Source organism: Furipterus horrens, unplaced genomic scaffold (genome assembly GCF_987537825.1).
Source record: "Furipterus horrens unplaced genomic scaffold, mFurHor1.1.pri manual_scaffold_5, whole genome shotgun sequence".
Taxonomy (NCBI): Eukaryota; Metazoa; Chordata; class Mammalia; order Chiroptera; family Furipteridae; genus Furipterus; species Furipterus horrens.
In genome coordinates, this window is record NW_028327175.1 from 145,525,431 (window position 1) to 145,597,519 (window position 72,089).

Below are 72,089 nucleotides of genomic sequence, written 5' to 3' on the forward strand. Positions count from 1 at the left end.
ATCTTCAAAATTCTTTTTAAAATTTTTTATTGTTATTCTATTATAGTCATCCCAATTTTCCCCTCTTTGCCCTCCTCCTCCTGGCCTACCCCTAGCTCCCACAGTCAGTCCCCACACCATTGTCCATGTCCATGGGTCATTCATACATGTTCCTTGTCTAGTCCCTTCCTCTTTTTTCCCACCATTATCCCCCTCCCCTGCACCTCTTGCTGCTGTCAATCTGTTCCATGTTTACGAGCCTCTGGTTCTAGTTTGCTTGTTAGTTTATTTTGTTCATTAGATTCCTCTTAACTATTGAGATCATATGGTATTTGTCTTTCACCAACTGAATTATTTCACTTAGTCTAGTATCCTCCCATTCCATCCATGCTGTTGCAAAAGGTAGGAGTTCCTTCTTTCTTTCTGCTGCATAGTATTGCATTGTGTAATTGTACCACAGTTTTTCTTTATCTACTCATCTACTGATGGCACTTAGGCTGTTTCTAGCACTTGGATATTGTAAGTAGCACTGCTATGAACATAGGAGTGTATGAGGTTTTTTGAATTGATGTTTTGGTATTCTTAGGGTTTATTTCCAGCAGTGAAATCACTGGGTCAAAAGGCAGTTCCATTTTCAGTTTTTTGAGGAAATTCCATACTGTTTTCCACAGTCGCTACAGCAGTCTGCATTCCCACCAACAGTGCACTAGGGTTCTCTTTTCTCTGCATCCTCACCAGCACTTGCTTTCTGTTGTTTTATTAATGATGGCCATTCTGATAGGTGTGAGGTGATATCTCATTGAGGTTTTAATTTGCATCTCTCTGATGGCTAGTGATATTGAGCATCTTTTCATATGTCTATGGGTCCACTGTATGTCCTCCTTGGAGAAGTGTCTATTCAGGTCCTTTGCACATTTTAAAATTAGATTGTTTGTCTTCCTGGTGTTGAAATATATGAGTTCTTTATATATTTTTGAGAGTAAGCCTTCGTTCCATGTATCATTGGCAAATATGTTCTCCATTTTCATTTTGATGATGACTTCTTTAGCTGGGAAGAAGCTTTTTAATTTGATATAGTCCTATTGGCAAAATAGCAGAATACAAAGTCAATATTCAGAAACCAAAGGCATTTTTGTACACCAACAATGAGCTATTAGAAAGAGAAACTAGGGTAAAAAAAGCCCATTTACCATAGCAACAAGAAAAATAAAGTACATAGGAATAAATTTAACCAAGGAGGTAAAAGACCTATACTTGGAAAGTTATAGAACACTGAGGAAAGAAACTGAGGAAGGTACAAATAAATGGAAGCATATACTATGTTCATGGATTGGAAGAATTAATATTATTAAAATGTCCATACTACCCAAAGCAATATATAGAATCAATTGCAATTTCTTTTAAAATAAAATGGCACATTCCACAAATCAGGAACAAATATCTCAAAAATTTGTATGGAACCAAAGAAGACCCAAATAACCTCAGCAATCTTCAGAAAGAAGAACAAAGTTGGAGGGGTCACATTACCTGATAATAAACTACACTAGAAGGCCACTGTAATCAAAACAGTCTGGTACTGGCATGGGAACAGAGAAATAGATCAATGAAACAGAATAGAGACCCAAAAATAAACCCATTTCTATGTGGTCAATTAATATTTGATAAAGAGGGCATGAGTATACAATGCAGTAAAAACAGCCTCTTCAATAAATGATGTTGGGAGAACTGGACAGGGACATGCAAATAAATGAAGCTAGACCACCAACTTACACCACACACAAGAATAAACTCAAGAAAGAACAAAAGGTAGATATAAGTCATGATATCATAAAAGTCCTAGAGGAAAACATAGGTAGTAAAATTTCAGATATCCCACGTACCCATATTTTTGCTGATATATTTCCTAGGGCAAGGGAAATAAAGGATAAAATAAATAGGACTACATAAATTTTTTAACACAAATCTATGTTTTAGCCATTCCTTCCTGAAATAGGGGGAAGTGCACATTTCAGTCATGTTTTTCTATTGTAGTTGTCTCTTAGCTCAAAACTTATGTTCAAAAGTCAATTATATTTAAAAACTTCTAGAATTTTTAGTACAAATAAATGTTTATATGAATCATTTTGTGTCACATATTTATTTATTTCAAATGAAGGGGAAAAGGATGAAAAAGGCTTTCAAATGTTCTGGCTGTTTCTTTAGTAACACCTTTTCTTTTACTTTAAAACATTTTGAGACATTCACAGTTCTAAGAATAAGCTACGAAATGCAAGGCTTTCAAGTGAAAATCTGAAGGATGAGAAAGAAAAGGTTCTTTCTTTTTAATAAATCATATTCAAGCGAGGTGAATTTTCTCTAAGTTCTCTTCTGTTTACTATGAACTAAGAGAAAACTTGGCTGGTGGAAAAGTGTAGGCAAGCACACACAAACAGGCTATTTGAAACTAAACCAAAATAAGGGGGAAAAGTCCTAGGCATTGCTACAAACTAAATCATAAGCTATAAAGTCTATGTTTCTTCTCCATTCCATATATGCAACTTTAGAGTTTCAAAGATATTTCCCAGATTTCTACAAAAAGTAAATAGAGAAACGAAAAAGTTAACTATATGAAGATAAACTTCTAAGCTGTTGTAGCAAGACAGCACTCCCCCCTTTAAAACTGGTTTCACTTTCTGTAGTTTCAGTGACCTGTGGTCAACCACGGTCTGAAAATATTATAGGAAAAGTTTCAGAAATAATTTTTAAGTTTGAATTGTGCGTCATCCCGAGTAGAGTGATGAAATCTCACACTGTCTCTGTCCCACCTGGGACATGAGTCATCCCTTTGTCCAGTGTATTCAAGCTGTGTACCCGCCCGTCCGTCACTCAGTAGCCATCTTGGTTCTCAGATTGACTCCCGTGGCGTCTAAGTGCTTGTGTTCACGTAACCCTAATTTTGCTTAATAATGGCCCTGACCCACAGGAGTAGTGATGCTGGCAATCTGGATATGTCAAAGAGATGCCAAAAGTTCTTCCTTTAAGTAAAAAGGTGAAAGTTCTGGATGTACTAAGATTTTATCATCTCACATCGTCACAAGAAGGGTGAGTACCGCACAATGAGGTATTTTGAGAACACAGTGACATAACTTTTGGTAAATATATTTTAATAATTGTTTAATTTTACTATTAGTGTTAATCCTAATTTATAAATCAAACTTTTTCATAAGTATGTATGTATAGGAAAAAAAAATCAGTGTATACAGGGCTTAGTGCTATCCTCAGTTTTAGGTTTCCATTGGGGGTTGTGGAAGGTTTCCTTGGCACATAAGGACTACTGTATGCATTTCATTGAATGCTCTTTGTGTTTTAAATGTATTTTTGTAACATTGTGCCAAAGAACATTTTTACAATTCAGTAATCTGTGAGATTAATTCAAAATTGCATATTCTTCCAATTGGAATATATTGTATTAATTTGTTTGTTTCACACCCCGAAGATACAGGTTGTCACACTTTTAGAAAAATCAAAATAGCAACAGAAACCCAATGAATATAAAGTTCGACTGAGAAGTTTCATATTTTGGAACGGTCAGATGTGTTTTATTTTGTCTGTGTTCATTCCATACTAAACAATAAGCACATTTAGAACAGTTTGAGAACTGGAGTCCTTTTGTTTGTGCTTTGTGAAAATCCCATTGTCTCTTCTATTGTCAAAGACCCATTCTGGATCTGAAACAACATGTTCCAGTGGAAGTGTAAGGAACTTTTCCAAAGGCTTTGTAGTACTTAGTAAAGTCCTGGTAAATCATGGATTCATGCTGTGTGACCTCATGACACTCACAAACATGACACTCACAAACATGACCTCATGATACTCACAAACAGTGGAAATGGTAGAGCCTTCCTATAGGTCACTGAAGGCTATTAAACTATCAGTTAACAAGAGAAAATACCTGTTAAGTGGGGGCACTTCCAAAATAATCTGAATCTTTAGCCAGGCCACTGAATTGGTTCAAGTATAATGTTATATCCTTCAGAAGAAGGAAGGGAGTAGAAAAAATTATTAAAAATTGGCTATTAAAATAATATATTTCTAACTAAATACAATCAAGTTGGAGGTTGGAGATTATGCTGGAGAATGGGAAGGTGGGGATGGTTGTCTTATCTTTCTCTCTGATGCATGCCAAGTAAATTATGTTTTTAACTACAAGGGCAATATGTCCAGACAGAGTTTTTCAATGTTGGCACGACTGACACTTGGACCTGATAATTCTTTGTTGTGAGTGGCCTTCTTGTGCATTGTAGGTTATTTAGCAAATCTCTGACCTCTACCCACTAAATACCAATAGCAACCCCTCCGCCCCCCGCCCCGTCACACACACACCAAGTGTGACAACCTATAGTGTCTCCAGTCCTTGCCAGGTGTCCTCTGGGATGCAGAATATCCTAGACTATTTCTTTGGTTGTTTTCCAAGTACAGGGATAATTTGCTGATGAATTCATTCACCTATTTGTGATTACTTTTTTGTTGGTTTAAAATTTTTTGGCAGAGGGAACTCATAAAACTTTTTCCTCTTATGAAATTGGGATGATTTAATGCTGTCAGAATAAGAGAGAAAGTTGAATCTGTTAATAGCTGCAAAAGATACTGGGGACTTACTATGTGCCAAGCACAGTATTGAGCACTTAACAAATGCTACTTCATTCAGAAGGAAGGTACCATTATTATTCCCATTATACAAAGGAGGAAACTGATGTTTAGCAAGATTAAATAATACCCCCCATTTCACATAATACAGTAAAATTTAAATCATATAGACTCAGTGCAATCATTTCTACCCCAGGAGAGCCTGTCAAACTTAATATATTCTTTTCCTTGACCCTACTTAATGGTGTCTTCACAGCATTAAATCCAAACACCTTCAGATTGGTTAATATGGTATATGTGTATGAGTGTCTATGTGGAGGGGGAAATAACATAATGTAGTCCAAAGAAAAATACAAATGATTTCTTTAATGACCACTGTGTGAGATACTTTTATATCATAATTCTCCTCATCACTGTGGAAAATTGGGCATATTGATAATTTAACTCTTTAGCAAACAAAGACTACAGAATCTCCTTAGGTGTTGGTAATTCATAATGTATATAAAATAAAACTAGTGCATTTCACTTTACAAATTAATACAGTCCAAGAGTTTTCAGCCAATCAAAATTTGGAGGTTGTAAGGTGTCATGATTAAGACTATAGGTTTTGGCCCTGACCGGGTGGCTCTGTTGGTTGGAGCATTGTTCTGTACACCAAAAGTTTGCAGGTTCAATTCCTGGTCAGGGCATAGACCTAGATTTTGGGTTCAATCCATGGTTGGGGCATGTATGGAAAGCAACTGATCAATGTTTCTCTCTCACATTGATTTTTTTCTCTCTCTTCTTCTCTAAAGAAAAAAAAATCAATAAAAAAACATATCTTCAGGTGAGGGTTAAAAAAAAAAAAAGAATACCATAGGTTTTGGTGTCAGAAATTTTTAAGCTCAAATTCCACTTTTACTACATACTCTCTGTAACTTTAAACGTCAACATTGTTATCCCTAAAATGGGGATAAAAATAGTATTCATAATTTTTTGTGCATGTCAGATGATCAGATATAATGTATTAAAGCAATTACTACCTTTTCCTTTGCAGAAAGTTCTCATTAAATCGTAGCTGTATCCATATTCATGTATCTATGTGCTTAGACACAGTGATTTTTATGAAGAGCTAATTACGTTTTTATTTTTATTTTTCTAAATTACATTTTATTGATTATGCTATTACAGTTGTCCTGATTTTTCTTCCTTTGCCCCCTCCACCCAGCAACCTCCACTCCCTCAGGCAATCCCTCCATCATTGTTCATGTCCATGAGTCTTGCGTGTAAGTTCTTTGGCTATTCCATTTCCCATAGTGTGCTTTACGTCCCCATGGCTATTCTGTAACCACCTATTTGTACTTCTTAATCCCCTCCCCTCTTCACCCATTCCCCTATGCCCCTCTCATCTGGCAACCATCAAAATGCTCTCGGTATCCATGGTTCCATCTCTCTTCTTGTTTGCTTAGTTTGGTTTTTAGATTCAATTATTGATAGATATGTGTTTATTGCCATTTTATTGTTCATAGTTTTGATCTTCTTTTTCTTAAATTAGTTTCTTTAAGATTTCATATAATAATGGTTTGGTGGTGATGAACTCCTTTAGTTTTTTTCTTGTCTGGGAAACAAACACTTTATCTGCCTTTTGATTCTAAATCATAACTTTGCTGAGTAGAGCAGCCTTGGCTGCAGGTCTCTGCTTTTCATGACTTTGAATATTTCTTGCCAATCTCTCTAGCCTGCAAACTTTCTTTTGAGAAATCAGCTGACACTATTATGGGAACTCCGTTGTAGGTACCTTACTTCTTTTCTCTTGCTGCTTTTAATATTCTTTATCTTTAACCTTTGGCATTTTAATTATGATGTGTTTTGGAGTAGGCCTCTTTGCATCCATCTTGTTTGGGACTCTGTGCTTCCTGGACATGGATGTCTATTTCTTTCACCAAATTAGGGACGTTTTCTTTCACTATTTTTTTTTTTAAATAAATTTCCAATTACTTGCACTTTTTCTTCTCCTAGTATGCCTATGATGCAAATGTTGGACCTCTTGAAGTTGTCCCAGATGCTGCTTATACTATCCTCATTATTTATTTATTTATTTATTACTTTTTAAAGTGTATTTTATTGATTATGCTGTTATGGTTGTCTTAATTTCTTTTCCCTTTTCTCCCCTCTTCCCAGTAACCCCCTTCCCCCCAGCAATCCCACCCCTCTTAGTTTATGTCCATGGGTCATGCATATAAGTTCTTTGGCTTCACCCTTTCCTATATTATTCTTAATTTCCCCCTGTCTATTTTGTACCCACAGATTATGCTTCTTAATCCCTGCACCATTTCCCCATTCCTCCCTCTTCCCCCTCTCAGTTGACAACCCTCCAAATGATCCCCATACCTATGATTCTGTTCCTATTCTGCTTTGCTTAGTTGGATTTTGTTTTTATTTTTTAGATTCAGTTGTTGATATTTGTGATTTTGTTGTCATTTTAATGTTTATAGTTTTGCTCTTCTTTTTCTTAAATAAGTCTCTTTAACATTTCATATAATAAGGACTTGGTGATGATGAACTCCTTTAGCTTTACCTTGTCTGGGAAGCACTTTATCTGCCCTTCCATTTTAAATGTTAGATTTGCTGGATAGATAATCTTGGTTGTAGGTCCTTGCTTTTCATCACCTTGAAAACTTGTTGCCAGCACCTTCTTGTCTGCAAAGTTTCTTTTGAGAAATCTTCTGACAGTTTCATAGCCACCCCTTTGTTGGTAACTATCCGCTTTTCTCTTGCTGCTTTTAAGATGCTCTCTTTATCTTTAAGCTTTGGCATTTTCATCATGATGTGTCTTGGTGTGGTCTTCTGTGGGTCTAGCTTGTTTGGGAGTTTCTGTGCTTCCAGGACTTGTATGTCTATCTCCTTCACCAAATTAGGGAAAATTTTTCTTCATTATTTTTCATGTAAGCTTTCAATTTCTTGCTCTTCCTCTTCTCCTTCTGGCACCCCTGTGATTCATATGATTCATATGTTGGCACATTTAAAGTTGTTTCAGAGGTTCCTAAGCCTCACCTCATTTTTTTGAAATCTTGTTTCCTCATTCTGTACTGGTTGACTGATTTTTTATTTCTTATATTCCAAATCATTGATTTTAACCCCAGTTTCCTTTCCTTCACTATTGGTCTTGTGTGGATTTTCCTTCATTTCATTTAGTATAGCCTTCACTTCTTCCTTTCTGCATTTTCCATACTTAGGCATATCTGTCAAGTCTGTGAACATCTTTGACACCAGTGTTTTGAATTCTATGTCTGTTAGGTTAGCTATCTCCTCATCTGTTAGGTTGGCTATCTTCTTGTTGCTTAGTTCTATCACTGAAACCTTGATTCATTCCCTCTTTTGGGCCATACTTCTCTGTCTCCTCATCTTGACAGGCTCCTGTGTTTGTTTTCCTCTGTGTCTTAGGTAGAGCTGTCACATGTGTTACATTGTAAGGGGCAGAGCCTTAGGTATTCCTCAGTACAGGGCAACCCGTTTCACCACATTGTGGCGATGTATGTGGGGAAAGGGTCTGAGAGGGAACAATGTCGTTTGCTCAGCACTTTCCCCTTTTCCAGGCACTTTTCCTGCTTTCTCTATGAAACTGGGACCTCTCTAGCTGTTGCCCTGGCCATCATTCCCAGAGTGGGTGGGTTAGTGGACATTCTAGGACCATAGGGTCCCTGTCTGGGTGAGTATTTCTTCTTTATATCTTTGTTTGTTGGACTTCCATGCAGTTCGATTTTCTGGAGCTTCTGGTTGTCTCTAGTTTTGAGATAGTTGTATTCCTTCTTAGTTGTGGAGGGAAGCATGTATACCTATGCTTCCATGTTGGCTTCTATCCTCATTTTTTTGGATTCTTTTTTCTTTTTATTGTTCTGATTGCTTGTTTTTTTGGTTCCTTGTGTTCTAAATCATTGATTTAATTATTAGTTTCATCCACTCTACTGTTGTTTCCCTGTAAATTGTTCTTTATTTCAATTAGTGTATACTTTGTTTGTGTCCAGTCATATTTTTATAGAAGGATTATGTTAGTAGATATGGTTGCCTTACTAGGAATCCCTTGAGAACTTTTTCTGTTATGTTCTTTATTAAAGCATTATGAAAATTGTCAAGAAAGCTATGGTCATGGTCTGGTAGCTGGGAAGGAGCTGATGAACTCGTGGAACTCATGCTGTTAGTGGCATTTTCTAGTTGAGAAGCGATCAGTGGAGAGTAAGTGGCAATCCTTCTACTAGGGATTGTAGACTAAAGATACCTGCTTCATACCTTCAATCATAGATACTTCTTGTCTTCCGGTCAAGATGCCTGTTGAGCAATGTCTCTAGGGAGCCATGTTTCTTAGTCTCTCCCTTTCCCCAATAACACTCAGAATTTTTTCCTACTCTGAGGTACTTCCTTATTGCCTGTCCAGCATTTTTTCCCCTCCTTTGGATAACACAATTCTGATTTTCTCTGGGAAACCATCCTTTTATTCTCAGACACATGATTTTGGTGGCCTTGATCTCTTTCCTAACCCAAGGGCTGAGCCCTGATGGGCTTAAACCAATCAGAATGCCCAAACTCCTGGTTGAAATGATTGGTTTGGGATTGGGCAGTGAAGATATTTGTAGTCCAGGAGATGAGAGGAGATCCCACGGGGTTGTACAATCTTCCACTTCTTTCCTAGATTGTGGAGTAAAAATATGTGAGATGTGGAATGTTTATAACCATGTTGCTACCATAAGGCAAGATCATGGGGCTCATGGTAGCCACTATGGAAAATATTTAAATTGTTGAATGAAACCTGGCCTGCCACTGGATCTGAATTTGAACTTTATGACTAAGGAAGCCAGTAAATATTGCCTCCCCCCCCCTTTTTTTTGACAGCTTTAGTGGGGTTCATTGACAACTAAAGATCTGGTACACCCTCATTTTAGTTTGATCATATCTTAATATTTTATTATAGAATGTGTACTGTGCCTTGCATTATGGTTATTTATATACATACCTGCATTAGCTTCAAGGGTGAGAGTTGGTAAGAAAAATAATCCAGGTGACTTTCTTCTTTCTCTTCCCTTGAGACACAGCAATATTTTTACATGCAGTCAGTCCTCATGAGGGATAATTGTTGAATGAATGAATGAATGAATATACAGCTGTAATAATACAGCTTCATTTAAGTACAGCTTTAAAGCTCTATCATGATTAGCAAGGTAATATTATTTCTAATTTATTTATTTTAATTTTTAAAATTTTCTTTTTTCTTATTTTTCTTTTTTCTTTTTTTTTCTAATTTATTTTTAAATACCCAAAAATGAGTGAGTCAAGTATTATTTAATTTATTTCCATTTTCTAAAGAAGGCAAGTGAAGGAAAGATAAAGGGTTATAAAGTATTGATGTGACCCTGGGTAACAGAAAATTGTGTGAAATCAGAGTAGAAATTGGAAACTAACCCATCTGTTACTTTTAGTCATGTTTGTCTTTCTAAGAAAATACTGTGTGATGAGATTACAAGTGCTGGTGTATGGCAGCTTCATTTTTAGATACATGGGTAACAGGTGCCTTGAGACTTGTTTAATTTAATGGGAAAGCCAGGAGTAACAGCCCAGCAAATACAGAACAGCAGGTGGATGTCTCAAAGGGCACTGGAATAGTGAACTCAGGACCATCCCGCAGGTATTCATGGTCCCCTACTATGTTTTTGTTTATTTTAGTATATGTTTTCATGAGAATGGCTTAAACAGTAAGCCATTTTTAGAAAGATTCGATTTGAGTAATATCAGGCTGGAGTTGGTATGCTCTCATGTCCCTTCATAAGTGGTACAAATCTGGGCTTAGGCCCAACAATACCAACTTTGTGTGGTAACGGGTGCAGTGACTAATTAATATGGAGAGCATGTGTGTGTGTATGAGGGGAGGGGTGCACAGGGCAAGTACCACTTCATACATAACCTTCTGGTGGCTCTGGCTAAAAGAGAGGACCAATAGCAGCCCTAGTTGGTATTATGTGGCAGCCAAGAGTTTCTCCTGCAAAGGGAAAGGCCCTGGTTGCAACCACTTGAGGTGCAGCTGATGTGACTGCATCTGACCTCAAGTGTTGACTGGGACCAGCTGCTGTTTTGTGAAGACTGTGCTCAAGTTTCTAACTGTATGAGAGTTCAGCTTCCTTTTGATTGCAGAGCACCTGGTCCTTCCTTGTTATTTTTCATTATGGTCATTATGATGTTTATTTAGTACCATCAGATGGGTGGGGTTGGTTCTCAAATCTTTGCTAAAGAGAGCCCCTATTCCCTTAAGAAAATATGAACCATCTTTTAAAAAAGATTGCAGTCATGGTCACAGGCCATGAAAGATGTCTGGAAGTAGAGTGCAGAGGAAAGTTATACCCTGCTTGGCTGTGAGCTTGGTTTTGCTGCCTGTAGGTCTGTGACCTTGGACACATTACTTTTTTCTTCCCTATCTCAATTTCTCATCTGAAAAGTGGGATAAGAATAGCACCTCCTCTATACTTCATAAAGTCAAACAGATTAAGATATCTGCTTGAGACATAATTAGCACAGTACTTACTGGCAGGTAGCAGGAACACAGACCATGTTAGCTCTCATTGTGAAAACCTTACGTCCATCATGTTGAATATGTAAAAGGACAGAAATAAGAAAAGAAAAAAAATCAATGCTCCATATTTATGGGTAACATTGAATTTCTAACCTCACTATCGGCTGACCTAGAACTCTCTCAGCCAGTCTCAAGACAAAAATCATCAGTAAGTCATCATTATTAAATTTCGAACTGGTGGGTTGGTGTTTACATTTCTACACTGGAACAATAACAGCAGAAGTTACCACGATGCCTGCATCCACACTTTAACTCTAAAGACAGAGCTGCAGTAAAACCCTCTGTTATAGGAGCTAGGAGACCCACTTAGGGACTGCTTTATTTTCTGCTAAGCTTTATCACTCTGTTGCCTTTCATATAAAAAAGTGAAACTTTTTTTGTTCATTAAAAAAAATCTGAGGTTGGTTAGGAATGTCCTAGTGGCTCTTTTATGGGGTATAAAATAGACCCTCTGGGAAAACTGATCATGCTAAATTCTGGTTAGCTGGCTTATGCTAAGGAAGATACAATAGAAATACTGACTTTCAAGTAACTCCCCACACCTTTATTGCTTTCCTTTTCTTCTCCTCTCTATATTGCTGCCAGAACATGTAGTTACTAGCTCAGTTTCAGCCCTCCCTGTCAGTTTATCAGCTCCAAGAGGACAGAGACTGTCTCTCTTTCCTCCACATTTTATTCTCAAGGACTAATGTGTTGCCTGATTCATAATATTCTACTCATTAACTATTTGGTAACTTGATAAATGAATACCCACATATTATCTAAAAAAACAAAACATGATGAGTACCAAAATCAGATGACTTGGAGGTTGTGGGTCAACTGTTAGAGAGTTTGCAACTACTACCTAAAGAACCTATTCATGAACCTTTGGTCCTCAAAGGATTAGAAATAATAACAATAAATCTTAAAAACCATTCTTTACCACAGATAGATTAGAGAGCACTGGAATAGAGAAAGTTTGGTTTATACTAGTTCAGATAATTTTCAATACATATGCTACTATATCAATGTCTATATGTATTATCTACCTATCTATATACACAAACACACACATAAAAATATTTATTCACAAAAGCTACATATGTAGAAATGTATATGTGTGTTTGTATCTATATGTATACACACATACATATAAAAAGATACACAGATATGTATACCAAAATTGAATTTTAACAAAAATAATACAATAATAAAACACACTTACAGAGTATACATTTTCCTGTTTAATCCTCAAAGTAGCAGCAGGAATTTGCTATAATGATTATTCCTATTTTACAAACAGATGTTTGATCTATAAACTCTGTAGTAACTTTTCAGCAGAAGCTACTCTAAGAAATTTCAAATTGAAGTATGCATCTAGAATTTATAAAAAGGCCAAAAAGATACTTTGAAATAATTCAGAATTAGATCAGGGATTCCAGAGAGTGAACTCCAAGAATCCACAAAATCTCACTGCTTTATTTTACAGCTGAGGACACTGATATCCACGGTAAATAATGTGTAGGTTATATAAGTTCACATTGTCTAAACTTGCCAACTTGTGTGTTGACATTGTTAGATCCATGACTAGTTTCCAAATCTCCAGATTTCTTTTCCTATATTCTATGAAGGAACTGACAGTAGAATATCTGTTAATTGTAGATATCTTGGAAATAAAAGATTCCAAAGATGGAAGTCGGAAGTCAGGGATAGAGTCAAGGGTAAGTTATCTAGGGGCAACCACAAGAGATTGTCTATGTTGATTATTCTACTTTGATCAGAAACACTGAGTGAACATTTTCAGAAAATCTGAATTAAGTCCTCATGACCAAATGAGATAATACAGACATGGAAGATCATTATTTGACACTTCTCTTAGCTTTATGTGAACACATTCCTAAATTCTGCATTTGAACAAATAAATCTGGGCCATTGATTTTGCTCATTATAGACTTATTCTGTAGAGGAAAAAATGGTTTTACCTGTCAAAGGTTGATGTGCATGGTTCTCTCAGAAGCTGTATGTTCATGACAAATTATACTTTTTCTCTATTTTCCTCCTGCTCTGAAAGAAAACCTAATATCTGCTTTATATGTATTAGTTGATAATTCTCGTAGTGATATTTGACATATGTTCCCACTGAAGGAGTCATTGGTTTACTTTAATCAGCATTAAGAACTCAAATCATCAGTCAAGGAACTTTCTTTTTTTTGCCTGTACTGCTCTGTGTGACAGTGACTCATAATGATGACATCAAGCTAATTTATCTCAATTCAGAGGAGCCACACCTGTATCATTTTATAGCCATCTGAAATACTTCACATTGTGTGACTACCAATAGGTTCAGCTATCTGCTAGAGATAATTAATGTCACACTTCAAAAGACATGAGTGAAAACTTCAGTAGGAACCATTCACATCTGATATTTTACCTGATGAATTTTGCAATCTATATCCTAATAACTTGATTGCTAAATCTCTATTATCACATACTAGGTCCAGCACAAAGAAAATAAAGTGTTTTTTGAAGTCATCTTGCATTCAGAAAGATATATGGTACTTATTCTATTTTTTAGAAGAGCAATGTATACCTATTTATATAAAAAGTCAGAAGTGTATATAAACTACATGACAAAAGGAAACTATGAAAGAGGATTATAAGGGCTTTTTTGGTTTGTTTTTTAATGTAAACTTTTTCTACAATAACTCTTATTGTCATTTAAAGTAATTTTTTAGGCATAGAGTACCATACATGATTTCAGTTATTTAAGCAATAAAATTGTAATGAGAGGATTATTTTTATTTTAGGAGAAAATTGTTGTGCTTCATGATTGTTAAACATGTGGTAATATATTAGGAAAGGAATAAAATACACTTGATCATTGTATCCCACAAACCTGGGTTTATCATGGGTAGGAATGTCAGATAAAATAAAGGATACAAAGTTAAATTTGAATTTCAAATCCCAATGGTAAATTTTAATGTAAATATGTTCCAAATATTTTAGGGAACCCGCATATTAGACATTATTTGTTGTATATCTGAAATTCAGATTTAACTAGCACTATTTTTATTTACAAAATCTGCAATCCCAATAATTGTGTAGATTAATCTTTGTCTAGGTTTTAATTTTGTCATACAGTAGTCCCTTGCTATATTGCAGTTCACTTATCGTGGCCTCACTGTACCGCGGGATTTTAAAAAATATTATATTTAATTATTTATTGCAGATTTTTCATTATATCACGGAATTTTATGGTACCGTATACGTATATTGTTAAAGTTATGTAGGTTTAAGAGTGTAGAATAAATGTAAGGTTCCTACTTCGCAGCAGGGTCTGGAATGTAATGCCCATGATAAGTGAGGGCATCCTGTATATCAAATGGAGAAAGTTGCCTACATCATTGGTTGCTCTGAGAATTACAAGCACCAGAGAGAGATTTTCCATGAAATTAATCTTTATGCTCCACCTCCCTGGCATGCGCTGCATGCACAGTACTATACCTAATTTTATCATTATAACTTTATTAAATGTTTCCCACTTGGAAAAAAATTAGTATTTACTTAGTGACGTGCACTGAGTGGGCATTCAGTATGAGTAAATTCCTTTTTCTAACAATAGCCATGTTATAAAATTGAGTCCTCCACTTTATTGTAAATAGGACAGGTGACAGCCAAATGACTGTACTTGACTCTGCCATCTTTATCTCTGAGTTTCAAACTGCCATCCTCTAGAATGTGGGACAAGTCTCCCCAAGATCCCCAGGTCCCTGACCCCTTCTCTATGTATGGAGAATGGGGGAATTTTCAGAAATCCAGGTATATGGGACACTTATTAGATAAAAGCTCTGGTAGGTTTGTAAATAATAAGTAATAACCCTGATTGTTTAGTACACATGGGCTAACTGATGAATTTGCAATAAAGGCTGCCCAGGGCCCTAGGCAGAAAACTCCATTCCCGTGAATTTAGCTCCTGCACAAACTGTTGGACTCTAGCTCTCCTGGGATCAAGACACACATCTGACACCTCAAACTCGTTAATCACTGCAAGCTCACATTAAATATAATAAAGATGCCACTCACCACCTCCCTTCAACATTATCATACATTTCACCTCCAAATATCTTGATTCCCACAGTTTCTAAGCACTAAATATCTTCTTTATGAGGAACCATGAGAAAAAATCCTTACATATTACAGGGACAGGAATAATTGTACTCTTTTTCAAAAGGGTTAGATTTTGGCCAACCAGAGCATTAGTCTCATGTCTGATTGTGCTTCTAAACTATGTTTGTCTGGATTATTAGGATAATCAGTTTCAAAAGTGCCACACATATAGCACAACCAGAAGTACCCTGGGACTGGCATTGCGGGCACCAACATTAATCCACCTTTCCAACCCATCTGTGTTTTTCATTGTCTTAGTTTCCATAAATTGGTCTGCTTTTCTTTCATTGCTATGTATATATTTCTGGAAACTCCCTCAGGCTCCTTTTTCAAAGGAGAAGTGGTACATAAATACATAAATAAATAAACATGTATTTAGTAGCACCAAGGGAACATTGTGGTTAGACCTCTGGTCAGGGCTTATTGAATCAAGGGCATTGAGGAGATGACATTCTTAATTTTTTTTTTAATCCCCTAGCATTTTGTGCGGGTGTCAGTGGAAAGTGATATATTATTTGCTAAAATGTTAAGATGAGAAGAATACTACTTGAAGCTATATAAGAGGTGAACAAGAGAGTAAAATTAGACATGATTCAGTTTGGCACTTATGAACAAGGAGGAATTTGAGTGTTGTTTGAAGGGATAAAATTTTATTTATGAGCTATAGAATAGGTAAAAATATGTTTTCCTTTCAGTTCTCACCATCTGCCAGCCTAGAAGTGGGGTGTGCAAGGACAGAGCTAATGGCTCCTTATTAAGTGCCCATAGCAATATAATTATATGAATTCCAACAGAATAGTAACCCTTCTTTGTGGGCAGCTAGATAAGTCAACAGAGACTCAGGAGAGAGTCTCTTGGTTTGGGGAATAACTTAGACCAAGAAATGAATCAGTAAAGAGGAGACTGGAGAGAGTTGTTTACTGTACCCTTGGCAAAAAGAATGTGTTTTCAGGACCTTGCTGGAAAAAAAACTGGATCCTTTGCATTCATACATGCATTTCCCACTCTCTCTTCTTCTGGTCAATAACTTTGCATGTCTCTTACAGATGATAACTTACAAAGTACACTTGCTATAAATTTTATTTAATAATGATCCCTTAGTACTTAAAAGAAACAAATGTCCTACTATTTTTACTGTAAAATAAATAAAAATGTACACATTAATCTCAGAGCAATTAACTAACAATACAACTTGCAGAAAAAAAATAGCATCTTGGAACCCACTCTGAGTATTGTATTCTTCTACTCACTGAAAAGGATGTTTTTTAATGGACTAATATTTGAAACTACATTGAGAGGAAAGGAAATTCAAAAGAAAACATTCTTAAAAAAAAAAACAAAAAAACAGTAGACGATTCATCTTCAAAGGATATTTGCTCTAAAAGGTGACAAAAATCAACATGAGTTTTGGTAGCCAATATCTTTTTCCAGCTTTTCACAACAGGTACTTTCAGGGCTTCAGCAAAGTTTGATACACAGACGCAGGCCCTGCACTCTGGTGCTTGTATAAACGCTGCATTCATGCGGGGGTGTCCCAGGTTGCTCAATGATGGAATGGCGTCAACAGTCTACCTTCTTTCCTCTTCCAGTATCACTTAGAAAATAGAAATGAACATTGTCATACACATTGCCAGAAATGACATCCCTGTATTTTTCATTACAGAAACCAAAGAGAGCTATAATATGAAAGCATGGGAAGTTACTGTATTTTTTCTAGTAGTCTTAAGTAAATGAAGGAAAGTAGAAAGGTCTTCTTCATAGCTCATTAACTTCAGAGACATTATTACCAGGTTGTGACTGAAAATGACAGGTCTAAAAGTGGCCTGTCACTGTGTGAAGCTGAATAGCAGGGTAATTTTGTGAATTAACATCTATGACTTCACAGTCTGCACTGGCACTTCCAGTTCACATGTCCTTGGACCCCTTCCTTTAATTTTCAAGCCAGAACTGAAGCTTGAAAATTGCTGGTAGAGTACCACAATCTCCACTTCAGGGAAAGTAGGAATGAGTATTAGTTGTGAAAGGGGAATCTCCCTGCTAGGCTCTGTAACTTTCTCTTTCATATAGGTGGATAAAGCATGCTTTCTTTGTGATTATTCAGACTCATTAGTGTAATGCAGCTGCTAGCAGTAGATCTTTAAGCTCTGCTGAGATAAAAAAGACCACCTTCTAAGACAAAATATACTTATCAGCACACAAATATCTATCATTATATTTTGCTGTATTGAACATTAGACCTTCTCAACTCTGGAGTGTTATGTTACATTAGATGAGGAAATGGAGGCTCTGTTCATTTAAATGACTTGCCTTGGTTACATACATTGAAAGGTTCAAGCCCTGCTGGGTGTTCAAATACTATGTTACTTCATATACACAATGCAACCCCCTCTTCACTGAAAAGTAGAAGAATCAAAGCAGTTTACATGCTAGTTCCTGTTGCTTTGTTGGTTCTAAATTTTCACCACAGGTTAAGTTTTCTCAGATACCTAAACAGAAGTGTGAGTGAGATCTGTTGAAGTGTTCACACTGGATATATACCGTCTGAGAAGATATTTTGCTATTTGGTTACCCTACTCTAGTTTATCTTTCTACATTTTCCTCGTGTTCTGCTTTAACATCAGCCCACAGGGATATGGAGAGGATTGACATAATAAAATATTTAAACATATTTTAAGGTCTACTAAAGAAGTCTTCTTGTTTTATGATAATTATCAGACTTGTACTGAAGTTGTCTCAATGCTTGTGGTTCCATAGCCAGTCTTTGTAGGTTAGACAGAGTTATCAGCATTCCTGAAACTTGTAGATGATAGCATTTTAAGAGGGAATCTTACTCTAACCTTGACTGGTCCCAAGGATAGTAAAATATTTTTCTATAGGGAGTGGCTTTAGGAAAATAAGAGAAATCATTAAAATGTACCCTTGGTTTACACACATTTGTGTGAATTCTTTGGCATAAGAAGAATATTTAATGCTCCTTTAAAAGCCATGGAATTGAGTAAGTGAAGGAAAATACATTTGAAAAAAGGATTCCCAGCTTTACTATTGTTGGTAATTACTTTTCAGGGAGGATACAGGCGGTTTTCATTTCTATAAACTTCTTCCGTAGAAGACATTTGGATTAAGACAAGCTTGATCATTGTGTCATTAGAATTTGAAAGTATATCTTCTTCATTTATATAAGAAGCAAAGCCTGCCACCAAGAAAATTATCTTTCTTATAAGTAACTAATATTGTCCTAAACCATAAGGTTTGGCCATTTAATTTCTTGCTTCTAGGTTGAATGACTAATATGAAAGACATGACTTTAAGTAGTGTAAATCAGTGACATTTTGTAAATCATTTCTATTCTCTCATCTCTCAGAGTCTTCAAATTTAAAAAAAAGGTCATTTTGGAGAATTGCTAATAAAGCTAAAATGTACTTCAGGGCAAGAAAACGTACTTAATGAACAAGTAAAGTCAAGAAATGATGTATTTAAAATTTTTATTTAGAGAGATTAATGCTGCACTTTTCTATTTAAGTTGTACCAAGAATGAAATGAAATGTGTAGTGTAAATTTTCACACTTTAAAAAAATGCTAATTTCCCCATGCCTTCTGTTTGAGGCTTTAGGTATTATAGTGCCACTGACTTTAAAACCATTTTATCTTTGTAATTTGAGGTTTAACCTGATCTCAGAAGATTGGTTATTAAAAGGATGCAGGCAGCTCTTTACACTGATATTCAAAATAAGAACTATAATGGGGATAGAATAGTTGTGAGTAATATACAAGTAAAATATAGATTTTCCTCTTACAGAGCAAAATAAAATAAAAGTCTCTTATTCCTAAACACTCCATCCTGAAAAAGTGTATAACTCCACCATTTGTTCTCAAAAGAAAGATTTGGACTAGGCAGAGACAGCTTAAACTAGTCTCATTTGCCTGTTCAGCTCTGCAAGTAGGTAATTGCAGAAAGAAAAGACAATTCTTTGATCTCAGTGAGGTGCGAATTTGTAAGATTTTTTAGCTGTTTGGGCCTTAGGAAGCAGGGATCAGTACGTAAACAATGGCATTTATCTGGCAGCCTATTACTGACACATTACTATCTTAGTACTTATTCATTTACTCTGGTGTTTGAAGACTGAACTATGTGTCAATAAAGGAATTAGACCAGACACCTCAGTCCATCAGGTTTATCTCAGTTTGCTGACAGGAACAGTAGGTGACATTAAGTAACAGAAAACACTTCAAAGTTTCCTATTCTTGGTTTTGCAACTAAGACAAACAACATTTACTGCTTTAAGCAGCAACAAACAATGAGCGTAAGACTGCAGAGGGAAGATGAAAGAGTGCGCCCAGTTATCAAACGCAAAGCCTGTCCATACCCCGCTTCTTGCTCTTCTCTGAGTTTCTTTAGACAGATTAAAAAAAAGAGATTTCGGTGATCAGTAGCATTCATTTGGCCTCTTAAAAGGAAACCTGCTTGAGAAGGATAGTAGGAAATGAAGGGATGAGAAAATTTTACTTGATTACTTTTTTATTTTTACCATCTACTCTTAATTAAAGATTTCGATATTAATTTATTCATTTCACCATCTTTTCAACAAACCATCAAGATGATGTACTCTATGCTAGGACCTGTATAAAGATAAGTGTCATTATTATTACATATGCCTGGAGATTTGAAAAGTAACACAAAGCTAAGTACAATCTTAGGTGGATGTTAGATCATATTATAGATGAACTATGTCTTGAATGGATTAGTAAATGCTGTTTATATTTTTAGTACTATGTAAATCACAAAAATTGCAAAATACTTGATAGCATCATCAAATAAAAATATATCCCAGATTTTTTCCTCTGTACTTCTAAGTTTGGAATTATTTATAAGAATATTTTATACATCATTTTGTTATTGTATTAAAAAACAGATTGATTTGTTTATTCAGCAAATATTTATTAAATATTGACAGCATGAGTCCTTGTTCTAGCCTGAGATAAAGCAGAGAACAAGACAGACTAGATTCTTGTTCTGAGGAGATAAACAATTTATTTATAACTACGGAGTGTCAAAAATTATATAGAGTAAGTAGTACAAAGTGGTAGAATAGAGTAAATGAAAAGAAAAGGAAATAATATAAGTGATAATAGTATTTTAGAGTGGGTGTTCAGAAAAGAAACTGAAATGATAACTAATAATGAAGAGAAACAGTATTCTAGGCAGTAGAAACAACAAATGGGACGAACAATGGGCATGCTGGAAAAGCTGAAAGAAAACCAGTGATACAACCGGCGTACAGTGAATGTGAGAGAGAGTGAGACTGGAGGAGTAGACAGAAACCAGCCCATATTACAGAAGGAAAGAAATAAGGTAAAGTCAGAGAAGTAATGGGGATCTGATTGTACGGGTGCTTTCAAGTCCTGGTGAGGAAAATTGCAGAAGATACTTTACTTAGAATGTATCTTATTTTTACTCAACCCATCTGCAATGTTTAATGTAGTTAATTCCTCCTTCCTTCTGGTAACCCTTTCTTCTCTTGGCTTTCAGATACTATCTTCTCCTGGTTTACCCCCACCCTCACTGGTGGCACCTTCTCAGTCCCCTTTCCTGGCTCTTCCTCATCTTCCAGTTTACATTGGACTCAGTCTCTGGACCCTTTTCTATTATGTTCACTTCTTTGAGGACCTCACTCACTCTCGTGGCTTTAAATATCTGTACATAAATGACCTACCCTGGCTGGTTTGGCTCAGTGGATTGAGCGTCAGCCTGCGAGCTAAGTGTCGCTGGTTCGATCTTCCAGTCAGGGCACATCAGAGAAGGAAAACTCTGACTCCAAAAAACCTCCGCTGCCTTGCGGCATACCTCTTCAGGGGAAAGGCTAAGGGAGTAAACCCCGACAGAAAATCCGGAGCCGGAGTCCCTAAGGCGGTTTGACATTGTAGTCAACACCGGCAACTCCTGCGGCGCACCTGAAACCAAGCTGTATTGACTCCGTCTTTCCCTTGGACCCTTCAGCTGCGAAGAGAGGGGGGGTCTGCTGCATGGGCAACAGCAGACCCTCCATATCACCCTGCCCAGGCTCTGTAGCTTCAGCTTCACTGGCGAGGACACTCCAGCGTCATCGCAAGATGTCGATTCAACACTGGAGGAGACAGATACCGTGTCACTCCCGAGTTGGACTGCACAGCCATTCTCGGCGGTGCAGATAGACTCTTAAGAAGCTACACCATCGTCTCTCGAGACGGACGGCTGCCGACGACGACATAAATGACCACTAGATTTCTATCTCTAGCTTGTACCTCTCTTCTGCACTCCAGACTTAAATATCCAAGTGCCTAATTGATATCTCTGCTTGGATGTCTAATACTCTGTGTGGCAAATGTATTTCATGCAAAACAGGTTGCTATTATGGCGTCTGCCCCAGCTTTTTCTGCCTCATACTTCCTGCTCCTAGAGAGTGGCAGCTCTCACCTTCCAGGTGATCAGATTAAACTCTTTGAAGTCATCCTTAACTCTTTTCTTCCCTATTTCAAAGAAGCTGAGCACATTTTTGCTCACATAATTTTAATATTGCTCCTAAAGTGCTACTGGTCTCTTTGTCTTGGCCTTTGTTCCCCTTCAGATGATCTTCATCACAGGAGCCTATCTCCCTCTTAGACCTGGAGCCAGAGCACGTCTCTTCACTGCTCAGCACATCACTCAGCGTCTGCATGATCTTTCATAACCTGGTCCCTGTCACCTGACTCCTATGATTTCTCTCCCCTTCACTTACTCTGCTTCCTTGCTGTTCCTCTGCACTTGCTCTTTCTTCTTCCTAGAATGCTGTTCCCCACACACTCTACCTGCCTGCTGCCGCGCCTCCTTGAGGCTCTTACTCAAAAGACAGCTGCGCAGTGGGGCTTTTGCTGACCACTGTATTTAAAGTTGCAACTCCTACTCTCAAATGCATCATTCAATCACCTTTGTTTACTTTTATTTATTTATTTTTTGCCTTAGCATTTATCACTGTCTAATATGCTACATACTTTACTTTTTTCTCTCTCTCTCTCTTTTTTTTTTTTTGCTTGTATCTTATCTATTTAACCTCATTAGTGTGTAAGTTATATTTGGCAGGAATGTTTGTCATTCTATCTATTTAAAATCATCTGACTGATTTTTAAGTTCTTTAAAATAGTGTGGAGAATTATGGCAATTACCCAATAACTCATTTCAAATAATGGTATAAAATACTAAACGTTGAGGTTTGTATTTTTCTTGCTTGTTTGCCCAACCAGAGACGGGAATTGGTGCTCGGATGAAGTGGGGGATCATTTTGGGTTTGGGAATTAGCAGTAGAATCACATTTCTCATACATTTATCATCACTTTTTATAAAAAGGTTATGGTAAAATACATATAACATAAAACTTACCATCTTAACCATTTCTAAGTCTATAGTTCAATAGTGTTAAGTATATTCACACTATTGAGGAACCAATCTCTGGAAATTTTTTAGCTTGTAAAACCACTCTATGCCCATTGCACAACAAACTCCCATTTTCAGCCCCTTAATCCCCTGGCAGCCACCATTCTATTCTCTGTGTCTAGGAATTTGACTTCTCTAGCTACCTCACGTAAGTGAATCGGGTGGTATTTGCCTTTTTGTAACTGGCTTATTTTGCTTAGCATAATGTTTTCAGTGTTAATGCATCTTATAGCATGTGTCAGAATTTCCTTCACTTTTAAGGCTGCATAATATTCCATTGTATATACATAACACATTTAGTTTATCCATTCATTTGTTAACAGAGACTTGGGTTGTTTCTACCTCTTGGCTATTGGGAACAATGCCACTATAAACCGTGTGTGTACAGCTGTTGCTTTTACAACCCAAGGGGCAAGTCCTCAACTCTGACAGCTCTCTTCCTTACACAGTGACTTTTAAACTATTTTTCATGAGCTATGTTACACACAAGAGGGATATTGAAACAGATGAAGAGGTACCTCTTCATCAGGGAAACTGAGAAAGTCTATGAAACCTTCCAGAAAATGACTCCTCTCATCTTTTTGAGTAAGATTGGGTGTCCATCCCTGAACCAGTCAGTCTAAGCATATGATATTGTTGAAGAAAGTGGGACAAGGCAGAGGGTATGGGATTAGGAAACAAGTGTTTAGGCTCACTGGGCATGCTTATATCCAGGCCTGCAGGATGGGATTACTGAGGATCCCACTAATAAATATTTCCTGCACAGAGAAGTGAGCCAGCAGAGGGCACAGTCTGAGCATGTGGCAGGGGGAGCAAAAGTCGGACTAAAGAGCATAGAGGGGAACACAATTTAAACCTTTGTAAGTACAATAACTTTAGTAAGCAAAACTTATAAAACTTGGTAAGCCTTAACTCATGAACTAGTACTAGGTCATGGGCCTTTGTAATTAGGTGTGACTTTGCATCTTGGCTCAGTTATTAAACAATGACATGACCGACCATTGAGTTACTTTGAGCCTCTACTTCCTCACTTCTGAAACAGTAATAGTAATAATAATACTTATCTTGGAGGCTTATTTTGAGCATTATAATACCTATGATCTAGTGCACACCCGAGAAGTAGTAGCTGTTTTTCTACTATGATTGTTAATGGTGGAGGCTGAAGGCCAAACTAAGGAAACTTTTTTTTTTTCATATGGAAACACAGAAATTATCAATGTGAGAGGACAACTTTAGAATTTTAGTAAAAATCAAAGTCTAGCTTAACACACATATATCTGGGATCACAGATTTGACAAAATATATCCATTATAAATGTCCTTTCTTAATAAACTTTACATGCTAAACATAGGTACTCCTGAAAAAATACACATATTCCAGGTTGATGAGTAATTTTATATTTATAAAGCTGGTGTTTGGACATGAGTGCCATTTGGAGAAATCATACTGTTCATTCTGTCTGTGCCTGGATTAATGTTACACATCAGAGTCTAAGAATCCCCTAAATAAATACCATATGCCTCAGAATGTTGACTTTCTGATTCTGTAGCCAGTCCTTTTAATGACTGTCAATGCACAACCCAGTTAGCATCCTATTTCCTTAAAGGCACATAGTCAAGTGGTGGACAAAGAGGTTCCTCAAAGTATAAACAGTCTGTTAATTCCTAATTTCTCCCACTGGGAAATTCATATCAGTCAGAGTATCTCCTTTCCTGTGTCTCCTTGCCACTGATACTGCTAATTCTCTGGAGAATCAGACTGAGCAAAAATGCCCTCTCTCACCTTCACCAAGAATGGGAAGTATTCTTATGGGGGGAGATTGGACTACACACTTCAAATCTCATTAATTATTTTCATCTGCATCATAAAGGGGTGAGGGAAGGCTTTGAGATGAATAACCAATGATCTTGGACAGCATTTCAATGCTATCTGAGACACTGGAAGGCATAGAATGGTACTTTGCCTTCAATGTTTACTTGGCATAGATTTGTTTAACACTGGTGTGTGTTCTTTTACTTTGGTGAAACACAGTGATTGGTAGCCTAAAGTCCCATCCCAAGGTCCCACTGTATTAGAAGAAAGATGATGTATACATTAATAGCTTATATTTACACTGAGCACTTACTAGAGGCACTTACACATATTAACACATAACCTTCACAACAATCTTGTGAGATTGGTACTGTTAGTCTATTCTCTTCCTACAATATTGGGACACCTAGGATTAGTCCTTCCTCAGAGTTACATAGATAGCCAGGAATGAAAGATCAGGAAGATTAACCCCTGAGAAGATAGTGATCCTCTTACACATAAGAAAATGTTGATGTAAAAAGTGATGTGTATTCTAGAACATGAGTAGATATAATCAAAGGAGGTTCAGAAAATAAAATAGAAAGGCTAATATTTATATCTATCTATTGGCAGCCGTCCGTCTCGAGAGACGATGGTGTAGCTTCTTAAGAGTCTATCTGCACCGCCGAAAATGGCTGTGCAGTCCGACTCGGGAGTGATACGGTATCTGTCTCCTCCCGTGTTGAATCGACATCTTGCGATGACGCTGGAGTGTCCTCTCCAGTGGAGCTGAAGCTACAGAGCCTGGGCAGGGTGATATGGAGGGTCTGCTGTTGCCCATGCAGCAGACCCCAAATAATATTTATATGGAGCTCTGAAAATTAGGTAATATTTAGATGTAAAAGGAAATTGGGGAAACTGAGAAAGACTGGTGATTAGGGCCTGAACTGATATATTAGGAGTTGCTTTCTTCTGTTGGAGCATAGCATGCATGAGGATTGTTAGTGAAGGAGAGACAAGTTACACCAGATCATAGAAGACTATAAAATATAAGATTAAATAATTATTATTTTATTTGGTAAGCAATAAGCATTCAATAAAAAATTCTGAACAGAAAAATAACATATTCTTAGTGGTTCTTTATGAGGATTAGCTGTAGATGTTTGCATGTGTAACTGACTGATGGCAAGGAAAAGTTAGGATGCTATTGGTATAGTCCTAGCAAAGAGTAATGAAGCCTTATGCAAGAACATTGTCACTAGAGACAGACAAAGAGATGGATTTGAAAAATGCAAATACAGAATTAAGAGAACTGAGCAAAGAACTTTTCAGAGGAAGGAGGTAGCAGTTCCCAGAGAGTTTTGAAATGTGCCTTGATACAGAAAACAGACTGACAGCTGTCAGAGGGGAGGGAAGTTATGGGGCTGGATAAAAAAGGTGAAGGCATTAAGCCCAAAACAAAAACAAAAACAAAAAAACAAAAACCTCATAGACACAGATAACAGTGTGGTGATTATGAGAGGGAAAAGGGGTGGGGAGGGTAGAAGAAGAGAAAGGGGGGATAAATGGTGATAGACAGTTGACTTTTGTGTGGTGAATTGCACACTTGAATCATATATAGTTTTATTAACCAATGTCACCCCAACAAATTCAATAACAATGAAAAAAGGAACCTTGAAAGGTGGGCTTGGTTTTTATTTGTTAGGAAAGAATGAGGAAACACTCTTGGTGGGGGAAATAGACAAATATTCAGTTCCTGTCTTTCTCTAGCTATTATGAGAATACCCAGGCTTCAAAGTTTTATGCTGGCACTTTCAAATCTGCCATATCAGTCTTGACCTTCCCCCAAAAGACTACTATGGATATATATAGTGGATATCCATTAAATTCTCAATGACTTTCAAGTAAAAACTCCGAATTATTGGAAATTATATTTTCATGTTTCCTACATTATTGGAAAGTTTCCAGTGCTAAATTGATGTTGTTGTTTCCTGTGTTTTTTTTTTCCATTTATTAAAATCAGAAAAGTCTTTTAAAATGACTACTTATTCAGAAACTTTAAGGGATTAGAAAATTTCAAGTGTTTTCTCTCAGATTAACACTGTTCTACTGTTAGAAGTTAAAATAAATCATGCAATTATACATAATATTTATCTTACACAGATGGTTATTATGAAATCATCTTTGTATATATTAAACTTTTCATAATTGGGAAAATACTTCTGTGGTAGTCACCTGGTTAGTGTCCAGAATATACATGCATATAAAAGCCATTTTATATATTCTACATTTTTTATGACATCTATTACTTGTGGTTAGTGATTTTTCATTGCTTTAATTTGTGGACACTTTCTAACCACCACTTGTGGATCTTCGGGGAGCAAACTCCTTCACAAAAACATTTATTTGCCACCACCAAGACCATGAGGGTAGAGAGACAATTCAATATTTATTCTGTGTTTAACAGCATCCTTTGAGAGTTGGAACATGGCTTTCAGAATGTAAAACCAAAGGAGAAAATAATCCCAAATCCAACAAACCCCCTGGAGTTCTGTGGAGACTGGAACAATAAGGCTGTTTCTAATATGTACAGTCTGGGAGGTACTTCATAATATATTTGACAAAATAATGGCATTGAAAATAGATATGTAATAAAAGAAAAATAAAACCCTAAAGTAAAATATAAAAACCATTGGGGTCTATTTGTATGCACTATTGAATTATTTACCTAATTTTTCTGTGTCCCTGCAATGCAAAGTTACTGAGAGGCCTAGCAAAGCTGGCTCTTTCATTTCTTAAGTGGAGAACACAGGCAAATACTCCACCTTTCTGAACTCTAGTCTTACCATATGTAAACGGAAGAAAACGATGCCTGATTGACTTACGTATTCCCGAGGGTACTGTGAGGGTCAGAACACAGATGAAATCATGTATGTGAAAGTGCTTTATAAACTGTAACACATTGCACATAAGCAAGATATTATCTTGAAATAGAGACACTAATATTCCTTTTCTACTTTGTAAGGATGTTGCGAGGAGAAATAAAGTAACATATATTAAGGACTGAGGACTTGGAGAGAAAGATACATAAGTGAAAGATATTATTATCTCTCATTACCTTATAATTAATTATAGTAACTTTGTAATAATAATTCAGAAAAATCTGTTTAGGCTCTGAATCTATGGGTAGAAAACTTTTCAAGAGTTGAAGTGATGGATTGATTTTCTTTTGAATCAAATAAATGACTAGAATCTGGGAAAAAATTGAGGTTAACTAGAATTATGGCTAGAATACATCCATAAAGCAGGGCTTTTAACTGTACAGGGATGGGCAAAAGTAAATGCATTGTGCCATTGTGATATTATTTTGAGTTAATAAAGCTATTGTAATAAAGACCTGCATGTCTTTTTCCATACAGACAACTGTTAACTTACTTTTGCCCACCCCATACGTATCTTCCTTTAGTTACTTCATGCCTTGAAAAACTGAAGATACCTTTTTTCTATAAATGAAAGGCCAGAACTCAGACCTTCATCCCAGAACTTGTTAAAGACATTCTTCTTTAAACTGTAGTGCTTTGTTGAGCCTAAAGAACATTGAAATGTTTAATAATGGGGCAAAATATGTTCCTATGGTCTGCCCTTTAAAATTTTCTAATGTGATCACTCCCAACAGAAACACATCCAATACAAAGGAAGAGACTCAGAACAAAGCAATTTTAATAATTACATTTTTAATATTTTTATTTGTTCATTCTTCAATTAAAGGAAAATAGCTTGATTATATGCTGTCAAATATGGCAACTCCATTGATTTTCAGATCAAGACAAAACACAGTGTGTGGTCAGAAATATTGTTTGTTTCTACCTTACCTTCTACATTAAATTATCTTGAAAAAATATTGGTATAATCTAGATGTCCAAAGGCTCCTGGGATTTCTAAGGAAAATCAGCTCAAAACAAAGATAATGCATTGTTTCTAACATAGAAGGTCTATGTAAACCATTTCGTTGACTCAGTCTTTATGATGACTACCAGGAGGCGAACAGGAAGTGAAGTGTGCATATTTTAGAGTTATAAAAAAGTATCATAAAAACAATTTGGTCTGAAAGCACTATTTACTATAGCTTACATTTATAAAGACCCTCTAATTTTCTAAAATATTAATAAAAATATATAAAATTGGATATTTGATTGTGATATCACTAAGTTTGCCCAAAGATCAGAAATCAATAGTGGGACAGTATTTTCAAATATTAATTCTGTCATTCTCTAATCAAGGAAGTTGCTAGTCTATTCGATAGTCACAAAAGAATTCAGATAACAAAGGAATTAGATTCTGACTTTTGAACTCAAAAGCCTAGTCATGGTCATAACACAAAACCCTGGAAGAACAATAGAGGTGTAAGTGCAACCTCATGTCCTCTGCCCCCCTGACTTTGCCATAGATAACATTAACTTGAGCTGGGGAAGAATCAGAGAAGAAGCCAGGTCCCTCCAAAGTGGCCAGGTATTCTGCCACAGTTCAATGGGAGACCTGAGAGGAGAAAAAACTGTGTCTTTATTTCCTAGCAGAGTCTGGAGGTGATTGCTTGTTGCCTCTAGGAATAAGGGTTGAACTCCCCCAAAGTTCCCTGCATCTGATGGGGAACTCAAATGTTGGAAAAAGTTTAGTTTTAGGTAATAGCTAATAAGCTTAGTAATCAATATATGTAAAAAGCTATTGTTTCAGGACCTGAAGGTATGACCCACCTTGACTCCAGGAGACCATAGGCAGTTCCAACTTTGTGTCTCAGGAGGACTGAAAGCAATCAAGGTGGTATCTGAGCCATTGTGCTCCAGGGTGAGATGACCACAGATAAAGATCACCAGAAAGACTACTGTTCAGAGCACAGATAAAGATCACTGCCCAGGGCATGAAGACCACCACCCAGCGCACAAAGACCACTGCCTAGGACACAGATGAAAGAATGCTGCAGCTTTTATCTAATTAACTTTTCCCCCGAATTCCAACCCCCTTACCTACTCCTTATAAAATGGGTCCATTTAAAATGGAATTTAAGATGACCTGTTAGGGTACAAACCCACCATTTTCTCAGATCACCAACCATCTGAATAAAGTGCCCATAAAGATTCAAGTCCTGTCTCTGCTTATTGGGTCTGGTAGGTGACAGGCAGCATGAATGGTGACCTTTCTGGTTTCACATATAGGCTTGGAATGGAAGTACTAGACCGATTCCCGTGCACCCAAGAGCAGCAAGGAATTGTGAAGGGTCTTGGAGACAGCCTCAGCAAAGTATCTACAGCCTCAGAGTAAAAGAGAAGTAGCATAAAATCCCAGTATCAATGACAGTGATACTAAATTCGACAAGATAGCTGCTGAGCATGAATAGACTTTCCTATTAGAAACAGGACCAAGGATTGCCTACTCTCCTACAAATCCTTTGGTGTTGCAGAAGTCTTCTACTCTAGGTACAACCTAGTGAGTGGGGGTAGAAATGGACTGAGATGAAGTTTCCATCATTGGGTAGTCAAACAGTTTGCAATGTCCACAGAGAAGGAAATAAAGAGAATTTTTATTCCTGCTCCTTACTCCAAATCTACACACATCAAATTAGATTTTTCACAGTGAACCCAGGAATGCATAGGCCCTTTTCTGTAAATGCTCCCCTGGTCCCCTTCCCAAGTGTTCTCTTTGGGTTTGGTTCTGTGTAGCTTCCTGCCAAATACACCTCGTCTATCCTGTTACCCAGAAGTCTACCGAGCTCAAGCAAGGGCATACTCAACACTGAACCTTATTCTCTTCATGCCGGCTTCCGTGATGCTTTTCCCAAGGCACTGTATTACCTTCACCAAATACAGGAATCCAATATGTGGATGGAGAAACACGTCACATGATTATTTCAAGAGTTAGTTTGTACTCCCTGCCCTCAGCTCTTTCTCTACATTGGTTGGCTGGGTTTGTGCCCAAGCATGAGTAGTTACCCAACACGCTAACATCTCTTTAAGGGTTATGTTGAAAACTTTCTTGCCTCTTCTTCCTCTTGCTTCCCACCCACAACTTTAGTGCATATTGCTGCCACATTTCAGCTCATCAATACAGCTCTACCTTAGCTTGCTTTGTTCAGAAACTAGGCTTCTTGACTATATAACTTGTTTGGACAAAACATTAGGCCTTTTTATTCTTGATTAACACAGCATTCATTTTTTAACTGCTCATTCCAGCTGTCTGGCTTGAAGGAAATCTTCTGCTTGGGAGAAAACTTAAGAATAAAAATAAAGTCTTAACTCCTGTGAGATGAGTGAAGTACAGTGTTTCCTTGAGCTACCAAATTGTACTAGTTAACCAAAAATGACCTCTTCAGTTTTTAAGTGGCCAATTTAAACCACACCCTGTAAAAGATTCCATGCTCTATAGCTTGCCTGAACTTTGAGAATGCTGTCTATAATTAGAGTGCTGTACTGAGATGGCTTGCTGGTATGTTGTCATCTGTACATACTGAATACATTTTCATAAAATTGTTTTAGTTAATCCTCTTTTAGGATTCATCATGGGGGGTCTGCAATTCACTGCTCTTGTATTTATTCCACTACCACTGAGCCTCTGTGATCACAAGCACATTGCTGAATGATTCTGAGAAACATGAGTGGTCTGCCCATGGCTTTTTCTTCTGTGTGTGTGTCTGAGAGAGAGAGAATGCAAAGTGCAAAGACATATAGGGGGAGATGGAATATCAGGGGGAAAAAAGGAAATCTAAATGTTATTTTAAGCATCAAAGCTGAGCTCCAAATATAGCTTTTCCTCAATGTGGTATGGTCTACAAGCAAGAATGGCAGAACTTTTAAAAATGCGGCCCTGGCTGCTGTGGCTCAGTGGATTGAGTGCCAGCCTGTGAACTGAAAGGTTGCTGGTTCAATTCCAGGTCAGGGCAAATGCCTGGTTGTGGGACAGGGCCCTGGTTGGGGGTGTGAGGGAGGCAACCCATTAATGTGTCTCTTGCCCAGATGTATCACACGTTGATATTTCTCTCTTCCTCTTTCTCTCTTCCTTTTCCTCTCTCTCTATAAATAAATAAAATCTCTTAAAAAATATAGCTCTGAAAGCCCTGGCTGCTGTGGTTCAGTGGATTGAGCATCGGCCTGCGAGCCAAGTGTCGCTGGTTCGATTCCCAGTCAGGGTACATTACTAGGTTGCATGTCAGGTCCCCAGTTGGGGGTGCAAGTGAGAGGCAACCACACAGTGATGTTTCTCTCCCTCTCTTTCTCCTTTCCCCTCTCTAAAAATAAAGTAAACAAACAAATTATAATAAATAAATAAATAAATAAAAATATAGTTCTGAAAAAAATTAATGTCCTATTTTAAAACTTTCAAACCCACTACTCTTTTACTTGGCCCTTTTTCTTGGTCTGAATGGCCAGTACTTTAGCCTGGGAGTTGAAAAACTCTTTGTAAAGGATCAGAGAGATAGTAAGTAGTTGAGTCTTTGTGGACCAGAAAGACCCTGCTGCAACTACTCAGCTTTGCATCTGGAGCTTGAGACTAGCCAAAGGTAATATGTAAGTAAATGTGCATGGCTGTGTTCCAATAAAGCTTTATTCATGGACATTGAAATTTGGCTCACAGGCTATAGTTTGCAAACCCCTGTTTTATCACAATTTGGTATAGGAAATCCTAGTCACATTTTTGGATCTGGAAGAACTGCTGTCTGTTGTATAGCTTCAACTTAACTACTCCCTCTGGCCACAGCCAAATATTTTGTAGAGGAGGAGTTTCATTCGGCTCCCAAATGCTTCCATTTCTTAAGCCAGAAGCTTTTATGATGCAGCAGAAAAGTTCTAAGCTACTTACAGCCTATGCATGTGCCCCTTGGGTGTCCTAGACACCAAATTTGATTATTGCCGCATGGCTCCAATGTAATTTATACAGACCAGTTGACTTGGCCATCTAAAAAAAGCTTCCTCTGCCTGTCTGTCTCTGTGGGTAAACTCGGTAGTGGAAATAGGCAGGACTTTGCTTTCAGGAGACAAGCCCAGAGGGCACTTTGGCCTTCGGGACTCTTGTGGCAGAGATGCCAAACCACAGCTGTGAAGGGGATGTGAAGGAAGGAGTGTGCAGCAGCCCAGGAAATTGCCCAGCTGGAGAAAGATGTCAAGAAGTGTGACAGCTTAGGAACAGGCCAGGCCTCAGCGAAGCATGAGCAGCTGGCACGTGGACCCTCTTTTAAGTTGCCAGCATAATGTGAAACCCCACATTTCTATGACTGCTCCTGAACTCACTCTCCCTTCCTTGGTGGTCAATTCAATGGTCTATTCTTTCCGCATTCTCCAATTCCAGCTAGGGAAATGGAGTGCTCTGGGTTCTAAATGCCCTCTTCCTCTCTTTGGTTGTGGAGAAGAGAGTGTTTATCCTTGGGGACAAAGGAGTCTTTTTACACATTTTACTCCATCATCAATAGCCTAAAACATCACTTTATCCCAGAAATCTTCCCTGGTTTGCTTTCCCACTCTTACTCCTCGTTTCTTCTCTCTGTACCCACAGAATATTATATGTATATCTGCATCACTCTGCATCACTCTGATTTGTAATTGTATACTTCTCAGGGCTGTCTTATTTAGATTTGTAAAACTAAGGGGCAAGAACAGTGATTTATAATCCTTGTATCATATATTACCCTGCACATTGTGATTTCTCCATTACTTGGTATATTTCACTGATGAAATGGGGAGAAAAACATTTCAAAGATGCTTACACAGAGCAGGCTATCATTGTTCTGATTCACATATTTATTATCCCTCAGATGGTCCCTTATGTCTGCTTTCTTTGTATATCATTCTCATGATGCACTCTTTATCACGAGACGTGGGGATGATCTGGCTGCAACAGTTGTCACCCCGCTGATCTCCAGCATCAATTTGATGGATCTAGCTGTGAGGATTTGTTGTGTTTTACTTTTCCCCCTCACTCATTAGATCCATCTAGTAAAGTACTCATTAATTTCATTACCAGGATATTGTAAAACAGGTGCACACTATGCTTTATGTAGGTAATATTTAATTTCTGCTATGAAACAGAAAAATAAAAGGTGGGTATTACAATAATAATCAATGTAGTCTAAGTGTAGTAACTTGGACAGGTCTCTGAGAGTATGCTTATTTTCTGATTAAACAGTTCAAGCATGGCTCTTTGGTGATGATTTTGTCATGAAATTTTAAGGGTACAATTATGTTAAGGGATAGCTGTGGCCCAGGTCCTATGATTCTACAAGCTCTGCAATATCTATGAAATTTTGGTTTGCTAAGGTAAGGTGAAATAGGCTGTAGACTGGGTTGGATTAAGGAGATAAATAATATCATTGGCAATCACATGATTAAGAACTACCAGCACCTCCAAGGTACTTAGTCTTTTTGAGAAAATGAAGGAAAGGTAGAGACACTGAAATCTTTAATTGGCTTTAAAATCTATTTCTTGTAAAATGGTATGGTCACTATGAAAAATAGTATGGAATTTCCTGAAAAAAAAGTAGAATTAGCATGAGTCACCAATTTCATTTCATGTATATACCCAAAAGAAATTAAAGCAGAGACTTGAACAGATATTTGTACACCAATGTTAATGACAGCATCATTCACAATAGCCAAAAGGTAGAAGTGTCTCTCAATGAAAGAATAGATGACCAGGTGCGATTCCGTCCTGCATGTCTGTTCTGCGGAGCAGAAGTCATTTATCTCTGTCCGCGTTCTCTCCCACCTAAGTGCGTGCTACCACCCCATGGAAGATTCTATGGACATGGACATGAGCCCTCTGAGGCCCCAGAACTATCTTTTCGGTTGTGAACTCAAAGCTGACAAAGATTATCACTTTAAGGTGGATAATGATGAAAATGAGCACCAATTATCCTTACGAATGGTCAGTTTAGGGGCCGGGGCAAAGGACGAACTGCACATTGTGGAAGCAGAGGCCATGAATTACGAAGGCAGTCCCATTAAAGTGACCCTGGTGATCCTGAAAATGTCTGTGCAGCCCACAGTTTCCCTTGGTGGGTTTGAAATAACACCACCTGTGGTCTTACGGTTGAAGTGTGGTTCAGGGCCTGTGCATATTAGTGGACAGCACTTAGTAGCTGTGGAGGAAGATGCAGAGTCAGAAGACGAAGAGGAGGAGGACGTGAAGCTCCTGAGTATGTCCGGGAAGCGCTCCGCCCCTGGAGGTGGCAGCAAGTTCCCACAGAAAAAAGTAAAACTTGCTGCCGATGAAGATGATGATGAGGATGATGATGAAGATGATGATGATTTCGAGGATGAGGAAGCTGAAGAAAAAGCTCCAGTAAAGAAATCTATATGAGATACTCCAGCCAAAAATGCACAAAAATCAAACCAGAATGGAAAAGACTCAAAACTGTCAACACCAAGATCAAAAGGTCAAGAATCCTTCAAAAAACAGGAAAAAACTCCTAAAACACCAAAAGGACCTAGTTCTGTAGAAGACATAAAAGCAAAAATGCAAGCAAGTATAGAAAAAGGTGGTTCACTTCCCAAAGTGGAAGCCAAATTCATCAATTATGTGAAGAATTGCTTCCGGTTGACTGACCAGGAGGCTATTCAAGACCTCTGGCAGTGGAGGAAGTCTCTTTAAGAAAATAGTTTAAACAGTTTGTTAAAATTTTCCGTCTTATTTCATTTCTGTAACAGTTGATATCTGGCTGTCCTTTTTATAATGCAGAGTGAGAACTTTCCCTGCCGTGTCTGATAAATGTTGTCCAGGTTCCATTGCCAAGAATGTGTTGTCCAAAATGCCTGTTTAGTTTTTAAAGATGGAACTCCACCCTCACTTGGTTTTAAGTATGTATGGAATGTTATGGTAGGACATAGTCGTAGTGGCGGTCAGACAAGTGGAAATGGTGGGGAGACAAAGATATACATGTGAAATAAACTCAGTATTTAAAAAAAAAAAAAAGAATAGATGACCAAAATGTAGTACACACACACACACACACACACACACACACACACACTGGAATATTACACAACCTTAAAAAGGAAGGTCATTCTGACACATGCTACAATGTGGATTAACCTTGATGATATTACACCAAGTGAAATAAGCCAGTTGACAAAAGGACACACACTGTATGATTCCACTGACAATGAGATACCCAAAGTAGTCTCTGTAGAGACAGAATTAGAATGGTAGTTACTGGAAGCTGAGGGAAAGAATAAATGGGCAGTTATTATTTGATGGGTGTAAAGTTTTAGTGTGTGAGGTTGAAAGAAGTTCTGGAGAATGATGATGCTGATGTTTGCACAACAACGTGAATGTACTGAATGCCACCAAACTGTATACTTAACATGTATAGTTAAAGTGAGAAATTTATGTTATGTATGCATTGCTACAGTTTTTGAAAAGGGAAAAAAGGCTATTTCTGTAAGCCACCATCTTCTTATGCCTACAGTAGCTCTCTCCTGTTGTTCATGTGTGAACACAGCCTCTGTCAGTGGCCCACATTGTGGAGCAGCCCAGATGCAATGCATGTGTACCACGAAGGGGTCATGTTCCAGGCAGTGTGTGTGCGCACGAGCGTGTGCGTGTGTGTTTATTGTAACCCTATAACAAGCTCTTTGCTTCTGGACAGCCGTACTACTGCTGGAATTCCCTTCCTTGAAATAGAAATTTCTGCCACAGCACACGTGGCACATTTTGTATTTGATCCCTAAAATGTTCTAGGCCATAGTTTAACCAACAAACAGTGATGGCATTCAGTAAAATTATCCTTAGATAAAAGGTCTGCTAAGTAATATATTCTCACCTCTACCATCAGTGTTTCTTATGGGCCTTGCTTTCCTTCTCCATGAAATGGGCCAACCATTGAATGAGGCTCAGTGAATTTGTCTAAACTATACCCTGATGATCAGGAAATATAAAGATAAAGCAGTTCCTTAGAAAAAGGATGGTACTTCCTCTACTCTTTTTAATTTGCTCTGAGGCTTATCTAGCACAAAGGAGACTGATCATGCCCTGTTGACGTAACTGTAATTGCAAGTGGACACACCACTCAATGTGGTGGTCAGAACACAGACTCTGCAGTCAATCAGCCTGTGTCCCTGTTTTTCCAATAGCTATATGATCTTGGGCCATGTTATATAACCTCAGTTTTCTTATCTGTAAAGTAGGATGATAATGATGGTATTGTCTTCATAGGGTGCTGTGAGGATTAAATGAGTTCATATTTAGAAATCAGAGCAGAGGCTGGCATCTAGTGTGGACTATATGAATATTCACTATTATTGTTAGCTACCACATGCATGAATAAGCTCTTCCATGCCTGATGTGATGTAGAGGGTACTTGGAAGAGTCTAAAAGTCAGACAACTTGTTTTCTAGTTCAGGTTCAGCCATTTATTCACTGTGTGACCATGAGCAAGTCACCTAAACTTTTTTTTTAATAATTTATTTATTTGTTTATTTATTTTATTTTTAATATTTATTTATTTTAATAAATATTTATTTTAAGAATTTATCATTGCACCCTTTTGACAAAACCTTTATTAACATTATGCACTTTCTTACTATAAAGTATATAACTTTTTTTCTCTTTTCTGGGGCAAGATCTCAGTTAGGGAGACCTATATATGGAAGAAGTTAAATAAGCATGAACTTTCTATAAGAAAATGGACAGGCTTTAAAAAAAATGTTCTAATTATTGCTACATGAAGAAAATGATAATTTGGGTAGGTTTATAATGTCACTTGAGAACTTTCAAATTAGCATAATTCCTGATATAAATAAATGGCTTTACTTTAATATATTTTATTTCAGTAATGCCAGGTAAATCTAGTCAAGGAAGACAGTGAATTATAAACTTCAACAATGTTTGAATGAATGACCTTAATAACTATGAATAATATAGAAATGTTCTCAAAGTTAGGCTGTTTCTCTTCATGAAAGCAATCAGTCAAAACCAATATTTAGTTCTGGAGAAATAATCAGTTTGTTAGGAATAGTTTACCAGGGCTGGGTAGTGACAATAGATACATGCCCTCAGGGAGTATGGTTCAGTTCCTCCATTGGCTGTTTAAGTTCCTATGGGGGCGAGAAGATCTTGGACAAAGCAGGCAGACATAAAGATGCTAGATGACCTCCAGCCTTTTTCTATTTATGTATCACCTTTTCTTGGAAAAAATGACAACTCATGTTCTTTGTCATTCATTGTCCCTCAATCCTCATCCTTCTCTTCCCTAATTGTCACACACTTTTGCTGAAAATCACAAAGTTTCATATTATGCATGGTGCTTATCCACAATATAGAAGCATTTAGTTTTAAAAAATATATATCTATTTTAGAGACAGGGGAAGGGAGAGAGGGAGAGAAACATCAATGTCTGGTTGTCTCTTGTGTGCCCCCAACTGGGGACCTGGCCCACAACCCAGGAATGTGCCCTGACTGGGAATTGAATCAGTGACCCTTTGGTTCATAGACCAGTGCTCAACCCACTGAACCACACCAGGCAGGGCAAAAGCATGTAGCATTTTTATGAGTCATTAATCTTTGGTCTTATTTTTACCAGAAATCAAAAACATGTCTTAATTTAACAGAAAATTATTTGATTCTGAGTCAGCAATAATGTACTTCATCCTCCAGACTTATATAAAAAGGCTTGCTGGTGGTAGTAAACAAAACATCCTCTTGATACTCACTATCCTTAGAAATAGAATGGCAGTGTTCATTCACTAAGTTGCCACAGACAAGCAGTTAGAGATTGGAAGCAGCGGCAGACCTAGTGACGGCCACAGATATGCCTAGCAGTAAATATCAATACTCTTCCCCTAACATCTACCTTTGCTGGCCAGAAACAGACCGAGGACTGCGAAGTGGAGGCTCTTCTAATTTGAATGCTACATGTGTAATTGAGGCCATGGAATGATTGACGTATATCTCTGAGAACCTTACCAATGGCACATGGAAAACAAAGAAACCTTCTTTGCTTGTCCTAAACCATCTCTGGAAGCCCTTGCTCAGTTCAATGGGAGCACTTAGGTCAAACAAACACAAAATTAAGAAAACATTCAAAGAACTGGTGGGTGGCAGAGCAGTTGGAAGGATTGGAAAGGGCTCAGTATTTGCTTTATTTCCTCTGAGCTCATTACTTGCTCTGAGCAGGTTAGCCAGGAGGGAAGATAAACACTATTTAGTTAATAAGCCCCGTAAGAACCCCACAGAATGTCTTTTCTGATTTACCATTGTATGGCTGGAAAATATCCTCTTTGCTTGTATTTTTTTCCCAACCAACTTTGAAGCTGATGGATAATTTTGAGTGCAAATGAATGGCAAGAGTTTGTTTTTTCACATCCTTCTCAGGTTAATGTGAAATGTGTGTGAGACACGTTATGGGAAAAGGGCATATTAGTTGGGCTTCATCTCTTAATGCAATTTTAGATCAAGTGGAAATGTTTCCTGACTCAATATTTGCAGCCTAAAACTGATTTTTAAAAAATTTCCAGTTTGGAGAGTTAAAAAGCAGGAAGGAGTGTGTCTGTACTTTTTGGTACTGCAATGCCCCAGATTGACCCTCATGATTCATTCACCAGCTCTGGTTCCTACCAAACAAATAAAATCCCTTTAAGAGCTGGTTAAAAACCATACTTGGATAAACTGGGTAAACTAATTCTCTTCATATGGCTGAGCAACAGGGCATCTTTTATTTATGCACCTTAATAACAAATGCAAATGTTCTGATTCAGTTAATCTTAAAACATATATGGGAGTAGAGATGAGAAGGTAAGGACAAGGAAAAAGAAAGGGAGGATAAAAGAGGAAGATACTGTAGGGTTTTCATTTAAAATTAATAAACAAATTAAAAAATAACTATGTCATTAGGTAGTTGAATGGATAAGAAAACAAGACCCATATATATGCTGCCTCCAAGAGACACATCTCAGGTCGCAAGATATGCACAGACTCAGAGTAAAGGGATGGAAAAAGATATTTCATGAAAATTGAAAGGAAAAAAGAGCTGAGGTACCAGTACTTATATACAACAAAATAGACTTTAAAACCAAGGCTATAGTAAGCGACAAAGAAGGATACTACATAATAATAAAGGGAACAACCCAACAAGAAGATATAACCCAGGTAAACATTTAGGCACCCAATATAGGAACACCTAAATATGTGAAGCAAATCTTGGACATAAAGAGAGAGATTGACAGAAATACAGTTATAATCAGGGATTTTAACACCCCATTGACTTCAATGGATAGATCTTTCAGATAGGAAATCAACAAGGAGACAGCAAGCTTAAATGACGCACTAGATCAAATGCATTTCATTGATATCTTCAGAGCATTTCACCTCAAAGCAGCAGAATATACATACTTTTCAGGTACACATGGAATATTTTATAGGATAGACCACATGTTAGGATACAGAACAAGTCTCAATAAATTTAAGAAGATTGAAAGCATATCAAGCATCTCCCCTGACCACAATGCTATGACATTAGAAATCAATCACAAAAATAACACAGAAAAACACACAAACACATGGAAGCTAAATAAGATGTTATTAAACAATGAATTTCTCAATGATGAGATCAAGGAAGAAATTAAAATATATCTTGAAACAAATGAAAATGAGGACACAACAACCCAAAATCTGTGGGACACTGGAAAAGCAATCCGAAGAAGGAAATTCATAGCATTACAGGCCTATCTCAAAAACAAGAAAGGCTCAAACAAACAGTCTAACTTTACACTTAAGGAACTTGAAAACCAACACAAACAAAGCCAAAAGTGACTAGAAGGAAGGAAATAATAAAAGTCAGAGCAGAAATAAATGAAATAAGTCTAAAAAAAAGATACAAAAGGTCAGTGAATCCAATAGCTGGTTCTTTGAAAAGATAAACAAGATTGACAAACCTTTACCCAGACCCATAAAGAAAAAAAGAGAGAGGACCCAAATAAAGAAGATCAGAAATGAAAGAGGAGAAATAACAACTGACACCAAAGGAATACCAAAAAATTGTAAGAAAATATTATGAACAACTATATGCCAACAAACTGGACAACCTGGATGAAATGGGTAAATTCCTAGAAACATACAATCTTCCAAAGCTAAGTCAGGAAGTATCAGAGAATTTGAATAGACAGATTACACCTAGTAAAATATAAAAAATCCCCACAAACAAATCCTGGACCAGATGACTTCACAGGTGAATTTTAATGAACGTTCTGAGAAGAACTAGGACCTCTACTTCTCAAACTATTCCATAAAATTAAAGAGGAGGAATGGTTCCCAACCTCATTTTATGAGGTAATTATTATTCTAATTAAAAAACCAGATAAAGACACTATAAAGAAAGTTATAGGTCAATATCCTTGATGAACATAGACGCTAATATCCTCATCAAAATATTAGCAAACTGAATACAAAAATGCGTTAAAAAGGTCATAGAGCATGATCAAGTGGGATTTATTCTGGGAATGCAAGGTTGGTACAACATTCACAAATTAATAAATGTGATTCACCACATAAACAAAATGAAGGATAAAAACTACATGATCATATCAATAGTTGCAGAAAAAGCTTTAGATAAAACCCAGCACCCATTCATGATCAAAACTCTCAGCAAAGTGAGATTAGAGGAAACATACTAAAACATAGACAAACCCACTGCCAGCATCATACTCAACAGGCAAAAATGACAAGTGTTCCCCTTAAGATCAGGAACAAGACAGAAATGTCCACTTTCACCTTTCTTATTCAGCGTAGTACTGAAGGTCCTAGCCACAGCAATCAGAAAAGAAAAATAAGAGGCATCCAAATTGGAAAGGAAGAGTAAAACTGTCATTATTTTCAGATGATACGATACTGTACACAGAGAACCCCAAATAGCTGACCAAGAAACTACTAGAACTGATAAATGAATTCAGCAAAGTAGCAGGATGCAAAATTAATATCCAGGAATCAGTTGCATTTTTATATGCCAATAATGAACTAACAAAAAGGAAAGTTAAGAAAACAACCCCATTCACAACTGCATCAAAAAGAATAACATGTCTTGGAATAAACCTAACCAAGGATGTAAAAGACCAGTACTTGGAAAACTATAAGACCCTGAAGAAAGAAATTAAAGAAGATACAAATAAGTGGGAGCACATACTGTGTTCATGGATAGGAAGAATTAACATCATTGAAATGTCCATACTACCCAAAGCAATCTATAGATTCAAGGCAATTCCTATCAGGATTCCAATGATGTCTTATACAGAACTAGAACAAATATTTCAAAAATTTATATGGAACCACAAATTGCCCCACATAGCAACAGCAATCCTGAGAAAGCAGAACAAAGTTGGAGGAATCACACTACCTAATATCAAACTATACTATAAGGCCATAGTAAACAAAACAGCATGTTACTGGAATAAAATCAGAAACATAGATCAATGGAACAAAATAGAGAGCCCAGATATAAACCCACACCTTTATAGTCAATTAATATTAGACAAGGAGTAAGCACATACAATGGGCTAAAGATAGTTTATTCAATAAATGGTCTAGGGAAAATTGGACAGCTAAGTGCAGAAAAATGAAAATAGACCACCTTTTTACATCACACACAATAGTAAATTCAAAATGGATCAAAGACTTAAATGTTAGGCCTGAAACCATAAATCCTAGAAGAAAACACAGGCAGCAAAATCTTGGACATTGCTCATAGAAACTTTTTATTGAATATATCTCCCCAGGCAAGAGAATCCAAAGGAAAAAAAAAAAAAAAAAAAACAAATAGGACTACATCAAACTAAAATGTTTTTGCACAGCAAAGGAAATCGTCAACAAAATAAGAAGGCAACCCAAAGAATGGGAGAACATATTCACCAATACATCACAAAATTTGTAAAGTACTTACAAAAGTCAACACCAAAAAAACACCCAATTAAAAAAAAATGGGCAAAGGGCCTGAATAGACAGTTCTCCAAAGAGAGCATACAGATGGCCAATAAACATATGGAAAGATGCTAAACTCACTGATCATCAGAGAAATGCAAATTAAAACCACAGTGAGATACCATCTCATACCTCTCAGAATGTCTGACATCAATAAATCAACAAACAACAGGTTCTGGTGAGGATGTGGAGAAAGGGTAGGCAACCCTTATGCACTGTTGGTGGAATGCAGACTGGTGCAGCCACTATGGAAAGAAGTATGGAGATACCTCAAAAAATTAAAAATGAATCTGCCCTATGACCCTGCAATCTCACTTGTGGGAATATATCTGAAGGAACCCAAAACAATTAATTCATAGGAACGTAAGCACCCCTATGTTCATTGCAGCATTATTTACAATCACCAAGAAGATATGGAAGCAGCCCAAGTGTCTGTCAGTAGATGAGTGGATAAAACAGCTATGGGACATTTACACAATGGAGTGCTACTTGTCCATAAAAAGGAAGAAACTTTTACCCTTTGCAACAGTATGGGTGGATCTGGAGAACATTATGCTAAGTGAAATAAGCCAGTCAGAGAAAAACAAACACCATGTGATTTCATTCATATGTGGAATCTAATGAACAAACTGAACTAACAAGGAAAACAGGGACAGACTCATAGAGGGAGAGCAGATGACAGCTGTGGTGGGGGCAGGGGTAGGAGGAGGAGGGACTGAGCAAAAAGGAAAAAGGACTCCTGGACATGGACAACAGTGTGGTGATTGCAGGGGAGAATATAAACAGACTAAAAGGTAATGGAAAAATAGTACAATATAAATTAACTTTAAAAGATTTAAAAAATAAAAGAAAACTGAGACTTACTTCCTCAACCCTAAAAAAAAAGTAACTATGTGGTGAGAAGTAGGAAGTGTAAAATGTTTTATATTTCAAAAAGGGAATTACTATATTCATTGTCCATGAGGCATTAAACTATGTACATTGAAAGCTTTTGTCTGAGCCATCTGCACTCCCTGGTCCCCAACATAGCTGACAATGGGTTTTGGTTAAAAGGATGGTAGAAGTTAGAGCCAATAGAGTGAACTTTATCTCTATATGGTAATATCTCACCAGTACAAAACCTATTTCTTTGTGAGCAAGTAAAGTTTTAAAATAAGAGACTTAACCTACGAATTCTGTTCTCTCCATCACTGTTAGTCAGTCAGTCACTACTAAATTCACTATCTCTAAAATTGGATGACATCACTAGTAATTGTAGCTGACTCTAAAGCAATCTTTATGTTTCAGTAAAATTTTTGTGAGTGTTTTACCAATTACATGACTAGTTTTAATACTAAATATTGAACTTTGGAATATTAGACAAAAGTATAAAAAATGTGTGGCTGTTTCTTGTTGATTTTTTCCACTTCAGTGCATTTTTCAACTGTACAAAATTATTAACAAGGAAGAATTGTGGCAAACATTACATTGAATAAACGAGAGTCCCTCAGTGAGTATAGTATTTGGAAATAATAATTGATCATTTTGTTGCCTATTTGGGGCATGAAATATCATTTAAACAAAGGCTTATTCATGTTAATGGAAAACACCATAATGCATGTTTTTACCTAATGGTTCACTCTCCCAAACAAATAGAAACAAAGAAGCAAAACCAATTTAATACACACACCACATGTTAGAGAGCAAAGCTATAGGACCCAGCAAACCAAATAAATGAATGTTATTCTTGGATCACCAAAGAGTTCATAACAGGCATACTTCAAAAACATTGTCGCCAGAACTTTGGTACTTAAGAAGAACTTGGAATTGGAAATAGATTATAACACCTGCAAATAGTAGTAGGTAACCTAATAAATGAAGTGAACAGCACCTAGCCAGGTGGAGGAAGGAGCATAGGACAGAGACAAAGCAAGAAGGGAGCTGCAAAGAAAAGAGAATGAAAGAATGAGAGGAAATTAGATTAGAATAGATTCTTGCTTCTAGTCACATCTAAGTAGCTGTCACACTTTCTTAGAAGGATAGATTAGAAATTCATAACAGAACCCACAACATGTTATAGTTTGCCACACAGAGACATTAGGTAATTATACAGTAAATTATGGCCTGAGCAGCACACCATTAATGCTCTTGTGGAATCTGTGCCAAAACCTTCAAGAATATCCACATTTTTAAGCAGAAACGTAGCTGTACAAGCTCCTGGCTTTTCCATGAATCACATTAATTAAAGAGGTTGCATAGTATTTTACCATACACAAATTATGTTTTTAGTTTTCATTGTAGTTTTCTCATTCGTTTTGTTATGCCATGAGATTTTTGTGAATGGAAGAATGGGAAATAAGCTAAAAACCATCCTGAGGAGCACACTTGACAGAGTCTTGCTTACCTGCTTTGCAGGGTCTGTTATTCTGATGGCCCCCCCTAGCAAAATCCAATGACCATGTCATAAAGTCTCATGATGCTCTTGAGTAATAAATAATCTCAATATCCAGTTCCAAAGTTCCAAAGACTCCTCGTGGTTTTCATATGACAATATGAAGTCAGTTCTCAAAAATATTATTGTGTTGTCTTTATAAGGCTCTGATTTAAGGAACTCAGATTGTATTGCTTCTAGATGTCAACTTGGCAGTAGTCTCTCAAACATTTTTCACATTATCAATTCTAATTTATTCTCATGGGTCTGCTCAAAATTTAACTCTAAGAATGCTTGTGATATTGTTGAAAATAATATAGAAAAATCAGAAGGAAAAAACCTAAATGTCCCCCATGGTCAAACCAATTATGCTACATTTGTTCAATTTAATATATACATTCCATAAATAAAATTTTAATAAAACTTTCTTAACAGCCTAGAACATTTTCATGAATGATATGATTACCTTTGAGTGCTGGGCTTATTAGAGATAATTATTTGTTGCCTATGTGATTTTCCATATTATCTACTATAAAAATATATGACTATGTAGTTAAAAGGTAAAAGAGATTAACAAAAATTCTAGTTTTCCAGAATGTGCAGATGAGTGGGACAATATCTGTCATAGAATGTTTCTTTAATACAGTTAATTCTTCTATTCTTTTTTTAATTTATTTTTTATTTTTTTAATGTGTTTTATTGATTATAATATTACATTTGTGCCAATTTCCCTTCCCTATGCTCCCCTCCACCCGGTGGCCCCCCTCCCTCCAGTTGTCCCCCCCTTTTAGATCATGTCCATTAGTTGTGCATACAGTTCTTCTCAACCTCTCTCTGTCTATTCCATTCCCTCCTACCATGATCCTTAATTCCTATATCATCTCCCTCCCTCTCCCCATTCCCCCTCCCTGTTGACCTCCCCCCAATATGTTCCCCGTACCTATAGTTCTTTTTCCACTTTCGTTGCCTGTTTAGTTTGCCTTTGTTTCAATTCCCTAGCTTCTGTTGTTTCTTGTGATGCAGTTTTCATTTTAGATTTCATTGTCTTGATCCTCCTTTTTCTAAACCAGTCCCTTTAACATCTCATATAACAGTGGTTTGGATCTAATGAACTCTTTCAGTTTTATTTTGTCCTGGAAACACTTTCTCTGTCCTTCTATTCTGAATGACAATTTTGCTGGATAGAGTATTCGTGGTTGTAGGTTTTGGATTTTCATTACTTTGAATATTTCTTGCCAGTCCCTTCTTGCCTGCAGGGTCTCCCTTGAGAAGTCAGCTGATAGTCTAATTGGGACCCCTTTGTACATAATTCTTTTCTTCTCTCTTGCTGCTTTTAAGATTCTCTCTTTATCTTTAATTTTTGACATTTTGATTATAATGTGTTTTGGAGTGGTTCTCCCTGGGTCCAGTTTTTTTGGAACTCTCTGTGCTTCCTGGACCTGTAAGTCTATTTCCTTCCCCAAGTCTGGGAAGTTCTCCTTTATTATATTTTCACTCACTTTTTCAAGTTCTAGTTCATCTTCCTCGCTCTCTGGCAAACCAATGATTCTTATGTTGGGCCTTTTATAGCTGTCCCAGAGGTTTCTGATCCTCTCATCGTTGCTTCCCATTTCCTCCCCCTGCATTGGTTGACTGCTTGTTCCTTCTCCATATTCCAGTTTGTTGAAATGAACTCTGGATTTTTTTTCCTCACCATCTGTCTCGTATGTGGTTTTGTTCCTTTCGTTATGAGTGTTTTTCGCTTCTTTCTCATCTTTTTCCAGATCTTTTGTTAATTCTGTAAGCCACCTGATAACAATGGCCCAGAACTGAGCCTCTGACAGGTTTCTTATCTGTTCATCTGCCAGGTTCTCCATCTGTTGCCTGGTGAGCTGTGCCACCGGGATTTCTACAGTTGTCTGCCTCATTTTGACAGATGCGTTTTGTTTTCTTGGGCCGGCTGTAGGGGGCAGTGCCTGTGTACTCGTAAAGACCCAGCGACCGGCGCCGTTTGGCAACCTTTCTTGCTGTGCCGTGGTGCTTTGTCGTCACAACCCAGCGACCGGGGCCTATCCGCGACCTATTTCGCAGCCCTGTGGCGCTTTCTTTGGGGGTGGGGGTCCAAGATGGATTCATACAGTTATTCCGCTAGGAGACCGGGATCCGTCTTCCCGCCCCCCTGGGCCTCACTGTTCAAGGCGATGTGGTGGCTGCTTTCCCCAGCGTTGGGGTCGCGAGCTGCCGGGGGTTCGAATGCAGCCGGGATTGTTCTCCCCGCTGCTGTCCCAGGTGCGACCGCAAACAGCGCCGCCCCCTTTCGCTCTTACCTGCCCAAAGGGCGCCGCTGGTTTATAACTTCATATGTTGGGCTTCCGTGTAGTTTTATTTTCTGGAATTTCTAGTTATCCTTTGTTTTGAAGTAGTTGTATTCCTCTCTAGTTGTAGAGGGAGACCTAGCGCGTCCGTCTAAGCCTCCATCTTGGCCGGAAGTCCTAATTCTTCTATTCTTCTCTGCAGGTAACATGTTATATTAGTAATTTCATAGTGTAAAATGCAGATTCTCAGGTATGCTGAGTCAGAAACTCTGGAGGTAGAGACTGGTCAGCATTTGTCAAGCAGAATCGACGTAGGGAAAGAGTTTATGCAATACAAACACATCCAATGACTCTAGATTTCTGTATTGAGAAAAGTGCTCTGTGAAGTAAATTATAACTGATTTGAAAAAGTGGAGCTCCTAAGAATGAAGGCCTCACCCTAAGCAAAAACGAGGGATCATTTACTCTATTCTCCTTTCTATGCTTTTTGCCTTCTTTCAGGTTACAATGTCAGTGAATCCTTCTCTGCTATTTGAGTCTGATATCAGCAATTTATAACAGTGTAAATTTATTTCCAACTTCATTACTTCTATTGGGAATATTTGTGTTTTCAGCCTCATCTCTACTTGAGACATGACATTACAGGTTTCAACAAGCAGATGATGGTTGTGAATGCTAAGGGGAAGGGGAAGAAGGCTTTATACTCATTTGAAATCAGCTAGGAGAATAACTAATGAACTTCCAGCTTTTTGATAATTCCAGTTTTAAATCCTAGATACAAGGATCGATTAATTATGGAATATCCTGGGAGTTCAGGACTTGAAACACTTGTTTTGAAGCTGTTTCGAAGCTTTCCCAGAAGGTCAATGAAGTACAGACATTAATCTGAACCTTGAGCTCTAAGAGACTTGTTTATGGGAGTAATTATGTAGGGGAGACGTGCTGAGCATCCAGAACCTACATTTCAAGGCAGTCTTGTATTTTCTTCTCATGCTTAAATATGCAGCAATTCTCCGAAAAATTTGTTCCTTCGGAAAATTGCCATCAAGTGGAAAGTAAAACAAATATAATCTAAAACTTTGCAGGATATTCCTTTCCTAACTGCCCTCCTCCAAATTACATTTCTATTTCCTAGGAGAAAAATTCTATTCAACAAACATTTGTGTAACACTCACTGCGTGTCATTCCCTGTCCTCAATAGTTTGTGCTTTTAATGTGTTTTATTCTCATGCCAATGCTCCGTGTTAAGTGCGGTATTATCCTATAGGAAAGTAAGGCATTGGTACATTTTCTAAGGTCGGTTTCTGGTAATTGGGGAGATGGGATTTGAATTTATGCAGTCTAGCTGCCAGAGTCCCTCTTTAGGCACTATATTATGTGGTCTCTCACACTACTACACTTCTATTTTTTCAATTAAAAGTAAAGTCACTGAATCATCAGAGTAGGCTAGAATATGCTGTGGCAGTTAATGACCTCAAAAATCTCAGTGGCTTGCAACCTCAAATGTTTAGTTCATTTTCTTGCTTCTGGTACTTTGCAGGGTGGCTGCAACTCTGTTTCATGTTTTCACCACTTTGGGGCCTAGGTTGACAGAGCAGCTTTTATCTGGGATCTTCCCCGATCATCGTGGCAGAAGAAAAGGAGACATAGAAAACCACATGTTGGTGCTTATAGTTCTTCTGGGAAATAATTTATGCTAACTTTCTTCCATCCATATTTCACTGGCCAAATAATGTCACATGACAAATCCTGTCATTAATGGGACTGGAAATAAAATCTTTTCCCAAGGAAGGGTATCACACATTTGTGAGCAATGTATCACAGTCCCAATCACTTATGATCATTTTAATGGTATATTTGTTGTTATTATTATTATTCTTTCTTATTCAACTTTAAGCCCTACAGCTTTGTTATTCACACTTTTTTATTCATTACATTTATTGGGGTGACATTAGTTAATAAGATTATATAGGTTTCCAGTGTGCATTTCTATGATACATGATGGGTATATTGCACGGTGTGACTAATAACCAAAGACAAATCATCTTCTGTCACCATGTATTTGGCCCCCTTTACCCTTTACTACCCCCATCCCCTTTCCTCTGGTAACCACCATACTGTTGTCTGTGTCTATAAGTTTGACTGATTTATTTCACTTAGCATAATATTCTCAAGGCCCATTCATGTTGTCACAAAAGGCAGTATTTCATTTTTCTGGTGGCTGAGTAGTATTCCATTGTATACATGTACCACACTTCTTTATCCAGTTATCTACCAAAGGACACTTGGGTTATTTCCATGTCTTGGCCACCGTGAATGATACCTCAATGAACACAGGAGCACATATATCTTTGTAAATAAATGCTTTTAAATATTTTGGTAGATACCCAGAAGAGGGATTGCTGGGTCATATGGTAATTCTGTTTTTAATTTTTTGAGAAAGCTCCATATACTTTTTCATAGTGGCTATACCAATTTACATTTCCACCAGCAATGAATGAGGATCCCTTTTTCTCTGCAAGCTCTCCAACACTTGTTAATACTTGTCTTGTTGGTAACAGTCGTTCTATTAGGTGTGAGGAGGTATTTCATTGTAGTTTTGATTTGCATTTTCTAATAGCTAGTGAAGTTGAGTATCTTTTCATATATCAGTTGGCCATTTGTATGTCTTCCTGGGAGGACTGTTCAGATCCTCTGCCTATTTTTTAATTGGGTTGTTTGTTTAGTGTTGAGTTGTATAAGTTCTTTATATATTTTGGATATTAACCCATTGTCAGAGCTGTTGTTTGCAAATATCATCTCCCATTCGGTTGGTTGCCTTTTTGTTTTGTTGGCATTTTCTTTTGTTGTACAGAAGTTTTTTAGTTTGATATAGTCCCACTCATTTATTTTTGCTTTTACTTTCCTTGCCTTTGGGGTCGAATTCATAAAATGTTCTCTACAGTCATGGTCCATAAGCTTAGTACCTATATTTTCTTCTACATAATTTATTGTTTCAGATCTTATATTTAGGTCTTTGATCCATTTAGAATTAATTTTTGTACATGGGAACAAACCACAGTCTAGTTTCATTCTTTTGCATGTGACTTTCCAATTTTTCCAGCATCATTTATTGAAGAGGCTTTCTTTTCCCCATTGCATGCTTTTGGCTCCTTTGTCAAAAATTATTTGCTCATATACATGTGGTTTTATTTCTGGGCTCTCAATTCTGTTCCATTGATCTGTTTTTTTTTTTTTTTTTTTCCTACCAATACCATGCTATTGGTTATTATTGCTCTGTAGTATAATTTGAAGTGAGGTAGTGTGATACCTCTGGCTTCATTCTTTATTCTCAGGATTTCTCTATTCACCGCTTCACATTCAGTGCCATATAGTATTTGGTACCTAGTAGGCACACCACATATATGCTGAATGGGTGAATAAATGCACATACTTATTGATTGCCAGTGGTGGGTTTGGTAAAAGTACAAACTTTGGTATCAGACAAACAATAAACTCCAGTTGCAATTCTGCCCTTAAATTACTGTGGAATATGGCAATTTTGTTTTAATAAGCCTCAGTTTTCTCATCTTTAAAATGAGGATAATAATATTGCTTAACACATAGGGCTGTTACAATGATTTAGTGTCATAATGTTTGCGAAAAGTGACCAAGATAACTATTCTTTGTTCGCTGCGTATTACCTAATTTAATACTTCATCAAATACAAGATACACTGTGATTCTATGAACAAGGAAAGAAGAGAGTTGTCAATTAAACAATTATAAAATATCTCCCTTCAAGGTGGATTCAGTTTCAAAGATGTGCATTTTTAGAATTAATGACATTTATGAACTAGAAATTAAAAAGCTTATACAAATACTTTTGTGTGAATGAACTTGTTGATATATGAATAGCCAAATTATACCAGAGACAGGCATTTTTCTCTGTCTCTACTGTGTCAGACATTGAGTTGCTTATGCAATAGCCATGCCCCAACCCTTGACTTCCCCTTTCTGGAAAAATCCTGATTATGTTTTGGTGTTTACACTGTACCCAGAGAGAGATAAACTGTATTTTGTAGTCTCAGGGAATTAATCATGTTTAATTCAATCATGGTCTCATTCCCTTTGCTAGTGATTGGTTTGAAACAAGTTTTGTGGCCTAATTCTAGCAAATTGGACCTGAGAAGAAGTCTCCCTTTACCTTGTGGGAAAATTTTTCTTCCTAATTAAAATACCTTCATATGAGAAAATATCTTTCTTCTTTGCTGGATAGAGATATTTGCATTTGTGGTACCTTGAACCATTTCAGGTATGTTGTAACTGAAACTGGAAAAGCTGGTGTTCATGCTGCCTGTCAATACCAGACCCAATAAGCAGAGATAGGGATTGAATCTTTATGGGCGCTTTATTCAGATGGTTGGCAATCTGAGAAAACAGCAGGTTTGTACCCTAACAGACCATCTTAAATTCCATTATAAATGGACGCTTTTTATAAGGAGAAGAAAAGTGTAGGTAAGGGGTTTGGAATTCAGGGAAAAAGTTTATCAGATAAAAGCTGCAGCATTCTTTCATCTATGCCCTGGGCAGTGGCCTTTGTGTTCTGGACAATGGTGTGGTCCTCCTGCAGCAGAAAGGTGGAACTGCTTATGGTCTGGAGTCAAGGTGAGTCATACCTTTAGTTCCTGAAACAATAGATTTTACATACATTGATTACTAAGGTTAATAGCTATTACCTGAAACTAAACTTTTTCCTACATTTGAGTCCCTTATCATAACAAAGTGGAAAGATGAGTTGTGACTTATGGGTGAAAACCTCCAATTAAAAAAATAAAGACTAGTCCAAAAAAGAAATGTGTGAAATGTGACTTTATAGTTGGGAGGTTGGGTTTCACTGGGAGAAACTAGTGTAATCCTTTGCACTTGTTTTTATTGTTTTTCTCCTTTTTAGTTCTAAAAAAAAACAGAGAATCTAGTTATATGGAGAAATTTTAGAGTATCTACTGAAGTAGATACTTGAGATCCTTTACCCCGTGAGACAACACCTAAGAAATCTGAATAACATTGGTTAAATGTTGGTGGGATGTTAAAAACTTTAAGTCTTACTATTGTTTGGGGGAATTCTCAGCTAGGGTGAAGCAAAATGAAAATACCTATAACAAAAACAATTCATGGTTCAGCCATTAGAAAAATAGTAACTAAAAATTTTATTGTGCCATTACTATGTGCTGGGTACTTGACATAGCTTATTTTTCCTATGTTTTCAAAATTAAATATTGTATTTTGATTCAGTTTCAAATCTATAGAAAAGTTGAAAAAAGAGAACATATCCTTTGCTCAGAGACCTCATTGAAATTTCACCATTTATCTCAGTAATATTCTAGCAAAGAATTCAGTCCAGGGATGATGCTTTGTACCTGCTCATTGTGATTCTCTAGTCTCTATCAACCTGCTACAGTTCCATAGTCTTTCCTTCACTTTCATGACCTTGATGTTCTTGAAGATTATAGGATAGTCCTTTTGTAGTACATCCTTCAAGTTGGGCTTGTGTTATGATCCCTCATGATTAGAATCAGCAGGTGAGGTGTTCCTACTGCATCCTTTTGAGAGGTACATGATTTACTAGTTGTGTTAACTTTGTTCACTTGATTAAGGTGATGTCTACCGAGTTTCTCCACTGTAAAGTCACTTTTGTTCCTTCGTAAGTAATAAATATTTAGTGGGAGGATACTTAGAGACTATATAAAAATCCCATTCCTCACCTCATGTTCAACCATAAAACATAACATCATTAATGTTTCTTTGCTAAATTGTTATTCTGATGATGGCCAAGTGGCAGTTCTCTACTCTCATACTTTCTACAATATTTATTATTAGTTGCCTTTCTATGAGAAGGAAGAACTTTGTCATTCATTCATTTGTTTGTGTATATTGTTTTTTATTTTATACCCATGTGGACTCATGGATTCCCATTTTATTCAATGCGTTATAAGTTACTACTATGGTGATCTATTTTGATGATTAGTTGGAGCCCCTTCAGGTTAGTTTCTATATTTTTTTTCACAAGCCTTCAGCATTCTTTGAGTATTCTTTACCTTCTGGTATGACAAGAAAGTCTCGGTTCATCCTGTTCTTATCCTAATCCATACTTAGAATTGGCCAGTTCTCTAAGGAGTCCTGGTTCCTTTCAGTGGGGAGCAGTGTTTGGAAGCCAAGTCTGGACACTAGATATGCTCATTGCTGTTGTGATATTGTAACAGAACCCCTGGACTACTCTGATTGAAACAGAACCCACAGGCTGTTTAGTTAGGGGCCCAATTGTCTGCCGCCAGAATTATAACTCTCAATACCAGAGTTTAGTGAAAAGAAAAAGAACTGTTTATTTAACAGTTATATAGATTTAGATTATTTGCAGATTCCTGCCGTTAAGTCTTATGTTCTTTAAAATACCCACAAACACATAGTTCTGCCTCACCCTACCAAACCTGGTTAGTTAGAAATACCGTTTCCCTGCTTCCTAGACACAGTTCAACTACCGGTAGTGGCCAATCATTCAATTATGATTGGGGAGGTCTTTCTATGTTGTGGTGCCTGCCAGCTTTCAATGAAGAACCACGTGGATTCTCAGCCTCCTTGTAAACTGCCTTCTCAAAGCTGCATGGTGTTTCCCTCTCAAAACAGCATGGAGAACCTTCTCAAAACTGCATGGAGAACCTCTTCACCAAGTTGCATAGAGACAGTCCTTCTTAAAGCAGCCTGGAGAGCCCCCGCTAAAATGTTCGCAGCTGCCTTTTAAATCCCTGACTGTGTCCTCTGATGCAGTGGGTGTGGTAACCAGTTCTGACCATTCAAAGAACATTATGCAGGCTCTGTAAGCTCTTTCAAATACCATCCCATGGTCCAAGACCCCTCCTATCTTCCTGGGCCCTGGAAGCATCAAAGCCATTTGCATAACAAAGACACTAGCCACTAGCCCCAGGCTTGCAAAGGCATCTTAAAAGCTGCTTCCTTTTACCCATCCCCCAGCTGCAAGCTTGGGGGGGTTTTGGACACCCCCATTCTGTAACAATATTGCCATTTCCAGGTTCTTTTAGAGCACTGAGGTAGGTAATGTATGCACGTGTGTACGTACAGGGTGAGGCAAAAGTAGGCTTACAATTGTTCATATAGAAAATAATAAAATAAATAATATAAGAATAAACTGTGTTTTGTGTATGCACAACTATAAACCTATTTTTGCTCCTCCATGTATGTATATGGATATGTCTATATATGTATACATACTGTCTTACTCTGTTCAGGCTGCTATAACAAAACATGAGAGATTGGATAGCTTATAAACAACAGAAATTTATTTCTCACAGTTCTAAAGGCTCATAATCCTTTACGGGGGTGCCAGCATGTTCAATTGAGTGCATCTTTCTAGACACAGACTTTTCATTGCATCCTCACATGGTGGAAGGGACTAGGGAGCTCTCTGGGGTCTCTTTCATAAGAACATTCATCTATTCATGAAGGATTCACCCTCATGAGCTAAGTACTTCCCGAAGTCCCCACATTCTAACACCATCACATTGGTCATTGCCATTTCAACATATAAATTTGGTAGGGACACAAATCTTCCGACTATAGCACACACATTCATACCTGTATTTATTTCAGTATACCATGTACAAAATGTTGTATTTCTGCTGCTACCTTCAATTCCAGTCCAACACCACAGGCTCTACTCTAGCTGTCCCCCTTCCACATTGTGTCTCCCTTCTCTGGCAGCGAGGAACCAGCTCCCATCATCCAGACTCCTAAATGTAGCCAGTTTTCTGGTGCCACCCACTGTGGCCTCCTTGCACACTGGCTCCAACTCTCATTGAGGTCTGACTGCCCCAAGCTGCCTATTTCATTTTGGACTTTTCTCATGGCTTTCTGATAAAGGAAATAAAAAAGCAATAAATATTTCCTTAAAGAAGTTAAGAGAAAGGGGAAAATGGGAAGAAAGAGAAGTAAGAAGAGAAATTACAAACCTAATAATGGAAATGTTACATTTAAACCTTACTATAGTCTTCATTTCAAAGAAGTTGAGGACTTTTGCTCCATTTTACATAGGCTGAGAAAACTGGTTGCTTTATCAGCTAATAATTGATGAAGCTGGATTAAACCCAGGAAGTTGACCCCTGGCCTTCAGAATCAACCATGATAGGCTACAGCCTTTTATCCTCTTGCCCTTGCCGTTATCTACATCCTGCATTTAATACATTTCTTCATTAGTCTATGTGCTTACCCTGGTTGAAATTGCTTAGCACCTAACGCACAAAGTTTACTCCAAGTGGTAGAACTAATATAAACAGGGAATTACATTATTACAGCTCCATGTGGTGTTATAATTACATCAGAATGCAGCTCAGTCACTGGCATGTCGGATGCGCCACACTGTCGCCATATTTGCAGATGTTCAGTCTTACTTTTATTAAGCATGACAATGCCCAGAAGGATCCATTTTCTCTGATTATCCTCAAATGGAGAAGAATATTAAAAGGCAGGATAATTAAAAATATATGCCCAAACAAAGGATGTGTCTACAATTCCTTTTCTTGTGCTTTGAAATAGTTCAAATTTCTCAGCTGGCTCTCGTGCACAGAGCACTAAAAGGATGTCTTAAATTTAGACATATGTCTTCATTCTGTTTAATGTGCCAGAACAAAAACATAGCTTGAGACCACCATGAATTGAAGTCTAAGTGCTGGAACACTAGAGAGCACTCGTATTTCCACAGGGCTAAATGTCATCATAGAGTTTGTGATTGCACTTTCCCCTATGAGAACATAGCCTTCTATTTTTAAATTTTGCCTCTTCTAATTCTATGCCCATATTCCTCTTTAAGTCCGCATAAAGGTTTTCTTTTATTTGATGCAAATTCAGAGAATTCAAATCATACTCCCAGTGATAGTGATGCTTTTATTAGAACAAGGGGAAAAAATCCCATTGCTTTCATACACGGTAAAAGACCTAATCAATATTTAAAAATATTTTTTAGAGGATGAAAACTACTACATAAATTTATTAGAATATTTCCAGGTTTGACTGTATTTGAAAACCCTTTAAGAAAAGTAAACACATGGGTTTGTATGAGACAGGTAAGTTTCCCATATATGATATGCCAAGTGATTCTAGTGGATTGGTATTTAGGATTTTGATGAAAATAATATGGCAATAAAAATATTGCCAAGAAGATCCCACCTTTTAGTCTTACCAACCTGATTTGTACCAGTAACCCATCCCTGATTGCAGGACCATGAGATTCTCAAACCTTAGGAAAGTTTCTTTTGGGGTAGACTCAATCTGGAATGTCTTCAGCAAAGAAACTTGAAATTATGTGATATCAGCAACTGTTGAAGTAATTAAGTGAATGTACCTATTTTTAAATAAAAAGGGGGAGGAGGGAATGGTATTTATCTTAACACATTTGAAAGAATGTCATGTAAACAAAATACTCAATTTTAGAATGGCTCAAGTATGTAGAATGTCACAGATGGAATTCATGAAGATATAAAATCAATATAAGGAAGGTCTTTTTTATGACAGAAGCTGCCCAAAGGTAAAATGACCTAATAAGGTGGAAAGTCTGCATCACTAAAGGAGTTAAAGAGAATATTGCCATTAGCAATGACATCATTGAGCAACGCTTCTCAAAATGTAATGTGCATATGTATCACCTGGGGTCTTGTTGAAATGCAGGTTCTCATTCTGTGGGTCTGGGGTGGGGCCTGGATCCTGCTCTTAGGTGATGTACATGCTTTTAGACCACAGACCGCTCCATAAGTAGCAAGGTCACAGAGAAAATTAAAAGCATGAAAAGTTTATTCCCAAGATACTAGGGATCTAAAGCTTAGCACAACATTGTGGAATAGTGATGTGAACTTGATTTGATAGGAATAGGAGGTAAATAAAAAGTAAATGAAGAAAATCTAGAAATCACCTCATTGCTACAGCTCCAGAGAAACATGGGGCAACAACAGAAAGGAATACCCCTGGGAGCAGCACAGGCCTAACGTGAGGTGAAAACCTTCCGTGAGAGAAACTTATTTGGTGAGAGTGAAGGAAACTGACAGCACTGAGAGCCACGTACAGTTTAGAAAGAGCTTCCAATCAAATCCATGCACTCAGTGATTTGCCATAAAAGCAGCTGAGATGGTCCAATTGGGCAGATGTTAAAATAGGGAGCTGATCTTCAATGGCAGGTCTTTCCAGACAGTTTGCTGTCCTTATGTGAAAATGAATGTCATTATTGCGAAATTCTGAAAATCCTGGCTTGAGATGGCAGAAGTCCTTGTCCCAGATAGGCTCTCATCATCATTGGCCACTTAGTGGCATTCCCTGATGGTTCAAGAGGAACAAGTAGCCAGGATTGTCCTTGTAACATGTCCACCCAGAGACCAAATGCAACTTCCTTAAGAACAACTTCCCTCTTAAAAGATCGTTTCTTTTGCCTTATAGCAGTGTTATAGAACTGAAAAGCCTTGGGAACACATACGTCTCTGATTATCTAGAGTTTTCTATTGCTCTTAATTAGCATGTCTGCCAAAAGTCCAATGTGATCATTTAGATGCGGTAATAACATAACAAGTTCTTCCCAAACACTAATGCTGTTTCCAGAACCTAGCTCTTCTCCAAATTGAGGATGCCTGCATTCATGTATATGCCCTTCTGTATTTATTATTTCAGTTCACAGTTTAATATGAACTTTCACAAAATATGTGTTAACTTTAAAAGGATGACTGGATAACTCATTGCTTTAGGGATTTTCATAGGTCCTTGGTGTCTCATTGAGGTTGAATTTAGCTATCTGGTCTGTCCAAAGAGAGGCCTCAATCTCTTGGCATTAACACACGCCTCCTATATATTTTTTAAAGCAGCATTTCAAATTTAAATGCTCAACTCAAAATTATTAGACTTCTTTATTATAAAAAAGTAATAATAAAATGTAAAGAAAAACTATGTAGTTTCCTTAAACTATCATCTCTGAAGAGAAGCAATGTGTTGAATATGGTGCAATTCTTCACTTGATGACTAGATTAAAACAGACAGCGATGTTGGCTCTTTCACTTCTTTAATTTAAAACAGTGAAATAGTTACAGAGATGTCAACTAATAGTGGATGATCTTTCAAAATTATATTCACTTGGTGTAGACAGGTGTGTGTTAAATTTGAAGAGTTCAAAGAACAGTAGTGAAGATGAGTAAGGATGGAAAATAAGACTGATGATAATGAAATAATTGGGGAAGAGGTAACTTGAAACAAAAGAATGACAAAAAATTTAGATATTTAAAAATATTTTCTAAATTACTGTGATTATTGTAGAACATTTGAGATATCTTGAAAAGCATAAATGTAAAAAAAAATTACAAACCATCTAAACCAAGAAAGTTTTTTTTTTGATGTTGCTATAAAAACAAAAAGTAAGATTTTAAGCCATGTATGCATGTATATATTTAACTTACAGTTTACATTCATTATTAGTTTGTATTAGTTTCAGGTGTAAAGCATAGTGGCTAGAAAGTCATATACTTTACCGCATTTTCTCTTCAATATATCTACCCGGTGTCCTAATATTATTGACTATATTCCCTATGCTATACTGTACATTGCCATGACTATTTTGTAATACTGATTTGTACTTCTTAATCTTTTTACCTTTTTTCACCCAGTCCCCCTTCCCCTCTCCCTTTTTGTAACCATCGGTCTGTTCTCTGCCTTTTTCAATTTTGTTCGTTTATTTATTTTGTTCTTCAGATTCTACATATAAGTGAAATCGTATGGTATTTGTCTTTCTTTGACTGATTTGTTTTACATAGCATTTATGATGTTGCAAATGGTAAAATTTTATTCTTTTTTATGGCTGAGTAATATTTCATTATATATATGTACTACCACTTTTTTATCCACTCTTCTATTGATAGGCACTTGGGTTGCTTCCATATCTTGGTTATTTTAAAGAATATGACAATGACCATAGGGGTGCATATAATCTTTTGAATTAATATTATATATTGAGGTTCTTCAAATATGTTCCCAGAAGTGGAATTACTGGGTCATAAGACAGTTCTATTCTTAGTTTTTTGAGTAAACTCCATATTGTTTTCCACAGGGGCTGCATGAATCTGCATTCCCACAAACAGTGCATGAGGGTTCTCTGTTTTCCACATCTTCACCAGCACTTGTTTGAGGATTTATTGATGGTAGCCATTCTGATGGGCATAAAGTGACATCTCATTGTGATATTTACTTGCATTTCTGTGATGATTAGTTACTAGTGACATTTAGCATCTTTTCATATGTCTATTGGCAAGCTGTATGTCCTCTTTGGACAAAAGTCTATTTAGGTCCTCTGACCATTTTTTAATTGAATTTTTCTTTGGTGTTGCATAGTATGAGTTCTTTATGCAATACATTTTGAATATTAACTTTTATTCAATAAATCAAGAAACTTTTTAAACAAGGGTCCCAAGGATGTATATAGTATAATGTGAAAAAACAAAAAATCATGGGTTGATACTGAGCAAGATATAGATTAGTTTTAAAGATAGAAATAAAACAACCTTTTATAATGAATGGTTTTTGTTTGCTTGCTTTTGGTTTTTGACATTAAGGGCTAAATTTTATGAAATTATTATTTTTTAAATGTGATAAGTTAAGATGTTTTATCAGCCTTGGTATTGAAGAAAGACCTGAATAATTTCCAAAATGATACATTTGGAATCCCCATTATTAGCAATCTTGTTGTAGTTCAACTACCTATATGTCTATAAAAAGACCACGTGCCTGAGTTATTTTTGGGTTCTTTTCACTACATCTTGATATTTCAATCTGGTTTGGGGGACTGGAGTTGATAAGCTTACAATTCCTTATTTTTTGAGGTGTGAGTCAAAAGTTCCTCGGCTTAAGTGCTTCTAGTCAAGTTTTAAGGGAACTTATAGAGGTTTTTCCCTTTGAATGCTTTGCGACTGTTTTCACTTTAACACATAACTCAATTAAATATAACTCAGTATTCTAGCCCTTTGCAGATCTATCTGATGCCAAATAAAGAGGACAGGGATGTGTTAATAATTAGGCTAGCAAACACATGTGTTTTCTAGAAAGACCTCTTATAAAAATATTCACTTTCAAATATTATACTTTATATCTACATCCCAATGAGGTGACATATAGTCCTTAAAATGCTTACTTAATCCATTGTCTTACAAGACTAATTTTATGAGTTATACACATTCCTATAATTTCAAAATATATGTCAACTTTAGACATTTTTATCATCCATATTACTGGTTTAAAATGAGGGGGAGGGCACAGATCTTACATTAAACCTCTGCCTAAGACGTGTTTGGATGCTGTTTAGGTATATGGTACTTACTTCTTTTAGAAAATATTTTATAGCCAATAAGTAGAAAGAAAAATGCAAAGTATCAGGTGGTCCAGTTAAAACTGGGCTAATTATAGTGATCTGATGATTTAAATGTGTTTTTATTTGTATAGGGTTAAAATATGCATGGATCATATTGTATAATATAGATTTATTAGGCAATTAAAAAATATGAATCTAATTTAGAGTCCTGTGACAGATATTTGGGATCAAAACAGAATGACAGATCCTAGGCCTTCAGGGACCTGATAATCAGGGAAGCAGGATAACTAGAGAAAATGTAACATCATCAACTAGCAGATTTGCAGAGATGAAGTGGGTATATTTTCAATGTAGTCCAAGGACTTAGTATTTTGGAGTATTGTGTCATATTTTAAGAGGACATTGACCAGGAAAAATATGTTTTGGGGTTGGAAGGTTGATATCAAAATGAAGTTTTGAATAGAAACTGATTCTACTTAACCTAGAAAAAAGTTGGAATTAGAATGACTAAATAACTATACATAGGATGCCTTCCCATCAGGGCCTCATTTCCTAGGAAATTATGATGTTCTATTTTTTTTTTCCCTGAAGGGTAGACAGATTTTGATGACTATGTTTCTATCATGTGTGATATTTATTCCCACAAACCATAGCTGATTAGATAATGAATGAGCACTTTCAAATCTATCAGGTTAAGAGTAAAATATGTTCTCCAGACTTAAGTGCTGGTAACTCGTTTCCAACTGGTAGGATAAAATTTGCTCTCCTTTATCTTGAGTTAGCTTCCCTGAGAAGCAGATATGCCTTGGATGAGCCCCCTGCCCCAGTACAGCTGTTTAATTCTAGGATTCCATACCTTCTCCCTGATTATTAGAACAGGGATTTGTTTAGAATTTATTATCTTCTAAATCAGTTGTTTTCAAACATGGGTAAACCACGGAAAAACCTGGAGGGTTTGTTAAAACACTGATTACTGACTGGGCCACACATTCAGAGGTTTTACTGATTCAGTAGATCCGGGTCAGAGCTGGAAAATTTGCATTTCCCAGGAGGCTGCTGCTGCTGCTCCAAGAACTGCACTTTGGGAACCACTGCAATTTGTCTAGACTTTTTTTTTTTTTTTTTTAAATTCTCACACCAGCCCTGTGAACTAGGGATAATTATTTCCTCCATTTTACAGATGAAGAGACAGGTGTTCAAATGTTAAAAGAAATTTGCTTCGAATTACAGAGATTCTAGGACACAGAGCTGAAGTCCACTCCCATGTCATCTGCCTCCAGAGACAATAATGGAGCATGAGCTTGCCTTATAGATTTGCTGGTGTCCCAAGTCCCTTAGAATGGAGTGGGAGTGCCTGTTATCAATTGACAGTTGGCACCCTACATCTGGCCTTGCTCTTGTTCACTGCCCTCCCCCAACTCATATCGTAAATCCCTATTTTAAAATCTAGTACCTGAGCCATATTTATTTCTGCTACAATCCTGAAACACTTGCTTAGGAACTTCTAGCTGCCATCACCAAGGCTGCCTAGCAACCTGGCTATTTCCTAAAATATTCACCTTTTTTCTTTTTCTTTTTTTTTTTTTTTTGGTCAATACATGGCATCATGACTGGCAACCTAGGTATTGATTTTATTTCTTTGGAAATGAATTAGACTCTAACTTCTCCTTCAGCCTATTACAGATGAGTATGATGGTTATAAAGCAGAAAAGAAAGTAGGATTTTTAAAATATTAGTGTCTGTTTAGCTTTACACAGGGAAGAGGGGATCTGGTTGAGCCACAGGGCTGTTTTGGTCTGTAAAACTGTTTTAACAAAGTACCTATTGGACTATCATGCTTAGGTTGGTACCATTGTCTCTGTAGATTATCTTCTATCTTTTGTTCTGTTTCTAGATGAATCAAATTATCTGAATTTAGACTTTAACTTGGTTTTCTCAGCTCCTGGCACTTTTTGTTGCTTCTAAATTGTCAATGAATGAGTGTTCTATCTACCTTGGAAAGATTTATGTGGCTGATGTAATTAGTATGGCCCCACTTAGGAGTTTCTTCCCCCAAAGTTAATTAGTACATCTATTGACTTTCTAGATTATAAATGATAATAATTTTTGCTGGCATAAATCAATTTTCTATGTTCTGATTTAAGAAATTATCATATATCTAATGAGTTGATGCCCAGATTTTATTCCCAGTAATAACCCCTTTCAACAAATTGCTATTCATTAAAACCATCTAAATCAAGGAGCAAGTCTTAACCCTGGTACATGAGAATTATCTGGGAAGATTTTTTTAAATTGTGGGTGCTGGGTTTAATTCTAGGATTTTTAAAAGTAATTAATTAATTTAATTATTTACATTTTTTTCCGAGGAAATTTTGACTTGATCTGGGCATTGATAAAGCTCCGCAGGTGATTTGAATGTGCAGCCAGGGATGAGAAACACCCCTATAGAAGATCACACAGATCACTCCTACCTTGTTTGAAAATAGTAATTATGCTTAGTATTGGTGCTGCTAAATTTTGGTTTAGAGAAGTGTAAGCAATTATGGTGTTTTTTTGTTTTGTTTTGTTTTTGTTTTGTTTTCCTGGAGAGGGCCTGATTAATGCTTGTTTTTCATGACAAAATAACTCAGCAGTGCCCTCACCAGTGTGGCTCGGTTGGCTGGATGTTCTCCTGTAAAGCAAAAGACTTGTGGTTTAATTCCTCTTCAGGGCACATGTCTAGATTGAGGGTTCGATCTCTGTTTGGGAGGCAACCAACTGATGTTTCTCTCTCACATTGATGTTTCTCTCCCTCTTTGTCTCCCTCACTTCCCCCTCTCAAAAACTAAGTAAATATAATCTTAAAAAAATAAACTCCGTTTTATGATGATGTAGTTCAAAAAAATTTTTTGGGGGGGTGCCTACCCAAGGGCCTGGAAAAAGTGACAGACACATGTGACTCTCTATCGCCACCTGGTGGGAGATACAGAAAATATGTACTAGGAAGAGAATTTTAAATTATAAGAACCCAATGAAGTTACAATGATGACCACCTCTCTGACTGAGGTTAACAAAGATCCACAAGCCAGACTGAATATTAATCAATCCTTTTTCTGATTTTTTTCTAAGACACTAGTTTTTATATTATTTTAAACTTATCAACTAGGTAACGCAGAAAATGGTCTTTTATTCCCCATTGTACTTCCTTGCTGCATGAATTAATTGTTGAAGTGTGACTAATGTCAGTTGGCAGTTCTCTGGAAGGATTTCTACTGAGTGAGAATAACTGTTCTTTTCAGTTATTAAAAAACAAGTGCACTGACCATATGATAAAACATGCATTAACTATGATTAACTTCAAAATTACCTGCTTCCAAGTATCAGTTACTGCTGACCAGTTATCAACTGAAGCTGTAATGTTGCTTCATAAATAGCATAAATGGCCATTTTTGAATGCTTATATATTCAATTCACCAGCTATGTCACATTAATGAAATAATTCAACCTTTCTGCCCCTCAGTTTCTCTGTAAAATGGGAAGAATACTTACATGAGTTGCATAGCCAATGTCTAGCCCATGGTAACTGGTCAATGAATTAATTATTACTAATATAGGCTATGGAAGCTGCTCATATTTAGGTTGTAAATGGAGAAAGTAACATGAGTTTCCAAACAACATTATATATATATATATATATATATATATATATATATATATATATATATATGTATGTATACTTTTAAATTGTTTTTCTATTACAGTTGTCCCATTTTCTTCCCCCATTGCTCTCCCCTGCCCTGCCCAATCCCCCCTCCCACAGTCAATCCCCACCCTGTTGTCCATGTTCCATGAGTCATTTATACTAGTTCCTTGACTAGACCCTTCCCCTTCTTTCCCTCCTCTTCCCATCCCCCCTCTCCTCTGGTCACTGTCTGTCTGTTTCTTGTTTACATGCCTCTGGTTCTATTTTGCTCATTTGTTTGTTTTGTTCATTAGTTTCCCATTTTAGGTGAGATTACATGGTATTTGTCTTTTGCCACCTGGCTTGTTTCACTAAGCATAATTCTCTCCAGTTCCATCCATGTTGTCGCAAATGGCAGGAGTCCCTTCTTTCTTTCTGCTGCATAGAACTCCATTGTGTAAATGTACCACAGTTTTTTGATCCACTCATCTACAGATGGGCACTGAGGCTGTTTCCAGCACTTGGCTATTGTAAACAGTGCTGCTATGAACATAGGAGTGCATAGGTTCTTTTGAATTGGTGTTTTAGGGTTCCCAAACTATTTACATTTTGCTTGTTTTTATTATATATTGATCACCTAAAAGCATGGACTCTGCAGTTACATGGCTGTGTTCTAGTGTACTCTGCTGATTAGCCTGGGTACCTTGATTGCTTTCTCTGTCTCAGTATTTTCATCTATAAAATGGGAATACTAATTACACCTACCTCATGACCTTTAAATGTGTTATTATATATAAAATTGCTTAGAATAGGGCTTAACACATGGAATATTTTCAATAAATATTAGCTGTTGTAGTAGTTACCTGTGCTATTGTTATTACTATTGTTTATCAAATACTGTGTTAGGTTCCAAGATACTAACATTGTCTGAAATTACTAAATAGCTTAGTAGTATATTAAAAAAAGAATATGCTGAAAATTTTAAATTGCCTTTAAATGTACTAGCAAAAATAAGCAAAAAAATTAACTGCATATCAATATAACTTTTTTGGCAAATTAATTTAGGAAGTCTTTCATTATTTACCATCTCTTCTTTTAGCTACAATATATGCTAGTTACAATTTCTTAAATGGAAATCAGTTTTTGGAGTCTGAATCTGCCAATCTTTTTCTCCTTCTGTCCCCTCTTTGTCCCCCATTACCTGCTGATAAATGATTTTAAACAGGGTGAACTGAAGATAGACTGATAGCATTCTGGAGGAAACAGAGGGATATTAAGGCCTTGAGAAACCCATAATTATGTTTCGGTAATCTCTTCTTCTTTCTTAAAGTTGACATTTATTCCACAGTAGCTAAAAATCTAGGAAACCATTTAGTATTTAATTTTTAGTTTAATATTTAAATTCTATTTAAGGTCAAACTCAACTGTTGTTGTTTGTTGTTGATATACATATAATATAGTTTGTTTGTTTGTTTGTTTTTGGTCTAATGGGATCTATTCAAATATGTAACCTTTAAATTTATATATTAACCTCATTAAAACAAAACGTGCATGTAATTTTATGTTTAAAGATTCCAAATTAAAAATCTGAACAGAGAAAGGAATTTCACATGAAGTTGTTAGTACATTTTGTAATATTTTTTCTATGTTCTAGAATACAGAAAACCCATACTCAAAAGCCAGTTACTGAAAAGAAAATGTTTTTGTTTAATTTATTTTGTTACCTTTGATCAAAATATCACTCACAGCTTCCAGATTCATCTTATTTTTTTTTTTTTTTTTTTTTACGAGAACTTTTAGTAATCATCCAGCAGTTTGGCAAGTTTAGGACCTTGAGGATTCAGTTATCATTCTGGAGTTCATTCTTATTAACTCTTCTTGGTTCGAATAATTGTTACTTATTTCTTTTCTTATATTATTCAAAGAAAGCTGTAGCTATTGACGAATAAAGACAATGATCTTTTATTTTCTTACCATGGGCAGAAAAATATTAAAATGTAGACAACTATATGTTCCCATCATGAGTTAAACCATCTAAATGGTATTTTTACATAACTGAACTATATATGAAGGAAATTGGGAATTATATTCCAATGGTAATAACTACTATTACAAAGTACCTGTATAACTATATGCTTTTATTCTCACAAACAAATGTTAGCAAAGAGGTATTTCAACCCAAACACTATACTTTTTCCCTGTGAAGTATTCAGTAAAAAGCAATGTGATAATTACTCATAGTTGCCCTATAAGAAATAGTAATATACAAAATGCATTAGTAGTGAATTTGTTGTTAAAGGTATTTTAAAGTTTATAGTTATTATGTTGTACAAATGTCCTTTGCAATATGACCCGGGGATAAGTTGCTTACCTCTTACCACTTGATTAACTCTGATATTTCCTTATATCAGGTATTATGCTTTTTATTTCATCACAATGACTAGATATTCAGAGCTAAATATTACACTCAAAACACTTAGCCTAGATATTTGCTTCTGGTGTATTTAAGAACATTTTAAATTTTAATTTTGACTTTAACAATCTTACTTTATATGTCTTGTATTAAAAAGCCTCCAATTCTTTCTGAAAGTAGGAATATATAATAAAATAGGAGAATTAATTCTTAGAGTGGCCAAAGTGTTGCTATTTATAAGATCACAAACATCTTGGAAAGGTTTACATGGTGCATTCTGACACGTGCAATAACTTCTTAACAAAGGACTGAACTGTATTAGAAAAGCGTGTGTTTTCAACAATCTTTCCTACTTCAACCAGGAAATTTATTAATCTATGAATAATCAAAAGACTGAAATAGTGAATCTCAATTCTTATTTTTCTGTTGGTATCAAGACTGATATATATATAGTATGAGACTAATCATCTGCCCTTTGAAATGAGTTGTGTAATGATCGTAAGAACCACTTGTCTTATGAAAAAATATACTAAACACAGGTTAAATGCTAAACGGGGAAAGTAGATATTCATTTATTATAGAAGTGTTTAAATATTATTATGAAAATTGGATTCATAGATTCCTAGTTATTATGAATTTTGGATTCATAGATTCATAAAGTATTTCAACAATGTTCTTGTCTGGCAGATGCTTACAGGATGAGGTGATTTGCCTATAGGTTTTCAAGCTCATGATCCAGGCACTCGTGAGGCTAGGAATTTGAATTTCTAGTACAATGCCCTGGTATACCGTAGTAGTTAAGAGAGTGGACTCCAGGACAAATTATGTAATATAGCTTAGCCTGAGTTTCCCTAGATGTAAAATAGAAGCATTATATCTGCATAATGGAGCTATAATCAGATAATGTATGGCAAGTGCTTCACATAACCCACATATGGTAAACATGAAATAAGTTCCTGATTATTTTTAAAATATGCTTTTAATATTTATTTTCAAATCAGAAATTTGGAGGACTCTTTATTCTCTGCAGTCAGATGTGTGTAGATCCCATGGGTAAAAATTCCTTGTCCTGGATCAAAAAAAGGATATCTTGACAGTGTTTCTATGTTATTTATGAACTATTTTGAAAATAAGGAAGGATGAAATATCTTCAATACACTACCTTGATTTCTCAGGTACACCAAATATGGATTACCCAAAATAAGGGCAAAATCCACCCACATACTTTGATGTAAAAATGAAGTAATTATTATTCGTATTCTACATATCATTTCACCTGGTAGGTGTGATGTTGCTGGGTCTCAGTTTCTTTAACTGTAAAACAGAGAATTTGATTGGTCAGGCCAAGGTCACTCAGACTAAGGTCTCCTTGTCCTATGGTTGGATAAAAATGATTTCGTCCAGGAATCCAGTCTCACATCTATTAGTATTTTCACATTTCTTCTTTCAGATTCATAGAAGTAATGCATTTTACAATTCAATAGTGAATTAAGACAGATTTTCCAAGTCATTCAGCTGAGGTAGAATTTGAACCTTAGCAGTAATTTGGGGGGTAAAGAGTCACTTCTCTGTGTGATCAGTGTATAAGAGGTGTTGGGACTCACTGAGAGCTGAGAGCAGCTGTTATGATGGGAAAAAACAACAACAAAAAAAAACCTTAGCAATTGCCTGAAGACTAGTGTGACAGAGGCTTTCCTTTGCCTAATGATTTCTCTTCCTCTCCACCTCCATTCTCCTCTCTTTCCTTTGCCCATCCTGTAACCTAATCAAATGGTCTATACTTGCAGGGCCCCAGTTTCTCCCATACTACTGTTACATACAGTATACTTGTAATGAGTTACTTTTTATTGAGTATGTATTAGAGCAGAAGTACTCTGCTAACCACTTTATATACCTTACACTGCAGTCTAATGTTTTATGGGCTACGTGGTCACGTGTCCCAGTTTGTCACCAACAGTACTATTTATCCCTATTGTTCTAATATCATTAATGATTGTGCCCACTTTTATTCTCAGAAGTGACCTAATTAGGACAACAAATTATATGTTCATTATATATATTTATTGTATGGGTTTCTAGGGCTATTATAACAAATTACCACAGACTCAGTGACTTAAAACAATAGAAATTTATTCTCTCACAGTTCTGGAAGCCAGAAGTCTGAAATTAAAGCGTCAGCTGGGGTAACATCCTTCTGAAGACTGTAGAAAGGATTTCTTGCCTCTTTTAGCTTCTGGTGGTCCCTGGCATTCCTGATTTGTGGTAGCATCTTTAACTTCTGTCTTCACATGGCATTTTTTTCTTTGTCTCTATGTTTCCATGTCTCTCCTCTCTGCATTTTACAGGCACACTTGTTATTGGGTTTAGAGCCTACCCTAATCCAAAATGATCTTATTTTGAGATTCTTACCTAATTATACTGCAAAAACCCTTATTCCAAATTAGCTCATAGTCTGAGGTTTTGGGTGGCCATTTATTTTGGGGACTACAATTCAACCCACTACTTATATATGTAATATTTTTAAATCAATATATAAAAATGCTGTCTTACTAAAATTGCCTATGAAAATTTTCCCACATTACTAATAAATACATATATATAGTACATACAATATTCTGATTATATCTCTATATACTAATTTTTGTTCACATTATTGTTTCAAACTGTTCGGCCAAACTAAAAGAAAGATAATAAGGAAAGTGTAATGTTCACTTTTAGGAAATTTAAATGAGTTGTTATACTTTAATGTAATGATCAAATTCTGGATCTTGAAGAAGAAGCTTAAAGAATAGAAAAGGTCCTCCTTCAGGGTACACTACTTTTTGTATATTAATCCTTCTTTAGCTTAATACACATTATTAAATTATTGCTAGAAGAATTAAGATAGAGAATCCTTTCTTAATTGTATCTATTTTAAGCAACCTTAAACTACAGCCATGTCACAGATAACAAATTTTTAGTTCAGAGATGTTAAGTTTCCAAAGTTCACATCGAGGAAGCTATACAACAAAGATTCTAATCCTGATGGCAAAACAGACTCTATGAAATACTATATGTTTGATAGTAATTAATAATTGAATAATAATTATATAAGCTATAATAATTATAACAGGTATAATATAAATATCATAGTAGTTGAATATAATTAATAAATAATTAGATAACTCTTATAAGAACAAATACAATATTGAAAAATTAATTTGTATATTTTTAAAAATAATATATACTCATGGTTTTTAAAAATGGAACTTGTACTTAAGATGTGAACAGAAAAAAAATTCCTTAAAGTTTCCCAATTTGTCCAGTGAATCACTATAATTTTTAGGGATAGTAGAAATTTTTCTGTGGCTCTGTAGGCATATAAAAATGATCATATAAAATATATACATATATATTTTTAATTTTACACAAAATGAGATCAAACTTGGCACCATGTTCTATAATCTTTTTTCACTTATTAGTAAAATTGCTTCTTATATATGTGTACATCTCCCTTACTTTTTGTAACTGCTGCCTATAATACCTTTGCATGGATTTTAAGAAATAATTTGGATGTTTTTTATAATCAATGCTTCAAACAATAATCGATACATATATCTTTGAAAATATGTGTGTTTTAGCTTGGAGAAGAATTTCTTGAGGTAGAAATCCTTTGTCCCAAAGCATGCTCATTTTAAAGACTGAAAGATATTGTCCAGTAAGGGGTATAATACTTTTTGAAGCAAGAAAATCCATTGTTAATTGTTATAAGTACTTATATAAAACCCAAATTAACCTTATTATAAATTTCAACTACTGGTCCTATTATTTTCCTTTGGAAAAACAAAAAGCAAATACTTCCTCTTGTCAATGTAACATACATTCAAATGTTTTTTTCAAAGCCCTATCTAAATAATTTTCTATGCATGTAAAATCTCAGTTATTTCAACTATTTATCTTTGAAATATTATAGTTTATAGAACCTTAACCTTCCTGTTTATCTCCCTCTGGCTTACTTTAGTTTATTGTTGTCTTTCTTTTAAGTGTTTTTCTCCCAGTATAGTCTGTGGAAAACAACTGGAGATCCCGCTTAAGATTGGTGTGGTCAAAAGAACAGCCCCACATCTATCAATGTGTAACAAGATGCTATTGCATTTATTCAAATCTTTATTTGTTGTATTGGAATGAATTGAAGATACATCTCATCATGGCCCATGACTTACCATGAGATGAAATAGAGATAATTTAAGACAAATTTTTAGTGAGCATATGCTACTTTCTCATCAAATTTCTTTTTATTTTTAATGGGCTCACTGACCATTCATTTAGCAGTCGGTTCTAGCTTTCTTTTTTCTGTTAACGTTGTTTTTACTCCTCCATAATTTCTGTAATTTATCTATTCCCATTTTTAGAAGATTAAAACCCTCTCCTCCAATTCTCTCTACTATTTCTCAAGGCTTTTGCCAAGAATACCAATTTTGGCTTTAAAATCATATCAGCAAAGTTTTTTCAGTACTCTGAGATGTACTCATCTTGATCTTGACCCTGAATATTTTGGAGTGGCTAGGCACCTCCTATTATTAATTTGGCTTTTAATTCCCTCTGAATGATATTTTCTAGGTCTTTTTGGATTTGAGGATCCTTTTCTTGAGGCATTGAATAATGTTGTTTCTTTTTTTCCCTCTTTTGTATACAGCATCTTCTAGAGAGGTAGGTGCTAAATCCTATAATTATAGGTTTCATCTCAATTTTAAAAATTTTGCTTTTATATAATCTAGGGCTTTATGGAATTATGGCATTGTTTTTATCAAAAAGATTATACATTCTTAATAGGAAACATCTGATAAAATCAGATATATGTGATAAACTCCTACGTTTCTGATTATTCATATGGGTCAGTAGGACATTATGATTTCCACACTGTCAAAGTTGTTGCATTTTTAAGATTTGTCTTCCATTCAATCTGTGATTTTTTAGGAAAAAATACTGGGACACAATTCAGTTATTTATGTGAAAGTGCTCATTCTCCTCATGTCTCAGGAAAACACAATTACGGTAGCACAAGGATTGTTCCTCTATTTTTATTCCTTTCATTATAAATAACTAGTGATCCTAGAAACAAAAAAGAGAAAAAAAAGCCAATGATTTAAGAAGATGCAATGACTGAACTAAAACCACAGGAAACTTGGAGTTAGTGGTATGTGATAGGTGTTGGGGGACTTTTTACATCTGTTGTGTGACCTTATAAAGCTCTTGGCAGAACTTCAAACTTTACCACCAAAATCTGCTCACGTCAGAGGAGAGTGAAACTAACCAGATTCTGGGGTATCTTAAAGAGTTAGCTAGACCTACCCCATTGTAAACATTAAATTTTGACATCTAGGATTTTATCTGGAGGAGTGATTCCATTTTACTTTATATATTATAG

At 36.4% G+C, this 72,089-nt stretch overlaps 1 protein-coding gene across 1 annotated transcript; it reads left to right on the top strand.

The window, feature by feature from the left end:
* The first annotated feature begins 34,289 nt into the window (after window positions 1–34,289).
* Window positions 34,290–35,524, top strand: LOC150010075 (nucleophosmin-like). The gene is made up of 2 exons (XM_090279272.1): window positions 34,290–34,909; window positions 34,994–35,524. The coding sequence occupies exons 1-2, from the start codon at window positions 34,350–34,352 to the stop codon at window positions 35,211–35,213; spliced, it is 780 nt and encodes a 259-aa protein (XP_090135398.1). The 5' UTR covers window positions 34,290–34,349; the 3' UTR covers window positions 35,214–35,524.
* The last annotated feature ends 36,565 nt before the right edge of the window (window positions 35,525–72,089 follow it).

Excerpts from the sequence above, each read along its gene's own strand:
- LOC150010075 (XM_090279272.1), top strand. The coding sequence starts at position 34,350 with ATGGAAGATTCTATGGACATGGACATGAGCCCTCTGAGGCCCCAGAAC. Across the intron at positions 34,910-34,993 it reads GAAGAAAAAGCTCCAGTAAA|AAAAGGTCAAGAATCCTTCA; the intron begins GAAATCTATATG and ends AACACCAAGATC.